Below are 72,089 nucleotides of genomic sequence, written 5' to 3' on the forward strand. Positions count from 1 at the left end.
AAAATTGAGTCTCATGAAACAAATATTGCCAACTCCTAATCTTTAAGCCCTTTACCCATGTTAAATATAAGATATGTAACAATGTTTACAGACTCATTCGAATATTGTATAACCTTCACCACTACCCCTTATATTCGTGATGTATAACGATTTCCACGAGGTTCTATTTCTATGTTATATAACTTTGTTCAGAGAGATTATTTCTTTTTTGTGTAACCTTCTTTCAATATGTTATAACGTTGATCGCAGAACCTTAATTCTGTGTGCAAACTAATTGGTAAAACTTATATTCTTAGATATCTTAGAAAATTGTAAAACTAAATCTCAAATAAAATATTTTCTCCGAGATAAATAAGAGTATTCCGACACTGAAAATGTTAAGTATTGTTTATGAATAAATATAAATACTGCTTAGCTGTTCAATAGTTATATTTACTCAAAACTAAATGGCTAAGGGTATAAGGTAGTAAAAAGATATTAGCTTATTCAAGATATTTTTTAAAATGTAGCTAAAGCTATGTAACAAATTTTTACAAATGTACATATTTCTATTTATGTAGATTTTTCTGTTTTAAAATTCGTAAATATTTCAAAGTTTGAAATTTTGTTATTTTATTTAGAAATTTCTGGAAAGAAAGCTTATAAAATTTAATTAATTTGAAGATATATAAATTGTTATATGGCACAAAATAGGCATATTTTACTTAGTTCTATTTGAATTATGAGGTTTCTATAGTTGGATTAACATAAAGATTGCACGTGAAATAGTGAAACAAAATGCTTATTAACTGGAAATTGCTCTCTAAAAGATGGTGTTATTATTTTAAAAACTCACATGTTTTCTTTGTAATGTTTTACCTTCAGTATTTTGTGATTGTGTTTAGAAAGTGTATTCTGTAGTTTACATTATGAAACTTTACCTTCCACGACGACTTGTTTACAAGAAAATGGAACATGAGAAATGAAAGATTAGTTAAAACATTTATTCGTTATTTACGAACTGAACTAGTAATAGGTAGTTGTCAAAGTCAATATTGTAAAATCACGTATAAACTGTTTATCAGGTAGCATGCTGTTCAACACATTCGTGATGACGACAAGCCCATTTGAAAAAAAAAGTATCCCAAAACGGCTGGTATGAGTATTAACACCTTTACAAATAAAGCAGACAACAACTGTTGCAAACTCTCGCTTTGTTATTCTGAAAATTACCTAAAAAGATCGAAGTGTTGTTATTTTATTTTAATAAAAGTGTTAATTCCCATACCAGACGTCTTGAGATACATTATTTCACAGATTGTTCAAAATGTTTCATTGTGTGGAGAAAGTGGTAAAACTTGTTAATCGTTGGGCCCATCATTAACATTAAAATTATATTTTATAACATAATCAAAATGTTTATAAGTTAACGTTTTTAGCTAGCAAAATTTAGGAATTAAGAAATAAATGTAAAGGGAATTGTATTGATATAGAAAAACGAATAACAAATGAAACAATTTTAGTATAACATACAGCTAGCAATCACTATTCTCATAGTGTTAATGGAATAATATGAAATTAAGTAACCAAAGAACAAATATGAAATAAAAAAAATCATAGATATTTAATAATTTAAAATTAACTTTAGAAAGAGATAATGCTTCATTAATTGTAGAAGTTCATTTATGGCAACAATGTTATGTCAAATCATTGGTCAAAATTGTGATTACGAAATAAGTTTCTAAAGAAAGTGATATACGTTAATGTTCAGGATTTTTCAAATTTGTGTTTAAGACTTGTATTTATGTATTTGCTCTACTGCTTCTGTGAAAATGTAAAATGATTTATAACAAATAGTGTTTCTATGATTATTGTTTTTCATATAGAATGAAAACAAAATACACCATGGAAACAATATGAGTATAAGGTCATTATCAAAATATTTGTCTCTATAACTTTATTCATTTTGAACTTATATTTATAATCTTAACAATGTTAAACTTGCATCTGCAAAAATTCTAAATATTCATTATTGAATCAAATACGTAGAAACACACCATCTTTATTTAAAAAGTTTCAGATAGAATAACATATCTCATGTCTAGAAATCTTCGAATGTAACAAACACAAAATAAGTGTTAAAATATCTTTTTAAAAGATTCAAAATAATACGTTTTAGTAAATGAATAACAATAAGAAAAATAATAAACCTTCTTTATTTTTCAAGACCAACTATTCCTTGATATAATCAAAATTAACTAAACCTTATTATTTTCTTCATCGTAATTCACCAGCTTCCTGATCCCAACTTGTGTATAACCAGAAACTTAATATCAATTTAAAAAGTTAATTTTATATATCAAATAAAAACGAGAGATTGGAAATATAAAACACTACTTTTTACATTGGAATGTTACTCTTATTTACAAGAATCTCAAAGTTCAGAGGTCGAATTTTAATTGATACTGTCTTGAGAGAGTAATGATAACCTTTCCATGTCTTCCAGTTTACACCATTGGCGTAGCTCTCGTGTTCTCCGTTCAGATAAAGTCCATTTAAATTAGAGGAATAACAGTTTTCACACCACCATCCTCCTTTATGTAACTCTGCACAACTACCAGAATACGTGTCGTGGTCACCGTCCTTGGTAGAGAAGTTTAACTCGTCGTGGTTTGTCAGACTGTCTCCTTGGTTGAAGAAATAAAAGTTTGTTTTTTGACTGTGATTTATTATTAAGGTATCAAAACAAAAATTATGTATACCATTATATAAACAGTTACAACTGGTTAGACAACGATAATGAACTAATAATCTCTTAACCTATGCTCTGAAAGACAATTTTGCAAAGAAAGAAAATCAAACAACAATGGTTTGGATACTGCTATATAGAAGAAAAACTAAAATCATCAGTACATGAATGTAAAATAACAATGGAAAGCAATGAAGGCTTATTTCATCTTACTAGAAAATAACTTGGTGGGTGGCAAATCTGGTGAAACTACATTAGAACACTGATTTGTCAATTAGTGGTCGAAAGACAGTAATAGTGGAGCAACCAAGGAGCAGTAATATGAAACTATCGCAAACGTAATCCATGGAAATTTGTATAAATACCCTTGTGAGACACCACGATTTCATAATCTCATGTATACTTGCATTCAAAACGTTAAGAACAAACAACACCATTATAGCATTTATAGTTTTATTGTACCTTAGTGTTCCTTTACCAAGATAAATAACTATTTTATGTTGTTTGAAGAGAACCTTAGGCAGTTTCTCAAGTACGTATAGTACTGATAGTATTAAATATATATCCTCCAGTGCCTCAGCGGTATGTCTGCGGATTTACAACGCTAATAAACGGGTTTTGATACCCATGGTGGGCAGAACACAGATAGCCCATTGTGTACTTTGTGCTAAATTTAAAACAACAACAACATTAAATATACAGTTAACCTCTACAATGTTAAGACCAATTATTTCAATAAAATAGAGGACGATTTTTTTATTTTTATTAATTTCCTAGTTTAAAATAAAATTATTGTTTTTTGTTTAAACGATTTTCTTTTAAATAAATCAACAATAAAAACACAGTTTTCTCTTAGTTTCGTTAGATTTGTTTTGAAGAGGTTTTAGAGCAACAAAAACATGTTTCAGTTTATTTATAGATATGAAAATAATTACAAAAAACAAAATTAAAGCTGTAATAAAAAGAACAAAAATAGATAGAAAGAAACAATTTGGGTTTATTTTGAAACATTTTTCATTTTGCTATACGCAACAGAATGTCAATTAAACTATGTATTGAAAATCGTTTTAAAACTATCCAAATAGTATTTATTCTGTTTAAGGTATTTCATATATAAATCAAGAAATAGCCAATGACTCTATTTTCCTTTAATATTTTAATTTGTTCCATTTCTTTTCCAGTTTCTATATGTTCATGGAAATCTTCAAACATTTAGTGTAGCCCTGTTAATGATAAATATAACTTTTACAAGAATTAAACCCACAATCACAAATTCATAAACGGCAATCGTTATTTTGGCCTACAGTTTGTAAAAACTGCCAAAAGAGGGATTAAATTTTGTAAATTTCTAATTGTGGTTTTACCTTTTAGTTCATTACTTTTGTAGCAAGACCCCAATTTCATTTTAAAATTCATAATTTTAATACACTTGTAATTTTGATTTTGATTTTACTTTTTATTTTATAATTTTATGAGATATATACTTTCCTTTAAAACCGTCACTTGTCTATTTATCGTTATGTACGGTTATCTCTTGAATTTAATTGGATAGTTAAGTATTTGCATGATATATTTACTTTGTATTAATAACTGTATATATTTATCATAATATGAAAATTGGATACCCTAAAATCAGTCATGCAAATTGAAAATATTATCTAGCAAAAGTCAGAACCGTCTAGAAGCCAGCATCGCTGAAATCATCAAGTAAGTGGTAGACGAAACAGTTTCAGTTTTAGACATTTCTAAATTGGTTTAATAAAGATATTAATTATTAAGCGTATTATCAGTACATATGCAAATGATATATTGAAACTAATACACTGAATGGTTAGTTTTTGGTTTAAGGATTCAACGGAAAGGTTTCTTACTTCCAAAGTATTTACAAACATTTTTTATATCTACTATTAAGTACTAAATATTATTATCATAACAATATTTATAGTACAGTTAGAATTCTTCTTAAGTAAAGTTGATACTTAATAATAAAGAACAGGATTAAATATTAAGAAAAAATTATGGTTTATGACGATAATCATTGTCGTGTGATATTCTATATGTGTGATATATCTGTACATAGACGTTGAGGCAAAATTTTGTTCAGAGTTTACATGTCTACATTCACACGAAAATGCGTTATGTATAGATGTACATTGTTAAATAATACAAACAATATATCCCACTTTAATAATGTACTACTAATCATATATATGAACAATATCATTGATCAATATTGTTATTACACATTACCTGCATCTCCCGTGAAACCTTTAATGTGTTGACGATAATACAATTCTTCATTATCTATCCTAAACTCCCGATAGAGGGGAACCGCTTTTCATTTTCTTTGTCTGTCAGATCAAACCTGATTGAATAAGTTCCGTAGTTCGTTGAAGCAAAAATCTAGTAATTTCCTGAGAAAACAGATACATTGATTAATTTTGTTTATGCAGTAATTACTGCAATAAATACGTTTTTCAATTAATTAACACAAACAATAATAACTGTTATAACGAGATGTAAAAGTAAAATCTGATGATTAAATTTCATAATATTTATGAATGATGTCCATTTCTTTAAAGCAAATTGTGAAAATTAACGCTTTAATATTTATTACATGTAGTATTCTCTATACGGTTTACATTATATATTTCTATTGTAGTTACATACAATTGATATTAAAAACTATTCCTACGACTGTATTATCATACCCAGCCAGAAATCTTTCTTGATGTCTCCAAAGCCAATTTTATATTCTTGTCATGAATTGTAGGAGTAATTTGTGGGGTTTCCATAATCTCCCCGTCTTTGAATCACCTAAAGAGAATTTCTTTATGTAAATCTAATTGATATGGATTGAAAATAAGAATAATTGTAAATATGAAATTAAACTATGTTGTACTTGTGTTATTTATGTTTTAATAAAGAATGAAAAATTTAATAGAATTAATATTTATATTCTAAGTTTTACTTAGCAACATCAATCAGTAAACAACAGTTCTAATATTCTCATTATTTTTTCTTGATCATAATTAAAAAATAATATTTAAATTCCAAATCTAGTTTTCTTTATTTTATGGATCAATAAAAAGGAAAGTAACAGTTTACAAACATTTCTCTTATTAAAACTTAATATCTCGTGAAAATAAACTTTTACCTCAAGATTCTAAAAATTGTGTATAACTATGACAATAGAACTTTGGTGTGGTACTTGAGGTATTTTAACTTTAATTTTACTCTGGTGTTACATTTTACAAAAATGTTAATATTGGTTTCATTATTTCAACAAAAGTAAACCTAGCTTTAAAAATTACATTGTTCTGATATCGCTGCACGATGAGAAGAAATATAATTTTAAATGCATTTCTTTAAAACATTTGTGTTTACCAGGTTAGAAAATTCAAAAATCAGTAATTCCGTAAAAATACTGTTGTTTTCCTACTTATCAGTTATTCAAGATTAAAGGTTTATTAAACAACTAACCAGAACTTCGGTATTGCAAAAAAATTAAATGACATACTGAAATGCGTTTATTTGGCCTAATTATGAATTGTGACATCAATATATGACGGACAATTCAAAATACCAGCATCAGTTATTCACACACTTTACAAATCTTTTGTTTGTTTTGCGTGTTATTTTCTGGTTCAATTGGATAAACACATGGGCTTAAACTGATTTTTATCAGTGGCCAAATGCACCAAGAGAAATGTTCTTTACTGCAAGACCACAGAATAAAATAAGGTGGTCAAAATTCAGTGGCAAATTTCAAACCGCAAGAAAGTTACGTAATGTGCAATAAACAGTTTGAAGCACAAAGAACAGAAATTATTGTCGTCCGAAGGAAGGGTTCATACGGGTGGAAGATTCTGTATCTAATTAGGTTATTAGTTAAACGTGACTCAAGTTCTATAGTATAACCCGCGACACTCAGATTACGAGTCGCACGCCTTAACCCACCTGGCCATGACGGGCTATGGTTAAACGTGACTAAGTTCTATAGTATACTTGTAGAAAATTGTTAAATCCACGACGAGTAAAAAAACTATGATATCTGTTGGATATACAAGACAGTTAGGTGTAGGTTTTATTATATAATTTATTTTATAAATTAATATTTAATAACTATTCAGTCTTGTAACAACAAAGTTAATTAAAAGTTAATAATTTTAAAAGCCATAAATACGATCAGCTAGGTGGTCAGGACGATCGACTTTCAACCTGATGAGCATGGTTAATTTGAACCTTTGATGAAACTTCTGCTGCTGGATCGACAAAAAAGCAGATAGATTTCCTAAACAGTATATTATTTCAAATACTCTGAATTCTATTGCCAATGCCGTAATGAAAACTAAATATGTAAATGATATATAAAAATCCGGTCAAAGTTATTCGGCAGAAATGTAACCAAACAATCTATGTGTTGTTTCATACCCAAAAGACTGAATATTGTGCTTGGTATTGAAACCAGCTGTTGTTCAAATGTCCAAAATAAATAAATAAATAAATTTTATATGATAGATGTCTGATTTCACTACAGCTAAATCCTTTTAAAAGTTCACCATGACTGTGATGACAACATATAGAAAGGGAATCTGCCAGTATTATAGTTTCAATGCAATGGACGTGACAAAGGAGTTGCAGGAATTTCGAGAGTAATTCAAAGGTTACCAAAACTTGAGGTATAGACAGTGAAAAGGTACTTAAAGTAGACACTGAAGATGAGTTACAAAACTGTAAACAGTCAGCACATCAGGAGAGGCAATAATACAAGGATAACCTCATGAAACCACTGTGTCTAGTCTCTCAGACCAACAGTTACCCAAACTTGTTCTTACACTGCAACATCCTTATATACTGTTGTGTCAAGTCACTCAGCTCTACAGTTATCCAAGCTTGTTATACCACTACAACATCCTTACATACTGTTGTGTATACTCACTCAGGTGAACAGTTATCCAAACCTGTTCTTACACTATCACACTATAGTATGCTATTGTGTCTAGTCACTCAGCTGTACAGTTATTGCAAATATATCGAAGCATATATATTATGTTCCTTGAAAACAAAAAATATGTACTTGTATCAAGACTTCCACTAACATCTAGAAACCCATAAGAAAATGAGTTTAAAATAAGATAAAGTTGACCTATTTTTATTTGTACACTTATCCTCCAGCCTCCGCCATCAGTATCCATATCACAGTAAACATCGAAACTTCCTGTAAACATCCAGGACTTTGGCCAAATACGATACACTCCACTAGTATGGTTTCCATTAAGGAAAACATTTGTACAGTCTCTTGGTCTGGAAGAGGTTTGAAGACATTCCATTTTTTGTGGAGACAAAGCATATAAAATGGAATTTACGTAAGATAGCAAAGCAACAATAATAAAATATGTTTTCAAAATTTTGTTTGTTTAGTACACAGCTGCACAAGAGGCTATCTGTGCTCTATCCATTACGAGTATCGATACCCGAATTTTAGAGTTGGAATTCTACAAACATACTTTCGGGATTTATTTAAATAATTTTATATATCTTAAACATAAGATAAAAGAGATGTCTCAAGTGATGAATATTTCTAATAGCAAAGTTCTGAGAGAAATTTACGATAAAAAATTACAAAACATTGTAACGCAAACTGTTAATGTCCAAGTATTCACCGGTTTTAGATGTTGACAGAAAAGTAATGTGAACGTTAATTTACCATCGCTGTGTATTTTATTTTTAGCTTGTGTAACCAGTACACTGATTGAATCCAGTACAGTTGATACTGATGTCATTTCACATCGCTTGAGGTTTTTCTCTATCTGACAACTCTGATGAACCAGAAGAAGAATCATGACAGGTTGGATACTGATCATCATTTGTTTAATTTCAAGTCTCATCATCTGGGAAAAAATGTTATTCACACAATAAAACATGTTGAAATTTGTCATTTATGAATTTATATTGTATTACAAACATATGTATTTATTTATCTATATATTGATTCTACCTGCTAATAAACTTCACATTCATCCAGGAATTACTAATATTGGTTTTCACTGTATCGAAGTTTTATCCTAACACTACTAAAAATGATTATCATATTATATCAAAGTTTTATAAAACTCTTGTAGTTTCAGTTAACTGTATAATAAAATATTTAGATAAAATCTTATTTGTAACAAGTCGCCTCTTTCAAGAACTATATTTTTGTTTCTTTCTTTTAGTTAACTCAGAAATTTATAACAATATAGAAAAAATTCATAATAGTAATAGTCATCTCTACTATCAAAATAATTCATACTTGAAATATCATAAAATAAAAATTATTAATTTTTCTCTTACATTTACGCATAATTTCTTAAGTTTGCCTTTAAATTTCATTTTCAAGTTATAGCGTTCAATATTTTAACATTACTAACACCTTTATTAAACTGTACTAAATAATAGAGGAAGAACCGATACAATGTTGATGTTATTTCACTGTAGTTTAATCCATGTATTTAACACTGGCGAATAGGGAATTTTGTTTACTCTGTGTTTGATCAGATTCTCAGAAGTCTGATTCTACTGAAAGGAACATTGAGTTTAGCGTTAGTTTTTATCTTTCCTCTCTAGTTCCTCGACTTCATCTGACACCAGCACTAAGCTTTTATTCACGAGCTTAACAAATATTACCAAGAAGTCAGTTAGTTCTGGTTGTGTTTAGTGAACATCAACAAAATTCTATTAGAGGTTTCTATCTCAGTAAATAACTTAGAAATTGTTTGTGACCTTGTAAAACTTGAAAAACATCTTACAGATATGTTAATTACTTCTAACCATTTTTTAATGTAGTTGGGCAAATAAAGAAATACATAAGTAACTCAATAACAGAATTAAGTACACACAAATACTTTGAAATTCAAAAAACAGACAAAATGTGACAGAAATGCAACGTTTTAAGATAACGTTTCGTCACTGTCAGCATGGCTTGATGAAGATGCGATCCACCATGTCAGACAATCCCTTATTATCAATAGTTGCTTTATACAGCAGTAAAAGACATAGTGATTAAACTTAAAACTGAACACATAACAATATATCCAGTAGTTATTTAAATTATTTGTTATGTGTAAGATTTCACTACAGTTGAAATTTTTATTTTAAAACTTTTACCAACTGTATTTTCAAATAATGTACAGCATATATTCACTAAAGAAATAATAACTAGATAGAGTAAAAAATGAAGACATAATTAATTGCAATTAAGTTATATTTAGAATTATTTACATCATGCCATTATTTAGAAATAAATCGTCAATGTATTGTATTTATAATTGTCCCGTGCTATTGAGTATTCAGAATTAATCATCCTTATGTTGTAATTATAATTACTTCACTCTGTTATGGATTTAGAATTAACCTACATTATTATATTTTTAGAACTAATCTACACTATTGTGTATTTGGAACCGACATACTCTACGTTGTATTTAGAATTAATCTACGTTACGCTGTGTTTAGAATTAATAAACCCTGTTTTGTATTTAAAACTAATTCATTCTGTTGGGCACTGAGAAAAAATCTACATTATTGTGTATCTGAAACGATTCTAAAATATTGTTTACTTGGAATTAACCCAACTTATTTGTGTTTACAATTAATCCACCATGTGTTGTATCTACAGTAATTCCACCCTTTGCTGTATTTAGAATTAACATACTCTACGTTGTATTTAGAATTAATCTATTCTATATTTTATTTACAATTAATACACCCTATGTTGTATTTAGATTGAACCTACTCTACGTTGTATTTAGAATTAATTTATCCTTTATTTTATTTACAATTAATCCACCCTATGTTTTATTTAGAATGAACCTACTCTACGTTGTATTCAGAATTAATCTATCCTTTATTTTATTTACAAGTAATCCACCCTATATTGTATTTAGAATTAATATACCCTATGTATTCAAGAGACAACTGTTTTATTCTTCATTTTAATTAACGTTTTAATACACATACCAACTATCTTTAGAATACATTTTTTTCCTCAGGTCAGTGTTTCGTAATCTTAGTTAATCTTATGTTGTATTTAAATTGAATCTACTCTCTTGTGTACTTATCGAATCTTTAAGATAATCCAAACAAATTTTGTTGAACAAATTTTGTTGAATGATGATTTTGTTTCTAATAACTCTATCAATCTTTTGAGCTTTGATTCAAGACAGAATAATTTTTCAATAGTTTGTTAGTGATTAGTATTGATAATTTTAATCAACAAATCTTAATCTTGCATATAATTATATTACTGTTATTATTGTTAGTGTTAATTAATTGACAAATTTCTTTTTTCAATAATAATTTCACAAACAAAAGAAATTAATATGTTTTATTTTCTTATGAAGTTACTTGATTTTTAGTTTAACAAATCAAAAAAATTAATTCCATCAAGTTGTTTCTGAGATAAAACGAAGACGAAAAACTCTTCGTTCTGTATCGGGAGTTTAGGATAGACAATGAAGACCTTTACTATCGTCTCAATGTTAAAGGTTACTCAGGAAGATCCAGGTAAAATTTTTAACGATATTAATCAATGATATCGTTTAAAAAGATGTTTGCTGGTACATTATTAGAGTTTGAAATATTGTTTGTATCATTTAACAGTATTATAGTGTTAATATAAACTTGTTAACGATGAATAAATTATTTCTTACCAACTACGTGCAGACACATCACAGATACAGAACATTACATTTCTATTAATATCAAGCTCAACTGGTATTGAAGGAACCATATTGACCAATCACTTGACTTGAATGGTGCTGTCACCTTTTTGTCTTTATTGAAAAAAGAATTCTTATAAATCAATTTCTACAACTCCTGGTCATGAATCACTATTTCAACCAAAATTTGAAATCCTAAACATTTATCACGATTGTATTAAATTTAGTTGAGATTTGATATTCATATATTAAATTAATTTGATATTATTCCAATTAAAATTATGATAACAATGATTCTAAATGTTCTGCTTAAGTTGACTATTCCCTTTAGGTTTAGTTTCAAATAACTACATTTATCTAGTTAAAATAGTATTATATTATTTATTTACTTGAAGTATTTTACCTCAACTACTTTATTTATCTCTCATAATTAATGTTTGTCCTGTATATCATTAGATTCTATAAACCATGATGAACATTTTTGCTTGCAGCACATTTTGATTATTTTACAATGTCTTTTTTGTCATCATGATTAATCTGTAAGATAATTTTTGCCGATGATTAAAGTGTAAGGTATATGTTACAGTAAGTCCTCTTTAACAATATGGTATTACATCTATTATTTTACACGTTTGTTTTCCGACTCTGTAATGTGCCTAATGGTGTCCAAAATCTCTAATATGTGTATTTTTTGTTTTTTCTTCAACAAATCGTTATCATATAATTTTAAGTAAACTTTTGACATATTGCAGATAGTTACTTATCAAAATTTATTTCTTGATGTTATATTACTGATCCATATTGCAGGAAACGGGTTTGGTGGACACAATGTGTAAAGATTTTCTACAAATGACAAGGATAATGACATTTATGAAACAAGCTGTGTTCAAAACTTTAAAGGATCTTGGTAGTACGACAAATATCATGGTTGCAACCTCAATGGACATGAGAGTTTTGCTGATGGTGTGGAATAGAGTACATGGTAAGGACAGAAATACTCAGTTCCAGATGTGAAGATGAAGATACGACCCCGATGCTAAAACCAGTATAATATGTCAGGAACATCAATCCAATAGTATTTGTGATTCACATTTCACTTCTTAGAAATAAGTCTTTGATGTTTGGAGAGACTGCTTTAATTATCTTTTAAATAGTAGTTGCAAGATTAATAATAGGGTATAAATAATCCCAGGGCGAAGAAACTACACAGAATTACTTTATGTTAATAAATCTTCCATTTTGTATGATAAAAGTAGTAATTCAACGTTTTTAATATTAGTTTAAGAATCAGTATGTGTGAAAGTCAATTTAATACTTAAGGTAATTATATATACAAAATTAATAAGTAATGATGTTACCGGTAGGTGATCACGTGACGATATAGTGTTACTGTTAGATTTATCTAAAGACAACGAACTAAAAGTTTGAAATAATAATTTATAAATGTAATAATTTATTTGCATATCATGATAATGGTAACAATAGTTTTGTTGATCACCGTCGTCTTTCCCATTGTAAAATAGCATCGAGATTTGTATACTAATAACGTTATTGAAATTATTCCTGAAGAATGGGTACAGTTTTTCTACAAAGAACAACAATAATGACATTTATGAAACAAGCTGTGCCCAAACCTTTAAAGTATCTTGGTAGTAAAAGAAATTTCATCATTCCAACCTTAATGCACTCTATATGAACGGTGAACACGACAGTTATGCTGATGTGTATATACAGTGACGACGTGACTCACATGATGCTGTCTTCAGTAGATGGTTATCGTGAAACAATGTTGCCTGATAGCATGAGTTTGCGAGATGTGTGAAAATATACAAACTATTGTATTCTCGTTAGTAAAACGCACTACATGATACAGGACCACAGATACATGATATCACATACAAGATATATATGAACTGTATTAAACACGTTTCTCCAACAAACATTTAAATTACAAATGCAATTTTTAATGATGTTATTAATAACACATAGCTTGTCCTGCTTAGCTTTAAATAATTTTACTTTTTCTCTTGGTATAGATCACTCAAGTAACTCTAAATAATATCTTGTGTGTGAAGATATAAAATCATGACATCATCAAAATTAATCAGTAACAGGCTATTGAAAAAAATTCTCAAAGCTGAAAAGATTCTTAGAAAAATCTGAACATTAATTTAAATACCTGATACAAATAGAGTGGATTAATTCCGAATACAACAGGATATACTAATTATAAATACAAAATAGGGTGGTTTAATTGTATATACAACATAAGGTGAGTTATTCCTAAAAAAAGAATATATTGATGATTAATTATAAATACAAAATATTAGTGATCATTGTATATATAGCATACTGATAAATTAATTATAAATACAACATATTATGGAAATAATTCTAAATATAACATAAGTTGATTATTCTCGCGGTAAAATTTTCATTTAAATTGGTTTAATTAATATTTCTTTATTCAATACATTATTTCGAAACATCGTTCTTAAGAGCTTTATAAAAATTTTCCATTTACAAGTTAGTGAAATCTTATATTTAACATCTCATTTAAAGAAACATCAGTAGTTGAGATGCTCGGATGACAATCTGCTGGTTGTGGGTTCGAAATCCTTCACAGAAATGTAGCCTTCGATAGCTTATTATATGATTATCAATTCTTTATCCGTTGGTAAAAAGTAGTCCAAGAGCTAATTGTTAGTGTTGTTGATTATCTCTTCTAACTTTAGATTGTCACTTCTAAATTAGCTAGCACATGGTAACTTTAAGATAAATTAAAAGAAACAAACCAAAAATGACATTAATAAAATATTAATGAAATATTTAGTTTAACGAAATGTGTTAGGTTATGAAAATGTTCTATATATGAAATTTTAATATAAAAAAGTGTGTAGTCATAAGAACTTCAAGTATTAATGTAATTAGACTGTTTGAAGAATTGATTAAGGCGTTTCACATACAGACGAGGTAAGAAGTTGGTTATAATAAGTTATGTTCGACACTAAGAAGTGGTCAAGCTTAAATTATATTAAACACTTTCTTAAATAATTTCTTATCACTTATTTTTGGTTTAGCTAGTTATAAATAGGTACTGCTCAAATGATAGAAAGTTGAGGTTTAAACAAATTGCCTGACAATGAAAAATTAAAATATTAAAATGACAAATTTATTATTTAATATTTGCCCTGTAACCATCTGAAATAACATTGTTTATGTTACTTAATTAGTGGATGTATGCACATTATTTGACACGAAAGTTTAATGATGTAGTATTTGAGCAATGGTGTGATTGTCTATCCGTCCGTTTATGTGACGGAAATAATGAATACAATAATGCTATTTCTTATGCTGAAATACAACAAGGTTTCCGTGTCAGTTGTGGTGAATTATGACATGGTGATTCTCCCCTTCCACTTTATGGCACCAAAAACAGAATAGTTAAAAAATTCACCCTTTGGGTATTCAAGAAAAATAACTGTGGTCTGTGCAACAACTTTTAATAAATAATAAAACACAGTTGTAAATAACAGTACTGTCCTTACAACAATGACACGACTTTCACAAAAACTATACTTGAAAGTTTGATTTTATCTTCAGTGACAGAATTTTTAAATGTAGTGCTAAAAGTTAGACTTCTTAATATCTGTTGTTTTTTGAACAAAAGGAAGTACGTTTAATGCATAAAACATTAAAGTTTATATGAGTTAAAGTCGAACACTTTTCTCGTGTAGTACTTATCAGAAGAAAAATATATGTGTATGTAAATGTTCACACTGTTCCAATTTTTACAATAAGGTATAACTAGCACGATAAGCAATTGTTTCTGTTATTTTAAAAGACTAAGGAACTGTATTAATCTTCCTGTGTATTTTAATATATCTTTTAAATATTGATTTAAATAAATTATTTTAATTATTACTATGATCAAGTGATCATGAGCAAAACTAAATTACCACTCCTAAAAGAAATAGTTAAGTGTATTTACAAAATATTTTGTCAGGATAATTTGAAAGTTTAGAAATTTAGAGTAAATAAATTTATAATAATTTATTTAAAATTAGTTCAGTAATCACATTTTTATTTATAAGAATGCCGATATAAAACAAATAGAAGTGTACATAAAACATTTTAAACTATATTCAAATTATTACTTTACATATTTTAAAGGTTAACATAATATCATTAGATATTATAGAGTCTAACGAACGGTATCTCACCCTTTACTAGAAGTTTCCTGGAAGAGCAAACTTGAATTTAATATCAATAAAACTTGCTCCAATGTAAAGTTTGAGGTTTATGACAATATGAAAATAATTTAAACGCTTGTGTTTTATGTTAAATTTCTGGGTAGACATTTCCTGTTCAGAGCGCTGGTGTCAGACAGGGTTCAGTAACTTGAGGGGAAAAATAAACACAGAAGATAAACATAATTCTACATTCAGTAGAATCAGATTTCTTAAACACTAATCATGCGTAGTGTAAACAAAATTCCTTGTTGGCCAATGTTAAATATAAAGATTTAACTACAATGAAATAACATCGATATTGTATCGGTGCTTCCTGTATTATTTAGTAGTGTTTGATAAAGGTAGGTGTATGTAATGTGAAAACATTGAACGTTATAGTTTGAAAATGGAATTTAAAGATAGAGTTAATGAATTATGGGAGAGTAGATGACAATCATTAAACTTTAGTTAATAATTTATTAATTTTGAGTTATCATGATAATAGATATGCCTAATGAAGGTTATTATAAATTTATATTTTGTGTGGCTGAAAAACAAAGGTTTTTAAAAGTTGTGATTAGTTACAAGTAAGATTGTATTTAAATTTTCTATTGCAACGTCAAGTAAATATTGACAGAATTGTAGATAGCATTAGAATAGTTTGGAAATAAACGTTTGATAGAGTAATGAATACAAATTAATACTGTTATCAAAAGTTTAATAAAATATATCGACAGATAAACAAGTTTGATTATAAAACATGGTGTGTGTTTTCTTACTGCAAAGCCACATCGGGCTATCTGCTGAGCAAACCGAGAGGAATTGAACGACTGATTTTAACGTTATAAGTCCGCAGACATACCCCTATAGCGCTAGAAACTTGTTTTAATACCCCTAGTGGGCAGTGCAACAGACAGCCCACTGTGCAGCTTTGTTCTTAATTGGAAATAAACAAATATATAAATGGATAAAAATGAATTTATTTTTGTTTTCTTATATTATATTGTTTTGCTAGGTAATAATTTCAAATGACACTGTATACATTAAAATATAGTCTTAAGGATGGTATACAATACATAACATAAATCGATACGTGTTGGTTAACAGTTTATTACTTTTATGATCATTTGTTATCTATACATAATGAAGCTATCATAATCCAACACTACAATTCTTTTATAAATTAATAGATCTACCCTTTATTGGAAAACGAACTGATTTTAAGAGCCCTATTTTATAGTATTATGTTTAAAAAATCCACCATTTAACATATAAATAAAACTCTACCGAAAGTCCTTGTGAGAGTCGTGTTTGTTTGTTTTTTTTTGTTTTTTTTGGAATTTCGCACAAAGCTACTCGAGGGCTATTTGTGCTAGCCGTCCCTAATTTAGCAGTGTAAGACTAGAGGGAAGGCAGCTAGTCATCACCACCCACCGCCAACTCTTGGACTACTCTTTCATCAACGAATAGTGAGATTGACTGTAACTTTATAACGCCCTCACAGCTGAAAGAGCGAATATGTTTGGTGCGACGGGAATTCGAATCCGCGACCCTCAGATTACAAGTCGAACGCCTTAACCCATCTGGCCATGCCGGGCCGAAAGAGACACGAGGTTATTCTACTGATGCCTCCTCAAACAACAAATCATCATCAATTAGTATTTCAGTAACACGAGTTATTAGTTTATTTTATCTCATTTATTTCTTAACTTCTTATGCTAAAATTTTGGCAATTTTACTTTTATGATATTTTCTACTTGTTCGAGAGGATGATTCAAAAAAATTTTGATATTCAGACATTATCAAATTTTGTTGGAACTGATAAATATAAATTGAATTATTATTTTAAGTTTAATTTAGGTTAAAGTTTGTCTCTCATTCAGTACAGTTCACGAATCTCCAATTTATTGGTTATTATTATTATAAATTATGATTTACCTGGGAAAAGTCTGCCATTCATTACGTGACGTTTTACGATTTAAAATATCTTCAAACTGGATATAAAAGTTAAATAAATGTTAATGTCTATTAAATTTATGACATTTGCTAATAATATTGATAGACATAGTTGTCTTCCTTATCAAAAACATATTTAAAACTATAAATAATAATATAATTCATAATATCGGTTATTGCAAATAAGAAAACTTACATATGAAAGTTTTACAATCTTACTCTGTGGAACTGAATATTTTATCGAGGGTTCACAATGAGCGAAATAATTTTGAGTTGTTAAAAGTGTTGTTCATCTAACGCAAAACTAACAAGCCTCTCATTAATTGAGCGTGAGTTTTTAACTGCTCCTTTTATCTAATGTTTTCGTAGAAATGCCAAAATTCGATGGTAATCCGCTGAAGTTAAACAAATAGTAATGTTCGAAATCTATAAACATTCTTGATAAATTAACTGTAGTTTGCCGATCAATAAGTGTTTCACAGTTATAGCTTTAAAGATTTGTAGTATACCAATTGTATCAAACGAGTTATGTATACTGTCTTTCGACGAGTGGGTTAAAAGTCTTGTAGAAATTTCAAATGGTCCATCAATACTCTAGTGCGCTCGGAAAACGAGTATTTTGTGTTCCTATACTCCAAAATCTATAAAATTAGGAAATAGGAGGGCATTTCAGAATACACATTTAATAGTATAAGTTACATGCATTTCGAAAAATAAATTCAACTCACACAAACATCGATATTGAACAAATATGTGGAAGTAAATCCGTTGCAGATTTCACCTTAAGTTTTCTTTTAACAACTTGTTTATATGCTCAAGCTATTCACACGAATTTATTTCTTTGTTTTGACAAAGACTTACTCTTTTTGATAAAACTCCACTCACGTTGGTAATATTATAAAGACATATAAATAAGGACAAACAATTTTACTTTCAATCAAACTTGAAAGTAATTCACTAGTAAATAAATTTACTTTGCAATTATTTATCTGTTTGTATTATGATGTGTAAAATTACTGGAGATTTATCCGACCAATTTTCTTCTTAATTTTAATGTTATAGAAAGAAACCAGGTAATTAACACCACTCACTGCCAATACTTGGGTTGCTCTATTCGGATAACAGGATTAGCCGTTACAACTTTCTTTGATTAAAAATTTTTGGGGATGGTATTCAAACGTACGACATTCAAAATCTATTTCCATGATTACGCCCAATGTATTATACAGTTATAACGCTGTTAAAATATTTGATCGCACGTTTCATAAATTTTGTGACTTTCTTTAAATGAATTTCGATCCAACATTTAACAACAAAACAATAGAATAATAACGTAATTATTTCTTAAACGTCATACAATAATAGTAATACATGTAAACCTACAGTGATAGTGTTTTTACATAAGTGTACGCTAAACTTATAACTTGTGTATTCATTAGTTAAAGTTTGTATTTTATTTTAAACAACTCATATATTAATATTTATAAAATCAATAGGCTTTATAAAAATAAACTTTTATGAAACAGTTATTGTCAACTCTTAATCTTTAAGTTCTTTAGTGATGTTAAATATAAGATATGTAAAAATGTTGACAGTCTCATTCGAATATTGTATAACCTTGATTACTTCCCCTTATATCCGTGTTGCATAACGATTTCCACTAGGTCCTATTTCCATGTTATATAACTTTGTTCAGCGAGATTATTTCCTTTTTTTTTGTAACCTTCTTTACAGAACCTTCCTTCTATATTTTATGACTTTGATCGCAGAACCTTAATTCTATGTGTAAACTAACTGGCAAAGCTTATATTCTTAGATATCTTAGAAAATTGTTAAACTAAATCTCAAATAAAATATTTTCTTCGAGATAAATAAGAGTATTCCGACACTGAAAATGTTAAGTATTGTTTATGAATAAATATAAATACTGCTTAGCTGTTCAATAGTTATATTTACTCAAAACTAAATGGCTAAGGGTATAAGGTAGTAAAAACATATTAGCTTATTCAAGATATTTTTTAAAATGTAGCTAAAGCTATGTAACAAATTTTTACAAATGTACATATTTCTATTTATGTAGATTTTCTGTTTTAAAATTCGTAAATATTTCAAAGTTTGAAATTTTGTTATTTTTATTTAGAAATGTCTGAAAAGAAAGCTTATAAAATTTAATTAATTTGAAGATATATAAATTGTTATATGGCACAAAATAGGCATATTTTACTTAGTTCTATTTGAATTATGAGGTTTCTATACTTGGATCAACATAAAGATTACACGTGAAATAGTGAAATAAAATGCTTATTAACTGGAAAGTGTTTTCTAAAAGATGGTGTTATTATTTTAAAAACACTGACACGTTTTCTTTGTAATCTCTTACCTTCAGTATTTTGTGATTTTGTTTAGAAAGTGTATTCTGTAGTTTACATGATGAAACTTTAACTTCCATGACGACTTGTTCACAAGGAAATGGAACATGATAAACGAAAGATTAGTTAAAACATTTATTCGTTATTCACGAACTGAACTAGTAATAGGTAGTTGTCAAAGTCAATATTGCAAAATCACGTATAAACTATTTATCGGGTAACATGCTGTCCCATACATTCGTGATGACGACAAGCCCATTTGAAGAAAAAAATGCATCTCAAAATGGCTGGTATGGGTATTAACACTTTTATAAATAAAGCACACAACAATTGTGGCAAACTCTGTCTTTGTTATTCTGAAAATTACCTGAGAAGATTGAAGTGTTGTTATTTTATTTTAATAAAAGTGTTAATTTCCATACTAACCGTCTTGAGATACATTATTTCACAGATTGTTCAAAATGTTTTCATTGTGTGGAAAAAGTGGAAAAACTTGTTAATCGTTGGGCTCATCAGTAACATTAAAATTATATTTTATAACATATCCAAGTTTATAAGTTAACGTTTTTAGCTAGCAAAATTTAGGAATTAAAAAATAAATGTAAAGGGAATTGTATTGATATAGAAAAACGAATAACAAATGAAACAATTTTAGTATAACATACAGCGAGCAATCATTATTCTCATAGTGTTAATGGAATAATATGAAATTAAGTTACCAAAGAACAAATATGAAATAAATAAAATAAAATATTCATAGATATTTAATAATTTAAAATTAACTTTAGAAAGAGATAATGCTTCATTAATTGTAGAAATTCATTTATGGCAACACTGTTATGTCAAATCATTGGTCAATATGTTTTGAAAATTGTGATTACGAAATAAGTTTCTAATGAAAGTGATATACATTAATGTTCAGGAATTTTCAAATTTGTGTTTAAAACTTGTATTTATGTATTTACTCTTCTGATCCAGTAAAAATGTAAAATGATTTATAACAAACAAAGTGTTTCTATGGTTATTGTTTTTAATATAGATTGAAAACAAAATATACCATGGAAACAATTTGAGTTTAAGATCAATATCAAAATATTTGTCTTTGTAACTTTAGTCATTTTGAACTTATATTTATAATCTTAAGAATATTAAACTTGCATCTGCAAAAATACTAAATATTCATTATTGAATCAAATACGTAGAAACACACCATCTTTATTTAAAAAGTTTCAGATAGAATAACATATCTCATGTCTAGAATACTTCGAATGTAACAAACACAAAATAAGTGTTAAAATATCTTTTTAAAAGATTCAAAATAATACGTTTTTCGTAAATGAATAAGAATAAGAAAAAATAATAAACCTTCTTTATTTTTCAAGACCAACTATTCCTTAATATAATCAAAATTAACTAAACCTTATTATTTTCTTCATCGTAATTCACCAGCTTCCTGATCCCAACTTATGTATAACCAGAAACCTAATATCAAAGTAAAACGTTAATTTTATATATCAAATAAAAACGAATGTTTGGAGAGACAAAACACTACATTGGAATGTTTCTGTTATTTACAAGAATATCAAAGTTCAGGGGTCGAATTTTAATTGACACTGTCTTGAGAGAGTAATGATAACCTTTCCATGCCTTCCAATTCACACCATTGGCGTAGCTCTCGTGTTCTCCGTTCAGATAAAGTCCATTTAAGTTAGAGGAATGACATTTTCCATACCACCATCCTCCTTTATATGACTCTGCACAACTACCAGAATACGTGTCGTGGTCACTGTCCTTGGTGGAGAAATTTAACCCATTGTGATACTTCAGACTGTCTCCTTCGTTAAATAAATAAAAGTTTATTTTTTTTACTATGATTTATTATTAAGTTATCACACCACAAATTATGTATACCATTATATAAACAGTTACCACTGGTTATACAACGATAATCAACTAATACGTTAACAACCTCTTAACCTATTCTCTGAAATACAGTTTTGCAAAGAAAAAACAATAATGGTATGAATAATCCTATATAGAGGGAAAACTTAAATCATCAGTACATGAATGTAAAACAACAATGGAAAGCAAAGAAGGCTCCTTTTATCTTACTAGAAAATAACTTGGTGAGTGGCAAACCTGGTGAAACTACATCAGAACACTGATTTGCCAATTAGTGGTCGAAAGACAGTGATAGTGGAGCAACCAAGGGCCAGTAATATGAAACTACCAGGAACTTAATCCATGAAAATTTGTATAAACACCCTTGTGAGGCACCACGATTTCACATTCTCATGAATAATACTTTCACTCAAAACGTTGAGAACAAACGACATCATTATAGCATTTGTACTTTCATTGTACCTTAGTGTCCCTTTATCAACATAAGTAACAATTTTATGTTGTTTGAAGAGAACCTTAAGTAGTTTCTCAAGTACGTTCATAAGGTATGAGTTTCGTTCAGCAAAAGTTCATGAACTTTACAAATATTTACAAGTTTTTCTAGATCGATTCTTCAATTATAGCATTAACAGCTTATCTACAGTGAATATTTAGTTACAAAAAAAGGAAGAGAAAGTTTAAACATGATAGTATTAAATATATAATTAACCTCTACAATGTTAATACCAATTATTTCAATGAAGCAGAGGGCGCTTTTTCTAATAATACGTTATGTTATTTTATTCATCTCCGAGGTTATAAATAGTGTGATTGTTTTTGTTTAAAAGATTTTCTTTCATATAAATCAACAACAAAAACACAGTTTTCTCTTAGTTTTCATTACATTTGCTTTGAAGAGCTTCTAGATCAACAAAATATGTTACAGTTTATTTATATATATGAAAATAATATCTTCAGCACAAAGTAAGAATCTTTGATTATTCGTATCCAAAACAAAATAAAAGCTGTAATAAAAAGAACAAAATATGTAAAGAGATACTAGTTGGATAGATTTTTAAAACGACTGTCGTTTTGCTATGCTTCCCGCCAGTATAGCAGTAAGTTTACGGTTTTATAACGCTAAAATCAGTGATTCAATTCCCTACGATGGGCTCAGCAGATAGTCCGATGTGGCTTTGCGATAAAAAAGACACACATAATCTACCTTAGGTTTGCGTGAAATTCAAAACAAACATTTTGCTATACGTATAAGAATGTGAACCAAACTTTGTGTTGAAAATCGTTTTAAAAACTATCCAATTAGTATTTATTTTGTTTTTGTCACTTCATATACAAATCTAGAAGTATCTAAGGTTCCCTATTTTCCTTTAAAATTTTAATTTTCTTTATCAGTTTTTATATAGCCATGGACATCTTTAAACATACAGTGTAGCTCTGTCAGTGATAAATATAACTTTTACAAGAATTAAAGCCACAATCACAAATTCATAAACTGCAAGCGTTATTTTGGTTACAGTTTGTTAAAACTGCCAAAAGAAGGGTTACATTTTATAAATTTGTTATTGTGATTTTATTTTTTTTATCTCAGTACTTTTTGAAGTAAGATTCCAATTTGATTTTAAAATTAATATTTTTAATACACCTGTATTTTTTCTACTTTTTATGTTATACCTGTATAAAATATATACTTTCCATATAGAAACTGTCCAGTGTCTAGTTATCATTATGTACCACTTTCTGTTAGATTGAATTGGATAGTTTACTTACTGCATGTTATATTTACTTTGTTTAAATAATCTGTATATAATTATCATAATATGAAAAGTGGATACTTTTAAATCAGTCATGCAAAGTGGAAAAATCTTCTAGCAATAGTCTGCGCCATCTAGGAGTCAGCACCGTTTAGATTATCAAGTAAGTAATAGATGAAACAGTAGGTGTTTTAAACATTTTTAATTGTTTTAATGGAGATATTAATGCTTTAGCGTATTATTGGTATATATATGCAAACAAAACTATGCTCAGGAGATAAAATTAACGACGAATTAGACAAAATAAAACAATACTTCATCAAAATCAATAAGATTCCTCCACAGAACGTAGAAAACATTATTCGCACACACCTAGACAAAAAGTAAAATCAACCAACAAAAGTAAATATATCTCACGAATCAAAAAAATCACAAAACCATATACTGCTGCATACCATATATTCCTGACATCAGCAAACAACCAACATTTGGCAAAAACTAGTAACAAAATATGACATTCCAGTAAATACCAAATTTATTCAAAAACCACGCACAAAACTGAGGTATATACTATGTAAAAAGTACACTAACAAACACCACACCAACATTATTTATAAAATACAATGTGATAACTGTCACGACTTCTATATTGGAGAAACAAGTAGAAAAATGGAAACCAGATTCAAAGAACATAAAAAGTCACCTTCACACGTTTTCGAACACTGCAAGTCAAATAAACACAACATAACCATAGAAAACACTCAAATACTAAATAAAGAAACAAACATAAACAAACGCAAAATTAAAGAAGTCTTACTTATACAACAATTCAAGCCCAAAAGAAACCAACACAAAGGAACACCTCCATACCTGTATTAATAAATATAATCCAACACCTAAGCACGCCCTCTACATTCTTACAATCAGTTACACAACTTCCTTCAAACATGTGGTCAGCTATCGGTCAGTTACCTCTTTCTTTGTAAACCTGACAATGACCGAAGAAGATCAAATCGTTGTTCGCTCCTCTATGTAAAAAATTTCTCAACCTAAACCAGCTGTTTTTACATATATATATTATTTACAACCTTTATTGATTTCTACTATTAAGTAATAACTACTGTTACCATTAACTATATTTGTGGTAGAGTTAAAATTGTTCTAAAATAAAGTTCATACTTAGTAATAATGAACAGGATTAATATTTTTTTATGGTTTATGATGATGCTTCTTATGACAGTTTAACTAGATTAACTATCAGAAAAAAATACGATATTCTATATGTGTGATATATCTGTACATAGATGTTAAGGCAAAAAAGTTATTCAGCTTTACCGGTCTAAATAAACACTAAAATATGTTATGAGTAGGTGTACATTGTTAACTAATACAAGCAATATATCCAATTCCAATAATGTTCTACTAATCATTTATATAAACAATATCATTGATCAATATTGTTATTACACATTACCTGCATCTCCTGTGAAACCTTTAACATGTAGACGATAATACAATTCTTCATTATCTATCCTAAACTCCCGATAGAGGGCGAACCGCTTTTCATCTTCTTTGTCTGTCAGATCAAACCTGATTGAATAAGTTCCTTGGTTCGTTAAAGCAAAAATCTAGAAATTTCCTGAGAAAACAGATACATTGATTATTTTTTTATGCAATAATTACTGCAATAAATAAGTTTTTTAATTAATTAACACGAACAATAATAGCTGTCATAACAAGATGTAAAAGTAAAATCTGATGATTAAATTTCACAACATTTATGAGGAATTTTAGTTTCTTCAAAGCAAAGAGTAAAAATTAACGTTTTAATATTTATTACATTTAATATTCTCAATATATTTTACATTATATATTTCTATTGTAGTCGCATACAATTGATATTAAAAAACTATTTCTACTACTGTATTATCATACCCAGCCAGAAATCTTTATCGATGTCTCCAAACCCTATTTTGTGTTCTTGCCATGTTTTGTAAAAGTAATCTGTTGGGTTTCCATAATCTCCCCGTCTTTGAATCACCTACAGAGAACTTTATGTAAATCTAACTGATATTATTTTAAAATAAGAACAATTATAAACATGAAATTGAACTATGTTGTACTTGTGTTATTTATGTTTTAATAAAGAATAAAAATTTAATAGAATTAATATTTATATTCTATGATTTACTTAGCAACATCAATCAGTAAACAACAGTTCTAATATTCTCATTATTTTTTCTTGATCATAATTGAAAAATAATATTTAAATTCCAAATCTAGTTTTATTTCTTTTATGGATCAATAAAAAGGAAAGTAACAGTTTATAAACATTTCTTTTATTAAAACTTTTACCTCAAGATTATAAAAATTGTGTATAACTATGACAATAGAACTTTGGTGTGGTACTTGAGGTATTTTAACTTTAATTTTACGCTGGTGTTACATTTTACATTTAGGTTTTATTATATAATTTATTTTATAAATTAATATTTAATAATTGCTTAGTTCTTGCAACAACAAAGTTAATTAAAAGTTAATCATTTTAAAAGCCATAAATACGATCAGCTAGGTGGTCAGGACAATCGACTTTCAACCTGAGAAACACATATTCTAATCACTCTTTCACTTGACATGTCATCAGTTTCAGGAGTGTAAAAAATGGCCCAGAATTTGCTGTCGTTGTTGTGCCTTCCCTCTAAACTAGGGACGACTAGTGCAGATAGACGTCGTGTAGGATTTTACGAATTCAAAATAAAGAAACCACTTACGATAAGTTTAATTACGAAACTCAGTAATAATTGTACATTGTGTTTGCAAATACAATGTTGTCTGGACTTTACTAATATTATTGACGTCACATAAGTGAAACCTTCGGTATATTTCTAATCAGTTTAAATGAGTGTTATTTAATAGGAGCCGCTTGCATAGTTTAGAGAACATTCGAAGCCTCAGTTGTTAAGGTATTTATATAAGAACCTCGCGAGTAAGTTTTAAGACAAAGTACAAAGTGAAATGGATTTACATGCAGTCTAGATAGAAAAAACCGTGAACTCAGCCGACGTAAGAGTGATTATCTTTAACGGTCGATATTTAAATAGTGTTTCACAACTTAATAGAAATAAGGAGAATGATTTATCCTGTCAAAGGGTGTTCAAAAGTAAGTAAAACCGTCTATATGGTCTTTGAAAAGGAAGACAATTATTTTAAGTTCAGAATAGAATTATGGTACATAACGGAGTAACTTAGGAGAATTATTCACTGATCCTGTTCTGTTGAGAGTAGAGAAAAATTGTTAGTCTTGTCATTGGATTATTGAGTAAGTTTGTAGTTTCCTGTAGCGTTTTGAATATATATATACCATTTCAAAAGAAGTAGAATGTTTACTGTACGTTTATTATTTGAATTTATTGCCAACAAGTCACAAACACCTACCGTTTAATAATCCAAGTATACATTGTTTTTGTTTTTTTGTTTGTTTTTAAATTTCGCGCAAAGCTACTCGAGGGTTATTTGCGCTACTCGTCCCTAATTTAGCAGTGTAAGACTAGAGGAAAGGCAGCTAGTCATCACCACCCACCGCCAACCCTTTGGCTACTCTTTTACCAACGAAGAGTCGAACGCCTTAACACATGCCGGGCCATGCCGGGCTCCCATGTTTACATAAAACCATGACTTAATAAGCCAAGGGAATATGAGACTCATTGTTGGAATCATGTATCGAATGACAGTTTAGCAAATAATTGAGGACATAAGGATCAAACAAGTCCTCATCGTAATTGAAGGCCTTGTTGATGAATATGGTTTACGTAAGTCCTTGGAAATATTTGTTAATTTGAACCTTTGATGAAACTACTGTTGGTTTGATAAAAAGGAGACTGAATTCCGACACAATATATCCTTTGAAATACCCTGGATTCTCGGCCAATCTCATAATGAAGACTGAGAAATGCAAGTAATATGTAAGAATATGGTCAAACATTTCAGCAGGATTGTAATCAAACAATCTAAGTGCTGTTTTGTGTCCAAAAGGCTGAATATTGTGCTTAACATTATAGCCAGCTGTTATTTAGATGTTATCCCTTTTAAGCGTCAAAAGTTACAAGATCAGCAAAAGTAATCAATTAATAGTAAATGAACCAAAGACAGGAGTAAAATACAGTTACTAGATGATGTTATTCAGTTGCTAGTGGGTAAACGATATGTTGATAAAATCTGTTTTATATGATAAATGTCTTATTTCACTACAGCTAAATCCTTTTAAAAGTTCACCATGACTGACAACATATAGAAAGGGAATCTGCCAGTATTATAGTTTCAATGCAATGGACGTGACAAAAGAGTTGCAGGAATTTCGAGAGTAATTCAGAGCTTGCCAAGAAGAAGATGTCAGCAAAACTTGAGGTATAGACAGTGAAAAGGTACTTAAAGTAGATATTGAAGATGAGTTACAAAACTGTAAACAGTCAGCACATCAGGAGAGGCAATAATACAAGAATAACCTCATGAAACCACTGTGTCTAGTCTCTCAGACCAACAGTTACCCAAACTTGTTCTTACTCTGCAACATCCTTATATACTGTTGTGTATAGTCACTTAGCTTTACAGTTATCCAAATTTTTTCTTACTCTACAACTTCCTTTCATAGTGTTGTGTTTATTCACTTAGACCTACTGTTTATCAAAATTTTTCTTACTCTACAACATCCTTACGTTGTGGCGTGTCTAGTAACTTAACTTTACAGTTATCCAAACGTGTTCATACTACACGACATACTTACATACTGTTGTGTCTAGTCACTCAACCATACAGTTATCCAAGCTTGTTCTTACACTATAACATCCTAACATACTGTTGCGTCTAGTCACTTAGCTGTTCAGTTGTCCAAACCTGTTTTTTCACTACAACGTCCTTACATACTCATGAGAAAATGAATTTAAATTATATATGAAGTTGACCTTATTTCTTTGTAAACTTACCGTCCAGCCTCCTCCATCAGTATCCATATCACAGTAAACATCAAAACTTCCTGTAAACATCCATGATTTTGGCCAGATACGATACACTCCACTAGTATGGTTTCCATTAAGAAAAACATCTGTACAGTCTCTTGGTCCAGAAGAGGTTTGAAGGCATTCCATTTCTTGTTAACACAAAGCATATAAAATTGAATTTACGTAAAAAAGCAAAGCAATAATAAAATGTTTTCAAAATTTTGTTTGTTTAGTACACAGCTGCACAAGAGGCTATCTGTGCTCTATCCGCTACGAGTATCGAAACCCGAATTTTAGAGTTGAAATTCTACAAACATACGTTCGGTTTTGTATCGAAATAATTCTATATATTTTAAACATAAGACAAAATGATGTCTCAAGTGATGAATATTTCTAATAGCGAAGTTCTGATAGAAATTTGGAATTACAAAACATTGTAATACAAACTGTATTCACCAATTTAGATATTAACAGATAAGTAATGTGAACGTTAATTTACCATCGCTGTGTATTTTATCTTTAGCTTGTGTAACCAGTACACTGATTGAATCCAGTAGAGTTGATACTGATGTAATTTCACATCGCTTGAGGTTTGTCTCTATCTGACAGCTCTGATGAACCAGAAGAAGAATCATCACAGGTTGGATACTGATCATCATTTGGTTAATTTTAAGTCTCATCATCTGGAAAAAAAATGTTATTCACACAATAAAATATGTTGAAATTTGTCATTTATGAATTTATATTGTATTACAAACATATGCATTTATTTATCTATATATTGAATCTACCTGCTAATAAACTTCACATTTATCCAGAAACTACTAACTTTGGTTTTCACTGTATCGAAGTTTTATCCTAACACAACTAAAATGATTATCATATGATATCAAAGTTTTATAAAACTCTTATAGTTTCAGTTAACTGTATAATAAAATATTTAGATAAAATCTTATTTGTAACAAGTCGCCTCTTTCAAGAACTATATTTTTGTTTCTTTCTTTTAGTTAACTCAGAAATTTATAACAATATAGAAACAAAATTCAAAATAAACAATAATAATCATCTCTACTGTCAAAATAACTCATACTTGATATGTCATAAAACAAAAATTATTAGTACATTTTCTTCCATTTTCGCTTAATTTCTTAAGTTTGCCTTTAAATTTCATTTTCAAACTATTGCGTTCAATATTTTAACATTACTAGCACTTACCTTTATTAAACTGTACTGAATAATAGAGGAAGAACCGATACAATGTTGATGTTATTTCACTGTAGTTCAATCTTTATATTTGACACTGGCCAACAGGGAATTTTGTTTACTCTGTGTTTAATCAGATTCTCAGAAGTCTGATTCTACTGAAAGGAACATTATATTTAGCGTCAGTTTTTATCTTTTCTCTCATGTTACACGACTTCGTCAGACACCAGAACGAGGCTACTACTCAAGAGTTTACCAAATATTACCAAGAAGTCAGTTAGTACTGGTTCTGTTTAGTGAACATCAACAAAGTTCTATTAGAGGTTTCTATCTCAGTAAATAACTTAGAAATTGATTGTAACCTTGTACAACCAGGATTAAACTTCCTTAAGTCTGTGTTAGTTACTTCTAACCTTTTCTAATGTAGTTGGACAAATAAAGAAATACTTAAGTAACTCAATAACAGAATTAAGTATACACAAATACTTTGAAATTCAAAAAACAGACAAAATGGGACAGAATTGCAATGTTTTAAAATAACATTCCGTCACTGTTAATATGGCCTGATGAAGTTGCGACACACCATGTCAGACTATGTTGGTATCACTGGTTGCTTTAACAGCAGTAAAAGACATATTGATTAAAGTGAAAATGAACACATAACGATATATCTAATAATGCCACGAGAACAATGGCGAAAACTGTTTTTAAAAGTACTTTTATCCCATTTTATCTGTTTTGAATTTTAATATTTGTAAACCGTGGGATACCTCTAACATTAAATAGAAAGACGTTATATAAGTGCTCTTTTAAGTACATATTATTAGAAATTAAGTGACAGCCCTATGATTTACTACTGGTCTAAAGGAAAATGGTAATTAAAATAGACATCATATCTACATCAGTATCTGATAAGTGCTTAAATCATTTTACATTATGTTATAAACATCAAGCCTTAGATTAAAGTGATTTATATTGTTATTAAACTAAAGTTTACTCTTATTTTAGACTTCTAGAGAAGGATGAGGTACCAAGGGTTACACTCGTTAGGCTCTGTTATACCTTATTAAAATATTTATTTTATACGGTGTTATGATAAGCGAAAGAAAACGAACAATAATAGTTTTAATATAGTTTAAACTGTTTTTTGTTGTGCTAGTTTCTTTATGTTGACTTTAACCAAAATTATAATTTGAATTTTTACAGCTAATTATAAATAAGTGGTTAGCATTTATTTACTCTAGTTTTAAAAATTTCACATTATCCTGAAGACATATTTGTAAATTTGCTTAATTATCTGTTTAATTTGTTCAGAATATTTGACGAAATAATTCTGTTAACTCATTGCAATAATCAAATCAATTTATTTAAAGCAATATTTATAAGATATTTTGAAATTTAGATTGTACTCTTTAGCTATTCTATTTATTATTCTTCGTTACATTGATAAACTGCCACGCCATTACTCTATTATAATATTGTTATATTAAGATACTTTTACAATCTTAAGGCACTTGGTTTCACAACTTAACCCACTAGTCTCCAAGTTCCACCAGTGTTTAACATAAGTTAAGCAGGACTACATGTTACTGTCGTACACGACTTATTCTAACTGATCTCTGACCTCGTCTGTATTTTAAAAATCTCAAATTAGAATTAACAGTCAATGTATGAGGCCTTCGAGGTTAATTTTAGAACGTATTTACTGAAGTGGGTCAAAAGAGTGACCTTCAGGTTGCTTCTCAACTTTCTCAAACGCTTATTCTTATTTAAATTAGTTGTTATATATAAGGTTTCACTAAATCCAAATTTTTATTTTGAAAACATTTTCCAGCTTTGTTTTCAAATAATGTAGAATGTATTCACTAAAGTAATAATAATTAAATAAAGTAAAAGTGAATTTATAATAAAATGCCACTAAGTGATATTTAGAATTATTTCCACCATAAGATGTGCTTAGAAATAAATCGTCAATATGTTGTACTGAGAATTGCCCCGTACTATTGTGCATTTAGAATTAATCATCCTTATGTTGTAATTATAATTAATCCACTCTGTTATGAATTTAGAATTAATCTACATTATTATATTTTTAGAACTAATCTACACTATTGTGTATTTAAAACTAACATTATGTATGTTCTGTTCAGAATTAATCCACCCTATTTTGTATTTATAATTAATCCACTATGTTGTGCTCCGAGAACAAATCGGCATTTTTCTGTATGTCAAACAATTCTAAAATATTGTTTATTTAAAATTAATCCATCTTATTTTGTATTTATAATTAATCCACTATGTTGGGCTCTGAGAACAAATCGGCATTATTCTGTATGTCAAACAATTCTAAAATATTGTTTATTTAAAATTAATCCATCTTATTTTGTATTTATAATTAATCCACTATGTTGGGCTCCGAGAACAAATCGGCATTATTCTGTATGTCAAACAATTCTAAAATATTGTTTATTTAAAATTAATCCATCTTATTTTGTATTTATAATTAATCCACTATGTTGGGCTCTGAGAACAAATCGGCATTATTCTGTATGTCAAACAATTCTAAAATATTCTTTATTTAAAATTAATCCATCTTATTTTGTATTTACGATTAATCCACTATATGTTGTATCTGTGGTAAATCCACCCTATGTTGATTTAGAACTAACCTACCCTATGCTGTATTTAAATTGAATCTATTTTCTTGTTTATTTCTCCAATCTTTAAGATAATCCAAACAACTTTTGTTGAATGGTGATCCTGTTTCTAACTACTCTATCAATCTCTTGAACTTTGAATCAAGACAGAATAAATTTTCAATAGTTTGTTTGTGATTAGTATTGGTAAGTTGAACAACAAATTTTGCATATAATTATATTACAGTTACTATTGTTGGTGTTAATTAAATGACAAATTTATCTTACAATAATGATTTGACAAACAAAAGTTTTGTTTGTTTGTTTGTTTGTAGGAATTTCGCACAAAGCTACTCGAGGGCTATCTGTGCTAGCTGTCCCTAATTTAGCAGTGTAAGACTAGAGGGAAGGCAGCTAATCATCACCACCCACCGCCAACTCTTGGGCTACTCTTTTACCAACGAATAGTGGGATTGACCGTCACATTATAACGCCCCACGGCTGAAAGAGCGAGCATGTTTGGCGCGACCGTGATGCGAACCCGCGACCCTCAGATTACGAGTCGCACGCCTTAACAAACAAAAGTAATTATTATGTTTTATTTTCTTATGAAGTTACTTGATTTTTAGTTTAACAAATCAAGAAACTTATTCCATCATGTTCATTCTAAGATAAAAAGAAGACGAAAAACTGTTCGCTCTCTGTTGGGTGTTTAGGATAGACAATGAAGATCTTTACTATCGTCTCAATGTTAAAGGTTACTCAGGAAGAACCAGGTAAAATTTTTAACTATATTAATGAATGATATCGTTTAAAAAGATGTTTGCTGGTACATTCTTAGAGTTAGAAATATTGTTTGTATTATTTAACAATATACACCTACTCATACGATATTATAGTGTTAATATATACCTGTTAACGATGAATACATTATTTTTTACCAACTACATGCAGGCATATCACAGATACAGAATATTACAGTTCTATTAATATTAAGCTCAGTTAAACTACCAGTTAACTCAACTAGCATTGAAGGAATCATATCAACCAATCTCCGGACAAAAATAGTGCTTCCATCTTTTGTCTTTATTGAAAAAGAATTCCAATAAATTAATTTCTACAATTCCTGGTCATGAATCTCTATTTCAACTAAAATTTCAAATCATAAACATTTATCACGATTGTATTAAATTTAGTTCAGATTTTATATTGATATATTTAATTAATTTGATATTATTTCAATTAAAATTATGATAACAATGATTGTTAGGTAAATGTTCTGCTTATGTTGATTATTCCCTTTAGGTTCAGTTCTAAATAACTACATTCAGCTGGTTAAAATAATATCATATTATTTATTTACTTGAAGTATTTTATCTCAAATACTTTATTTATCTCTCATAATTATTGTCTGAACATTTTTGCTAACAACACATTTTGATTATTTTACAATGTTTTTGTTGTCATTATGATTAATCTGTAAGATAATTTTTGCCGATGATTAAAGTGTAAGGTATATGTTACAGTAAGTCCTCTTTAACAATATGGTATTACATCTATTATCTTACACGTTTGTTTTCCGACTCTGTAATGTGCCTAATGGTGTCCCAAGTCTCTAATATGTGTATTTTTTGTTTTTTCTCCAACAAATCGTTGTCATATAATTTTAAGTAAATTTTTGACATATTGCAGATAGTTACTTATCAAAATTTATTAACATCTTGATGTTATGTTACTGATCCATGTTACAAGAAACGGGTTTGGTGGACACAATGTGTAAAGATTTTCTACAAATGACAAGGATAATGACATTTACGAAACAAGCTGTGCCCAAACCTTTAAATGATCTTGGTGGTACGACAAATGTCATGATTCCAACCTCAATGGACTATACATGAAGAATAGTTATGAGAATTATGCTGATGGTGTGGAATAGAGTACATGGTAAGGACAGAAATACTCAGTTCCAGATGTAAAGATGAAGATACGACTCCGATGCTGAAACCAGTATAATATGTCAGGAACATCAAACCAATTGTATTTGTGATTCTTATTTCATTGATAAGAAATAAGTCTTTGATGTTTGGAGAGACTGCTTTAATTATCTTTGAAATAGTAGTTGCAAGATTAATAATAGGGTATAAAATAATCCCAGGGCTAAGAAACTACACAGAATTACTTTATGTTAATAGATGTTCCAATTTGTATGATCAAAGTAATAATTCAATGCTTCTAATATTAGTTTAAGAATCCGTATGTTTGAAAGTCAATTTAATACTTAAGGTAATTATATATACAAAATTAATAAGAAATAATGTTACCGGTAGGTGATCGCGTGACAATATAGTGTTATTGTTAGATTTATCTAAAAACAACGAACTAAAAGTTTTAAATAATAATTTATAAATGGAATAATTTATTTGCATATCATGGTAATGGTAACAATAGTTTTGTAGATCACCGTCGTATTTCCCATTGTAAAATAGCATCGAGATTTGTATACTAATTACGTTACTGAAACTGTTCCTGAAGAATGGGTACAGTTTTTCTACAAAGAACAACAATAATGACATTAATGAAACAAGCTGTGCCCAAACCTTTAAAGTATCTTGGTAGTAAAAGAAATTTCATCGTTCCAACCTTAATGCACTCTATATGAACGGTAAAAACGACAGTTATGCTGATGTGTATATGTAGTAACAACGTGACTCACATGATGTTGTCTTCAGTAGATAGTTATAGTGAAACAATGATACCTGGTAGCGAGAGTTTGCGAGATGTGTCAAAATACACAAACTATTGTATTGTCGTTAATAAAACGCAGTACATGATACAGGACTAGAGAGACATATCATATACAAAATATAAATGAATTGTATTGAACATATTTCTCCTAGATGTAGGAGAACTGGATATTCAATCATTATTTTTACGATTCGGTTATTTTTCTTTATCATAAGACGTTTTGTAGATTTCCATGGATCATGCCTTGAGTCAAATGGGCGGATATAGATCAATTGAAGTAATTTTCACTGACCGTAGACGAGAAAATACTCATTTTGCATCTTGGAGCTAAATAACATTGACCCGAGCAGGCACCACAATCCCAAAACGAAGGCCATTACTTGAAGTATCAATTGCGACAGGAAGAGGAGATGTTCACTTGTCAACTCGTTTATCCTCTCACAGAAGCACAGAAAGATCTGTCTGTAGAAGGAGATATATGAGATATATCGGAGATGCAGCAGAGAAAAATAAATTTCCAGCTCCTTTGTACGAAATGGTACTTACAGTTTACAAGCACTGTACCTTCTTCTCTAAAGCAAGATGAATGAAAATCATTACAGTTAATGTAGTGAGGGTCCATAGTAGCACTCAAAGATATCATGGTCTTCACAACCACAACGAGTACAGTTCACAGAACTACAACAATATACCTTTTTATGACCTAACTGCTGACACTGATGACATCATAGAATGATAGGAATAGATAGCCATAATTAACAATGAAGTTATCCTGGAGATGTAAACATCGAAATGACAACATTGGCAGCATAATTCCATCTTTACGAGTAGATATACATCACACTGCAGAAACTACTTGGCAGGAGACACCAGCAAAGCTCTCTGAATTATGGCGTTTTTCAAATCCCCCTAAACAATAATTTCTCATAAAGAATTCACAGCTGCATGAAAAGTAACTTCAATTAGTATATCCCTCATATATATCCTTGGAATTTAGAAGAATTTTAGTGTGTTTTCTTGTAGATGTTTCCACACAAATGCCCATAGAATGTAGCTTTTTAATTGACTTTAAATAGCCATCAAACCATTTCATCTCTTATGAATAAAAAAAGGAAGACATATGTCCTAACTTGTTTTCTGACAAAAAATGGAAAAAAAGAATATGAAATGCAGAAGCAAGATTCGTTTAATATTGATGGTCAGAGTCTTCAAGACGTTGTCATTTACCAATAAGATAAAATGTACATTATTTTATTTTTGTATAATTGGGTATCCATAATAAAAGGAGAATGATTCGGTGTCCTCTGATTACACCCATCATGAAGTCCTTCGAAGGGACACATATACTATACTCAAATACCAACATCAGACACAATGTCCACAGCACACTTTGAGAAAATCAAACACTGGTGCTCAATTGACCCTAGCTCAAAAGAAAAGGCCGACTGGTTCTAAGGATGACCAACATAACGCTATTCGCTTGCATTATTCAAGGGCAAATTTGTCCATTATAGTGCCCGTGACACCATCCAACAATAGGATCATTTACTCCCATTTACAGGTCGTCACGAGTGGTAAACACATGGATAGATGTTTAGATCCAAGAGGAAGTAAAGTGAAAGTACAGAACTTTCTCTGGGAGGTCTTCTCACCACATACATGAATTTACCTAGAGGAGTTCATTGATGTCACAAAACAATAATCGATTGATACAAAGATACTTAAAAGAACTTGTTTGAACTGTTGACATTTAATACGTGGTTCAAACATTATCCTGGTTATGTATAAACTTGTAGATTGCTACAGTATAATGATATAATTATGAGATTTTAGATGGCTAAATGGAATTTCAGAAATAAACTGAAAAAGTTGAATAAAGAAGAGCCTAACAGAGCAAAATGAGACTTCCAACAATTTACAAAAATTAGCATAGTCAAGGGCTCTGTGGTATAGACTAGATGAAGTATACATAGGATTAAATAGGAAAAACCATATATTTATATAGACATACACAGAATGACTATCTGAACAAGAAACTGGACTGTGTGTAACAGTACATAAAACCTCTGTATTGAACAGAAGAACATAAGAGTCGAATAGGAAGACTTGAAAAAGAAATCTATCTTAGAAGCTATATTCTGTTTCAGAAACTACAACTACTAATAAAACATTTTCGTTTCAATTTGTTGGGATAAAAAATATCAAAAGCTAGAGAACATTTGGTTGGAGGAAAATCAGCATAATTCATTAGACTGTTTCAGTCGGCTATACGGATCACAGTGACAACCAAAATGGGGAAACTAAATTCTAGTACTAGTTAAAGTAAAAGATAAAGTAGACACATTTTGTTATAAACATTACCTTCGTATCTATTTGAACATGGTAGTACAAGTCCTCACTATCTATCCTAATGTCCTGATAGAGGGCAAACAGATTTCATGACTCTAAGATCAATCCTAATGTAATGAGTTCATTGATTCGTTAAATTAAAATGCAGTAATTTTTAATAAAACCAAGATATTGTAATTAACTTTGGTTTTAAAATTAATGCTAGAAGAAATAAATTTGTCAATTAATTAAAACCAACCATAATAACAGACATAATTCATTACATACTAGAAATTTGGTTCATAGAAATCAAAATATTTATAAATTACTTCAATTTCTCTAAGTGAACAAAGAGAAAATTATTTTAATATTTGTTGCATGGGATATTTTATCTGTATTTTACACATTTTACTTCTATTACATTTACATGATAATATCAGCTTTTTCTCTACAACTATATCATTATACCCCGCCAGAAATGTTTCTTCATGTCTCCCAAGCCCTTTTTATATTCTTGGCATAACTTGTAGAAGTAATATGTGAAGTTTCAATAATCTTCCATTACTGGATCACCGAAAGAGTCAAGAGATATTGTTTATTTTGATTTCAATAAAGTGAATTAAAAATAAGAAAGATGTAAAATTAAATTTGAATTTCCTTGTACTTATATTTTTATAGCTTTAATGGATAGTGGAATACTCAATAGAATCAAAAATGTATATTTTAAGTTATACAGAGAAACCTGTTGTATATAGAGCACAGATAGCTAATTATACACCTTTGTACATAACTTCAAAAAAGGAAAATGTAGAAATCAAGTATAACTTTTATAATATAACTTCTTAATCTTCCTTGGGTTCTTTTGAATTTTTATATTCCATAGAAAAAAGCTGGTATCATAACTTGAAAAAAAGATTACACATTACTTTAACCCTTTCAACAAAAGTAAACCTGGTGTGAAAAACTGATTTGTTCTGACATAACCACAGGATGAGAAGAAACGTAATTTTAAATACACTCATTTAAATAATGTATTACTTTAAACTATGTTGTATAATTAATTCCATTCATGGCAGGAATTTATCTACTAGATATATGATTTAAGTAATGATACCCAGAGGCATTCACATAGGAGGGACTGAAGCTTGCTCCAGCTTCAAACCAAGTAAGGAGCGAATAGTTCCCCTGAATAAAAAAAATATATGTTTACCAGATTAGGAAATTCATTAAATTATAATTCAGAAGAAATACGGTTCTTTTCTTAGTTATCACTTAGAAATATAAATGATTATCTTCTGATGGATGGATGTAAATATACAAAAGTTTCTGATCGTATTAATCTTGTTAGCCAAACGTAACCCAAGTTCAACAACATATTGAAGAAAATTGATAAATCCAGGACAAATGAGAAAACCAAGCTATTTGTTAGATATACAAGAGATTTTGGTATTGGTGTTATTACATAATTTATTTTGTGAGTTAATATTTAATAATTGTTCAGTTACCATAAAGGAGAGAGTTTATAGATATTAATTGAAAAGGCGATAGATACGATGAGCTTGGTTATGTAAAACAATAATAATCATACGTTTTGTTTGCGAGTACATTGTTGTCTGGACGTTACTAATATATTTGATGTTACATTACAAGAGCAATCAGTATTTTTCTCTTCACTTTAACTGAGTATTGTTGAATCTGCGACACTCACGTGGTTTATTAATATTCGAGGCCTCCGTAGATAAAGTATTTATATAATAGGTTCGCGAGCGAAATTTAGACAAAGTACAAAATAAAGTGAAGCCACGTGCAGTATAAACAGGAAAAAATGAATTTAGCTAGCGTGTGAGTTATTGGCCTTAATTAGTTATTAGCGTTATAACTGTAAACCATTGTAATAATTAAGTTAATAATACATATTTGTAACTTATTCTAAAGATGACACAGTATATACCACGCGGCTGGTACAGCAGGTTTTACCAGAAAACATTACATAGAACAATAAACCCAATGTAATTATTGTTAAAATGTTATGTTAAAATAACTATCATCACTTTTTTCTTACCTGTAAATTATTAGATACACAGACTGTATATTTTATTTATATAATTATTATAATATTTTTATCATAAGAACATTTTTACATTATTTTAGTTTAGTTTTAGCTCATCAACACGAATTAAAATTTAACATTAATTTAATAAACTTACAAAACTAACTCTTAATTTTCAATTAGTAATGATAGAATAAAAACGAGAAAAGAAAGAAAACCACCTAATTAATCTTATGTTTATCAAAGAACTTTAAATAATGATTTGTAAAAAACGTTCATGAACAGAAATTCCATACTTTAAATAGTACCATCATGGAACAATTATCTCAATTTGTACAACTGAACATCCTTCATACATACCCAAACCATCATTCAACAAGTTACAATTATAACATTGTGTTGCTTTCTATTAATTGTATTCTCTTATCTTACTGAAAATTATACTGACGGGAAACTTCTGGACAAGATGATTATCGTGACAGATTTGTCATACAGGAGAAAATGTAGAAGGATTTTTTTAAATTTAATTAGTTGTAACAACACTGTTATGGTTTATCAGTTTCTAAGTCCACCCAAGTGATGTTCTGTTCCTAGTGGTAGGGCAAATACAATTTTAGATTGTATATACAGAAATACAAGTCTAAAGAGATTATAATTTATTTGTAGATGTCACTGGTTAGGCTATTTTTGGAATACTGTGTTCAGTCTTTATCCACATTACATCATTTTGTTAGAAATGGTTCAGAGAAGGGTTACTAGAATGGTGCCAGGAATGAAAGGGTTGTCATGAGAGGAAAGGATGAAATATCTTAAATTGTTTTCTTTTGAAAAAAAAAGAGTTAGGGATAATTTAACTGAAGTGTTTAAAATTGTACAGGGAGTTAATAGTGTTGATGCATCATCGTTTTTAATACTTGATTTTGGTAAGGTAAGAGTTATTTTGTGATCAGACATTTTATTTTTATAACTAGGTGGTTTGTCTTTGGAATCGATTGACTTTGGATGTTGTAGAGGTATTAGTTTTTAATGGATTTAAGAAAACGCTTGCTGTGTACATCAATGATTAGGGCAAACTTTAGGAATGTTTTTACAATTAATTTATCAATACATTTTATTTAGTTTAGAGGCTGGAACAGCCGAGATGGACCATTAAGTTACATCTTGTCCCAAGACGTTATGGTATGTTAACAGTCAGTAATGAAAAGTATTACCACTTCTAGATAAACTTCATAAGAACTTTTACCTTTGGTTTTTAGGTTTTATTTAGCCCGAGAAACGAAGACCTCAATGGACGCAACTATTCCGATTACACTGCACAATAATTTTTTTGAAAAGTTTTGCTTCCTGAAAAGTTTTTGCTGATTACGACAGGTACCTGGTGGGTATGCAGAAATATAGTTTTGGTTTTGCTTCATCACGTACGAACTCTGGGAAATAGACAGTTAACTGTTTACCGGCAATAACGTATTTAATTTCGTTTATGTTTCTGATACGCTATTAAGTTTAACATAATTAAAAGTGTTTTGCTCCTGATTTTCATTTGTATTCAATGTCCGGTGCATCACGTTGCAATGCTCAACAGAAGACAGCAATTCTGGACGGTATCTGACCCAAAACTTGGACCAACCCAGAAAACAAACCAAATAAAGACGAATCAGTTATGTCGAGAAAACCCACTTGTAGAGAAATATATATGTAAAAACGGCTCGTTTGGGTTGAAAACCTGACGATGACCGAAGAAGGTCGAAACGTTGTTCGCTCATCTTCGTAAAATATTTTCTCAACCCAAACGAGCCGTTTTTACATACAAATAAAGACGAATGTTATCATTTTCAAAGACTTATTTTATTTGTTGCCGTCAAATAAAGAACATTATATAAATAGTTCTAACAGACAAAATACAGAAAAGTTTACGAAATGTATAAAGTTAATAAACTGGTGATATTATGAGAAAACAGAACATTTGTGGTAAGTAACATAAAACAACTACAAAATATGAAGGTCTTACCAAACGTAGCTCTGATATATAGTTGATACAATTAACATTTAATATGGATTTTTAATTTTGTTTTAGATACCTGAATTTTGTAAGGAGGGTTTTATAAAACGATAACACTGTATTTCATTAAGGACCTAATTAGGGTTAGATTAATTTAATGTATAAAAACAAAGGTAAGTCATTTAAATATACAGAAATAACACAACCTGTCTGATCTATGTAGGAAGAAGCAATAACAAGATTAACATTGATATATAGTCATGTGAAAAAGTTAGGACACCCTATGAAAGCCTGTGTATTTTTGTAACATTTTTGGATATATAGATATTTAATCTCAATTTTAACAATACTGAGAGATTGTAGGAATATAACTGAACAATAACAAACAAAACTGAAGAAAAGACTTCTCAAGATCCTCTTTAAGTGTAATTCTACAAAAATGCATATTCTAACTGAGGAAAAAGTTAGGACACCCCACATTTATAAATGGCTCAACTCACACACAGGTGTATCACACCAGGTACACATGATTAGAAGATCGTTACTCAGCATTTTAAATGAGGCTTGCCCTATTTAAACTTCAGACATTGAGTTTGGTGTGCTCCTGACTGTTGAAATGAGAGTGAGCATCATGGTGAGTCAGGGATTTAAAAAGATCCCAAAAGATTTTGAAATCAGCCATTCCACTGTCCGGAAAATAGTTAACAAGTAAAGGGCTTTCAAAACAACTGCCAAGATGCCCAGGTCTGGTCGTCCAAACAAGTTCACCCCGAGAACATACCACAAGATGCTAAAAGAGGTCATCAAACACACCAACATGTCATCACGGAACCTACAGCAGGCTCTGGTTACTGTTGATGTGAAAGTGCATACCTCTACAATCAGAAAGAGACTGCACAAGTTTAACTTGCATGGGAGGTGTGCAAGGAGGAAACCTTCGCTCTCTAAGAGAAACATCAAGGCCAGACTGAAGTTTGCCAGAGAGAATGTAGACAAAGACCAGGACTTCTGAAATAATGTTCTTTGGACAGATTAGTCCAAAATTGAATTATTTAGACACCAGAACAGAGGACATGTTTGGCGCAAACCAAACACAGCATTCCAGGAAAAGAACCTCATACCAACTGTGAAGCATGGAGGTGGAAGTGTCATGGTTTGGGGCTCCTTTGTTGCAACAGGACCTGGACAGCTCACGATCATAGTTTCCACCATGAATTCTACTGTGTATCAGAGGGTGCTTGAGGATCATGTGAGACCATCTGTACGAAAATTAAAGCTGAAGCAGAACTGGACCCTGCAACACGACAATGACCCAAAACATACCAGTAAATCCACAAATGACTGGCTGAAAACTAAGAAATGGATAGTCCTGGAATGGCCGAGTCAAAGCCCAGATCTTAATCCTATTGAGATGCTGTGGGGTGACTTGAAACAGGCTGTACATGCAAGAAACCCCTCGAACATGTCACAGCTGAAAGAATTCTGCACTGATGAGTGGGGCAAACTTTCTTCAGACCGATGTTAGAGACTGGTAGATGGCTACAAGAAGCGTCTCACTGCAGTTATTTCAGCCAAAGATGGTAACACTAGCTATTAGGGGGTAGGGTGTCCTTACTTTTTCCTCAGTTAGAATATGCATTTTGGGGAATTACATTTAGAGAATACCTTGAAAAGTCTTTTCTTCAGTTTTAATTGATTAGTTATATTCCTATAATCTCTCAGTATTGTTAAAATTGAGATTAAATATTTATATATCCAAAAATGTTACAAAAATAGACAGGTTTTCATAGGGTGTTCTAACTTTTTCACATGACTGTATACTTGGATCTTCTCGTTGCACACGTACGTGGACTACAAGATTTCAGTTACATTGTTCATCAGAGTTATATGATGTAGAAGTGTATCACGTCCAGTTGTTACTATAACAGAAAGAAAAAACAACAACGAATGGACTCTAACAGTTTCTTAAACCACAATTCTTCTAATAAAGTATTTTATTTTAAAACCAAATATTTCCATTCTCCCTGACACTGATTAAATTTCAACGTAGATTTTTCTGAAATCATATTTGTAGGTTTAAATACTCAGTAACGTCTAATATTTCTTCCTCAGACTTACCACTAAACCACAGTCTGTTACCACTAAACCATCAGTTGTCAACAATATCAAAATAAACTTACCTTTTAAAACGAATTTTTGTTGGTATAACTGCCGTTAGTAACTGATGTCTTTCAAAATAATATGACGTTTCAATTTTAGACAATAACGAACAGAAGTCTTTGTTAAAGTCTCGTGAACTTTAGTTGTTTTAATTTGTGTTCTCTCTCTAATAGCGAGCTTAGAGTCACGTGATCGCTTTACGCATCTATTATTGATATTATATATACTAATAAATAAACCTTAACAAATTATACTTTAAACCTGTGATTTTCAATGGGGTCCACCACTTTAACACTCACGGGAAGAATTTCAAGTCGGATGGAAGGAAGTTTGGCCAGCAGAGGGTTATATACTTTCACAAACCTTTCCTTGGACGCCACATGCAGGTTTAATTCACCGTCCTTGAAACCCGAGCCAGACGTTGTTTGCTACCATCTGGTTAGCGACAGGTCAACTACACTCATGACTGGTGTGCCGTGACGTAAACAGTCCTGTGTTTTCATGTTATTTCTTCAGGTTTTATTCCAGTATCAGTAATTTGTACCATACATATGTATTCAGTATTGAGTAATCTATTAGGTGATGTTGTGTTATTAGTTTGACACACCATAAAAACCTGCTAAATTACTAAAATCTAAGTTTTTTGGCGGTGTGTATCTTATAACATAGTGGAATAATGTTTTTGTAAACATGGGATCGTGGGTGTACATACCGGCAGTTTTCGTGGTTGTGGGTGATTTTATGGATATCATGGTAGCAAATGATTCTCATATATGTCTCATATCCACATGTAGCTAGTTGTGGGCCACTATTCTATTTAGAATTAATATTAGTAAGTTATATCCAGAATTAATACACTGTATGCTGTATTTACAATTCATTTACTTATAGTCTATACAGAATCATCAGTATTTTGTATTCAAAACCAATTTTCAATGGTCGTGTATAAAAATGTATATATACAATAATTAAGATACTCCAAATAACATTTATTGGGTTGGTCTTATTTTTAAATATCCTAATAATCTTTGAATCAAGACAGAATAATTTTTCAATAGCAGGTTACTGATAATGCAGATGATGTCATGTTTTATATCTAAATACTAGAAATCATTTAGTTATTTCATTATCTATACCAAGATAAAAAAAAATTATTAAAAATTAAGACTTACGGTGCTGAGGAAAAGTCAGTACGCGCGTCCAAAAATCTACTTAGTTAATATAATTGTGGTATGTACCACGTTTATCACTTTGGTTACTATAGTTATTCATATTTAGTAAATTTACTGCTATGTATTAAAGACAACTGTAGACAGCTGAAATATATATTGAATTACTTAATCTTAGTACTGTACATTATACAAACATATATAATTTTATGTGTAATTTTGTATGTCGCAGGTTTTGGCTAAATGTCTAGAGAACAGGTGTATTAATACCTTTTCTTTCTTCTGCAAGGTTTTTTAGGGGTACTTTAATGTACTTAAGATATTTACGTATTAAAACTGATAATGTTATAGTGGTTTTCGTTGGCTTTAGTTGTGAAAGTGTATTTATTGCTTCACTCATGAAGTTTATGAATCCATGAAAACTTCAATTATTATTGACATTTGTATCAACTGAAAATACTGTATTTAAAACTCTATTATGTTGTTTTATAACATAATTCAACTGGTTTTAACTTACACATAAACAGAATTATCTGAAGGTTTATAACTGTAACAAAGTTAGAAAGTGTAATAACATTTTAAAAAATGAATTTATCAGCTTATTTATCTATCGGTGTTTTCTTGTCAAGATTTTGAGTATGCGTTTGTGTGAAAATACCTGGAGTGAATTTTATTTCTGGTTGTTTATTAGTTCACAGCGCTGTGAAAGATGACTGGGATTTATCTTCATTTCATTATTTTTATAGTTTCATATGTTTATATGAATGATTGTATCAAGTCACTTTTACTACGTTTTCTCGTGACTTTCCGTCATTCATATTGATAATTTAGGTCCATTATTTAGATGAATGTCAGATTTAAATGTACAAAAGTAGAAAAGGTATAATTTGTTTATATTTTCATAATGATAAAGAGTTTTTTTTATGTTTCATTTTAACACATTTAAGGTTGGTGATTTCAAAGGACAAACTAAGTGAGCAAAACCGAGTTCACGTGATAGAAGAAAGAAAAGAAAATATTTAGCTGGGACTGACTTACAGTGTTTATTTATGGTATGATTACTTAACTTGTTCGTCAGTATGAAACTAAGAATAAATAATGTTAGTCAGTCAATTCAGTCTAAATATTTGGACATGTTCACGTTGAGCAAGTTGTCTTCGTTCCATTGGTTCCACTAGTTTAGTACATCGCTGTAATCAACACTGGTAACGACGATTCTCAGGTTAGTACAGTACACACTGAACTATTTCAGTAAATTGTTTCTCATGTTGATGCTTCGTTCAAAATTCTTGATTCAACGTTTGCTCCACCAATAATACTCGCCCTTCACGACGTGTGTCTGAAGGGTGGTACATTGCCATGATCAATCTCACTACTCGTTTGTGAACGAGTGGCTGGTAATGACTAGGTGCCTCTATTCTTTCGCTGCTAAATTAAGGACGGCTTGCGCAGATAGTCCTCGTGTAACTTTGCGCGAAATTCAAAACAAACCAGTTACTAACAAAAGATCTTTTAGTACACTTTATAGTCTTTATAGTAAGTAATAGTAATCGGCGCGGAATATAAAGATTATTTGGGTATTGTTAAACAAAAACAATCGAAAGATGAACAAATATACAACACTGTGTAATATTTTATGCAAAATGCTCGCATGAACTTAGGAATGTGTGAGGTAAAAACATGCAAAGTTATAGAGAAATATGTTTAGGGGTTTTTAATAGAGGAATTGTTTGATTTTATTAATAAAGTTTCTCTGATTTTTCTTCTGTTAATGTAAGGCTTATGTTTTACTTCTGTGATATGCTGGTCGAAAAACTGTGTTTATTTTTACTCACACTGTCATGGATGTAGGAAAGTCTTTTTGTAATGCTTTATAGTAAGGCGTATTTGTTATACACTTTTCTTAACATGCATTCAATTTTATATTTAGGGGTGAAAACGTAGCTTTTTGTGTTTCAGCTTAGTTTGTATGCAAAAAAATATATATATAAAGTTTTCTTTTAATTGTATTTTGAGTAGTGTACCGGTTCATTTGTTGTATGTTGAGCTTTGTTTGTTTCTTTTGAATTTCGCGCAAAGCTACACGAGGGCTATCTGCGCTAGCCGTCCCTAATTTAGCAGTGTAAGACTAGAGGGAAGGCAGCTAATCATCACCACCCACCACCAACTCTGGGGCTACTCTTTTACCAAAGAATAGTGGGATTGACCGTAACATTATAACGTCACCACGGCTGAAAGAGCAAGCATGTTTGGTGCGACCGGGATTCGAACCCGCGACCCTCGGATAACGAGTCGAACGCTTTAACTCGTCTGACCATGCCGGGCCCTGTATGTTGAGCTACGGTAACTATTTGACTGAATAAACTTAGACATATCATTCAATCTACTTACCATTAAGGAATCATACTGTTTGGTTGTTAAAATAATGATTGAATTTCCTTTATCGGCTCTTTGAATGACAAAATTTTCATTGTTCCTAAAATTTTGGGTTTTCTCTTTCTTCTGATGTCAGATTTTGATTTATAGGTCTTTCTTTGTTTAGCATTTTATGTTGTTTTTTACCATAAGTTCGCCTAGGAACTTTTTAGTTGACCTACGTTAGGTTTGGTAGGGAAATTGCTCATTAAACTGTTTTTGTCTTTTGGAATGTCAAATGTTTCTGGTGGCTGTTTCTTGTTCTCAGATGAATAAGACGCAGATTCTTTTTTGTGGTCTTCGACTTGGGACTAGTTGCCTTTCATTGGATTTGCGATTTGGTTCTATTGTTACTTTCCTGCAGAGGTCTTTAAGGCTGTTTTTTATTTTTCAAACCTAATACTGTGATGGTGAAAGGAATTAGTACGTAATTTACACTTGTGTTCTGAACTCTATTTGACGAAATAAATTATTAATGATATCTTTTTTTCAATACTTAGTGTAATATATCAACCATTAGGCTGCTGAAATGGTGTGTCTTCAAAATTATCAGCTTATCTTTGAATAGCATGAAATTTCATTGCTTTACAAATATATATAACTTAAGGTGTCCCAAATTTGAAAGTGGTGTTAATTTCAATTTATATTCACACAATTATGCTAAAGAGGCGTAATTTACCTCTATATGTTGACTAAAAGTGAATGAAGTATTCATAAAATGTTGGTATTGAATTTATTGATAATATTATTGATTTTTATTATAAACAAGCTAATTGATATTACAATTTTATTTTAAAATAAATATGCTACTAAAAATAAAAAGATAAGTCATCCAAACCAAGATATTAACAGAGAAAAGAAATGTCCCTCCTTGATCACTTTATATCCCAGTTACCACAAACAAGACTGTAGACTCTTGTCATTAAGTTTGTCATTAAGAATTTGTGAGTCAATTTTAATGTTTAAAATCCGAAGTACAGATGAATTAAAGAGAAAGTTCCTGTCCACAAGAACATAGTTCAAAGATGGTCATTGTGAATCAGCCACAGGCACTTCTAAGTTTTGTCTGGTAAACAAGTGATAGTTATTTGAGAGAATCGGATGAACGATACCCACGCATATCTCAATATATATAAAGGTGTTATAATATATTACACGTATGACCAACATAGGTGAAAAGTTCTGTTTCAGGTATTATAATCCAGTTTGGAAAAAGGAGTAACACACGAATTAAATGTTGTGGCATAAATCTAACGAATTTTTAAGAATGTACAGTTATTTTATAGCTCAGTTTTTACTTTATTACGCCCACAGTGCAGAATTTCGCAACATGGGTACTCGAAATCAATGTTTTTAAATGTATTTCTCATTTACTTTCTATGTTTTAAGAAATATAACTAAAATGTAAATCTTAATCAGTAAACAGTAATATAGATATGTGTATTTATAGAGTAACGTACGGAAGCCAAAACAGTGCACTTGTCCCCCAGTGACTCAGCGGTATGTCTGCGGACTTACAATGCTAAAAACCGGGTTTTGATACCCGTGGTGGGCAAAACACAGATAGCCCATTGTGTAGCTTTGTGCTTAATTCAAAACAACAACAGTGCACTTTTGTAGGCTAATACAGAGTTAGGCCCACTGCATTTATGTTATTGTCTAAACTGAGGTAAAGTTAACACCACATTATACAACATTCAAAACTTGACGACTTTAAAACAAGAAAGTAGTAAATTATATGAGTAAATGTCCAAATAACACCATCATACACATATGATGCGAAATTCGACGGACATCAAATAGATGAGCAGTAGTACTGAAACACCTGCAATGTCAGAACATACAATGTTTATTGGACCAGCGCAACTTTGAACTATATAATAAATATTTTCACACAATTTAATTACAGTTTTATTACCCTTGGAAATTTCTTTGCCAAGTGTTGAAGGAAATATGAGCTGCTTAATCCAATATTGTGTTCTTTGTGTAAGAATGATACTTTTCTGTTCTGCACGAGCCGCCTTGCTCTTCAGAAGTGTTGTATTACGTCGCGCTGCACAAAGACGGTCAGAGATTTCAGTTTTATTTACAGTAGGTTTAACTTTAGGTGTTGAAAGTAAAATAAACAAAAAATATTGTTGGATATGTTTAATAGTTGAAATTCTCAGGGTACATTGGTCAGTAACAATAAGTATGTCAAAACAACGTACTTTATTGGAAAATGCACTGTAATAATTCTATCATTCAACAGAATAGAATACAAACAATAAAATGACGTAACTTTACAATTATGTAATTTTAGTTTAATTTCTTCTTAATAAACATTTCTTTAGAATAATGAAAACAACAATAAACTTATGGTGAGAATCAAGCACTTTTCTGTGGGACATCAAATGGAAGTTAAATCACACCTTATGTAAAAATACGAAAATAACGTAAATTGATATTACTAATATATTTCTTCACAAACCATGCGCATATAAATCAAATTTATGATAGAACTAAAATTAACAGTAAAATCACTGTATCAGAGGGACCATTCCTTTAATTGATAATAGATATGAGAATGCAATAATCCATTTAGCAGACCAGGGTATCCAACAAATTCCACAAATGATATAAAATTATTGCTTTTCATATTAATTTTTACAGTTTCTAATAAGCACTTATTAATAATAATCAAATTTCTGTTCGTCAAAACCAAAAAAAGTTCATGCATATTAAAAAGCAAAACTACAATTTTTTGAAAACAATGATATGTAACAAAACCACATTTATCCTGACACCTTTCTGTAGAAATCTCCTTAAAAGTACAATCACTGATTTCTTTTAACTACAAATTTCACTGTTCATATTTTCGAAAATGTTTTCACATAATTTTATGTATTATTGAAACTCCACAATATAATATTTTAGATATATTTATTGTAAATATTTTTAAACAACAACAAAAAATGTCCACAAGTTTCTTAGTTCATAGTTAGTATTCAGTGTACAGATATAAATGTTTAAGTTATATTTATGAAAAGGTTATATTATTGAGTATCATGTATTATAAATTTGTCAAATACTAAACTTATATACCTTGTTTCCTTTTCTATAAATCATAACTCAATGCTTCTAGAGGTCTTTCTGTCTTTCTTTTTTCTGTCATTTTTGGCCACGCCCTTGCAGTTTAGTTTTCAATTAAAAAAGTTAAATTTCTTCTTTGAAAGTGGTAACTTCTTTAGATCAGTATCTTATGAGCTTATTTTACGTTACGGTCTCAACAGTTTGAGGTAACTATCTCTTATCATTTAAATATATATAAAATCATCCTTTAGATTTCCTTATGTTTCCTGCTTTCACCTGCTGGTGAGTTCTGTCGTTAAAAGTAATAATCTAAAGGCCTTTTATTTATACATTTTTTTAGTTTAATGCCCTTGTAAGGTATTTCAGTTGAACAACTCATCATGGCAGCAATTACGCCGTTAGATGAAAATATGAATATCGAGTTAAATGTGTTAGACTTAATGCATAAAACGGTGTTACTTCGTACAGAAGGAATGAATTTTGAATAAGTTTTTATGCAGTAAAACATTTATATGGAGTTGGTTGTATAGAATCGACAGTTTTCAGACCTGAAGGACATGAAATTACGTTTAAAGAACTATCTGATGTACAAATATGCATGAATATGGGTATTAAATGTGGAGAAAAACTATTACCAACCAGTGAACTGTGAATGTAGTGGTGACACTGTTCATATTCAATGTACCACCATATATTAACAATGACCAGATAGTTAAAAATCGAAAAATTTGGATGCCAATGTAGACAATATAGAACTGACAAAAATACACCAGAAGAAAATAAAGGACGTGTATATCGAAACTAGAATATTTCGTGTAGTGTGTCCACCAGGCAAATCTGTATTAACGTATGTGGTAAAATTAATTGATGCATTAGATCGTGTTGCTTATTACAACAATAAACATAACGACCAACACAAAATCTGTTATTTATGTTTATCTGAAAATCGTCTGTCTAGTGATTGCCCTGAATTTTAGTGCTACATCTATCATAAACAAGGACATATGGACATAACTATTATTGTATGACGTTTAACACACAAAATCTTGAAAACCCTCGCTCAAAGTGTTCATAGTCAGAGGTAGTGTTTCGCATGTGGAAGGCCGTGTCCTTGAACTAGTTGAACCTTGAACTAGTTAGTAATGCCACTGATAGAACAACTCGAGGAAGTATTGAGGGTATTGAAATTAAAACGTTGAATGATATAAAAACAGATTGGTGATATCTCTAACGAACAGGACACCTTCTGAGAAGAAACAGAGGTACTTTCTTCACTTACAGAAAACAAGGAAAGACTAATGGACAGGGCCGAGAATAATGTAACAAATACTGTATTAGAGCTTTACAAATCTTCAGTCTCATTTATCGGAAAAGAGTAAGAACGACGAAGATTCAAACAACATCAATGAGGATTTTGATACCAGTGGTGAAACAAATAAACGAATGAAAATACTTAAAATCACCAAGGATGAGATGGCTCTGAAAAAGAAGTTAATTAATTTTACGCAATAACAATGCCCTACCTCGATACATAGTGGTCCGCATAGGAACATTAAATCTTATTGGAAGAAAAAGTAAGTATATCATAAATAGATTGAAACATTAGTTTTTTGTCTTTGCGATATAACATCTTATGCGTATGAGAAACACATTGGGACAATGATGACAATAATGCCTAAAGTAAATGCAAAATACTTATTTTCTCTTCAAACATTGTTTTTGTGACTTGGGTAATAAAATTTTCAAATTTACCCATTTTCCAGAACATTCCAAGTAGATTCACTGCTCAGTAACTGATAGAGAATTTTGTCGAACTTTATGGAATGTTGTAGAACTTACAAGAACTTTCAAGAACCTTTTACAATTTTCTCAAACTTTCTACAGTAATATACACAGGAGCTCACCTCTCACCAGTTCAGTTTAGTTCTAGCTGCCTAAGTGAACACATAGACCTATCTGATTTTATCAGAGATGGCATCAAACAGATGAAAGGATTCTCCAGACACATTCTGCTAAGTATGTGACCAAGTTATCAAGACAGGAGCGAAAAAGTACTCTGTGACAGCATTTGCCATGAAGTATGATGAGTATGGCTGGGAGGTTATCGGAGAATTCAAAATGGTGGCATTCCTGATCGGTCTCCAAGGAGGCTTTACCAAGTTTCCCTGTTATATTTGCATTTGGGATAGTAGGAACACTGCACCGTAGTACAATAGAAAGCATTGGCCCCACGGACCGAGTTCTCTGCGGAGAGGCACAATATCAAGTGTGAGCCACGAGTGGACCTTCAGAAGGTGTTGTTCCCACCATTGCACGTAAAATTGGGTGTTTGAAAAGTCATCTGATACAAAGGGAAACGAGTATGACCTTACTCAGATATATTTAGTAAATATTTTAAAAGTATGGTACAGGCTCTCTATATCTACCTGAACGACTCATCTGATCTAAATATATCTAGTCATAAATGCGCTGATTTCTCTTCTCTCTTTCTACAACATAGGCTTACAACTACTAAAGATGTTTCTTTCTCTGCACGAGAACAGCTAACACAGGTGTGTGTACTTCTACATGAGATCATGTATATGTCTAAATTGACAAATACTTTCCTAAACATTCCTACGATACGGAACTTACAAAATCAGTAATATTATAACCAGATAATGATTGGAGGATCGATATAATTACAGTTTTATTACACCTATGGATACCCTTGAGAGATATTCCTTCTCACATATTAGGAAGTCCGACAACGGTTTATGTCACGTTTCAGGTAGACGACTGCTTGAAATAACTGGAATCTTAAACTGAGTAAGTTTCAGTTGATCACATACAACAACTACGGGAAGTGAGAAAGATATAATTTAATTGTGATGAATGATCGACTCATTTGAAGACAGAATTATCTGAGCTGAAAAGTGTGACCACAAAATATTTGTAACGTAAAAAGGTTATCTGCACCATCTGCGTGGTAAAGCAGCTTCTGTGATGGTCTCATAATATTATGTATGACTCATTAAGTGTATAAAATGAACTTATTAACCCTCTTTGTGAGCCTTTTTGAAGGTTATAACAACTTTCCCTTTGATTATAAGTGATATTTTAAACTTAATTTCCAGTGACTTCAACGTCATGACAAACCCAAGTGGAACTAAGTACGATTTTCTTGTATCTATTTAATACAAAAAATTCTCTTTCTCTATTACGGCTTTGAAATGTTTGTTTTTAAAATATATTTTTGATGTTAATAACATGTAATTGAACAATTATCTAATAATTGAAATTGTTTCATATTTTATTTAAAAAATACTGCTTTTGTGTTGAAACCAAATATGGAAATATCCTTAAATTAAAATCAATAAAAGTAACAATTTTTGTATTAATATTTAATGGTATAAATCTTGTTTCTCATAAATTGAAAAAAAAAGTATATATTTGCAAATGGTTTGTTCGCAATTATACTATAAAGTATAACATAATTACGTACATATTTTGAATTTTCCTGTTTGTTCATTTCAGTATGTATAAACATGGTAGAGGTATTAAACTTGACGGGATGTAAATTTTTTGTTTGTTTTGAAGTTCGCGCAAAAGCTAAAGAGAAAGTTATGTTATTTAATGTAAATAATATATTTTTGTTCTTCCGTAAAGGGACTCATATATGTGAAAGGAAAGATAGAATTGATTTTAAAATATTGTTATAACAAGTTAGAGGAAAAATAACATTTAAAAAAAAAACATATTTGTGTGAGCTTCAATTATAATAATTTATCCGTCTAGTAATATATATATATATATATATATATATTCGTCTGAATAGCTTACACCAGACACATATCTGTGTTTATTTTATGTACTATCGTAACTTACCACTGAACTATTAATAGTAAACACTGTTGTTACATAGAGTATAAAATCACGAAATTAAACAAATCATATTCAGAAAGATCTAAAAAGGGTTGAACACTTGCTAATAAAATCGCAATCAGAAGAATTAAGTTTTTATAGTAAATGTCTCTGCAAACAGATCCACTCACTTTCATTCTTTAGAATCATATATACATGATACATATAAAACCTTTAGGGTTACATTATTCTGTATAGCGCAATTAGAATTCAGACATTTCTTATAAATTGTTAAGTTAGTACAAAGTAAACATCAAATTAAATCCTTCTGAACGTTTGGGTGAAATAAAACCTCGTTTAACAAAGGATAGAAAACTGTGTTTCCATTTATTGTTTTTTTGATTTAACAAACATTAAAAATGCAAGTAAATTACATAAAGAGATCAATGTTGTTAAGTACGATGTACGGTTTTCAATATGAATTTAGATGAGGATCCAAACTCATGTAGTTTGTTCCAAGTTATAGAAATTGTTCGTAAAATTCTCTTCTACATAATATAATTCAGTACGTTAACTGAGGCAGAGTATAATAGATCTCTGACAGTTGAAAAAGTAAATTTTTATTTAGTAGAAGAATAATTCTATTTGCTGTTACGTATTTGCAATACATTACATACAATGTGCAGATTATTCTTTGTTGTTTGTGAGGAAAAAGATAAAACAAGGACTATTACTACAACTGCTAATATGATAGCTCGTGTATCTTATATGATAGTTATTTGTGAGTAAACAAGGTTATTCTAAATACGTTTTTTAAATTTATTAATTTTCATGTTATCCACTTGTATGTGAGTAAAAACACATAGATATGAAAAAAATATTAATATAACTATATCTGTGTACATAAGAATATATGATAGTTATTTGTGTTTATAAAATAATTGTAAGTGCCAGTTATATATTATTTATTGTCTTTAATAAAACAAACATCATTGCCATTCAAGGGTGACTTGGGTTGTGAGACATTAACATTTATACCTTCAATCTGAATACATTTATTACTTGGATAAGAAAATATTGAATGATGTATTTTTAATTCTTGAAGTTATATCTTTTTGATATACGATTCCATCAAATATACAAATGGTGTCAATAGTTCTGTTTTTGCTGTAGTGTTTTCAATCATTTTATAGAATGGGTGACAATAACTATAGAATACAGATATTTTGTTAGCTGCACTCACTTCACTCTAATACAACATGAATATCTGTTAAATTCGTGCCGACTTGTTGTTTTACTATAATAACATTTTCTGTAAGTTACGATTTTAGTTTTTATGTGTATAAATGTGTATTATCTTAGCAAAGCGAAAAGTGAATATTGTCTTCACATGGTTTTACAATAGTTTTATATGGCATACAGATACATCTATATATCATGTAGTAACTGTAATCCTCTTGTATTTCATTTGACTCTGTACTTTAGAAGAAACCTCTAATTTATACTATTTTGAGTAACAATGTTTTAAAATTAACACCTTTATCAAGATTTTATTTTGTCATCAGACCTGATACCTGTATTGAGAGTTGTGTTTAACTTTCTGAAATTCTTCTGTTTTATATGCATCGTATAATTATTAACAATCAGTAATTACTTTTCCGAAGTTATACATTCAGAACTATTCATTATTTTGTGTTTTATTTGATATAAAAATATAAAGAGAAAATGGTTTCGTTTTTTGAGAAAGATTCAACATGTGATGTGCTACATCTTTTTCGGGTTGTTTTTATTTCCAACTTGATTTTTGTCTTATTTTCCAACATACTATGACTGTTTCAAGCAGATTAAACTTCTCTTTTTTCCTATTTCTTGTCAGCAAGTTCATCATGTTTTAATTGTTCAATTATATATTCCAACTTCTAATTAAGCAGTTGTTAAATACCTGAATTTTTTATTAAATATTTATAAATATATTTCATTTAGAAGTGCTTTGTACATTTTTTACGGTGTACTATTCTGGATTATATCGTGCTTTACAGATAAATTTACAATATTCAATAAATTACCCAATTTTACTTTTTAGATCTTGTTTGGTGGTTGTGATGAATACATTATAAATAGAAACCATTAACTTCAAGTGCATAGCTCAGTTTATGAACTTAACCTTTCATAACCGTTTCAACACGCACTTAACGCTAACCTTAGAATTAAAACATTAGTTGTTCACTGAATAAATAAGAAAACAATTTTAAAAACATTCGAAAGCTTCTCTCTTTGCTTTCATTTATTTAAAGTCCCATATGTAAAACGTAGAACATTTTCTTTCTTTGTGATCAATTAGTGACTGACATCCCTTTACACGTTCATGTGACTTCTTGTGAGCATTGTGTCCAGTCCTACAGGATTATACTCAGGAAACGATGCTCTGTTTCTTTTCATATCGACGTGTTTTCCAAGTTTTAATAACTTTTATTAAAAGAAGTGCTATAAATAAATTCAGTAAAAAACTGTATTTTAAATTATATAAAGCTTATTTTATTTATTTCTAGAAGTATCTAGATTTACACATAAAATTAAATTTCGTATATACTACTCAATGTAGGCTATACGTAAAAGACATGATAGTTACACTAAACGTAAATAAGACCTAACAGATGCACGAAGATACTAGCAAAATAAATGATATATAATATACTAATTGTCTTATACTGGAAATAAATGTTTTATAAAGTCACTTTCTATCATTACAAATTTTTAATTCAATTAGAAACAATTCGAAATTTCATTTTCTGGTGATATGTTTCATATCATCTTTTCCATTTCGTAGAGACAGTTTAAAAGAAGATAGGTCCAAAAGAATCCCTTATGCTACAGGTATCTCAGCCACATGTTTGTTATCTTAGATAATTCTGAAGGTGTTTTATATCAAAATACACATGTTTATCGTCGAAGTGAGGCAAATAACTCGCCTGTAATTACAAATTCCACATTTAAGGTATTAACTGTTCAAGATGACTGGACAAGGGGATAATACCTGTTCTTGGAACTGGACAGACTGATGTTCTAGTCAGTCAAGTACTTGGACAAAGGCGAGGTCAGAGAATAGGATACGATCATTACTCAATTGTAACCTCACTAAAGAATGAAACGATCAACCATTCAGGGTTTAATACTGGAAATAAAGAAAGTCTATTGACAACTTAGCTAGTCTAATGAATGCTCAGGATCAGATACACTTGAAGACATATCCTATATTGTACATGTGGAAGGTTTCTATGAAATATTGTACATAAAGATCTTGAAGGTTTCTATAGAATATTGTACTTGCAGAACCGAAAGAATTCTCTCTAGGTAAGATTATTGAAGTTCTCCTTTATAAAATTATGTTGCATTATATAGCTTATATAGACACGTTTTATAAGTTTGAAGTAATCGTAATGAACAGAATGGTTAGGTGGAAGAAATTGCAATTTTTTCAGATATGCAGTCGCTCAAATTTGGACACACATCATTACATTTGTAACTGTATCTAAATGTAATATACAACTTATAGCTTACTTACTTTAAGTTTGTTCTAATATCTCAGTTTATCACACACTTGAGAGTCATTAGAATTTTCCACATTCTTCAGTGATAGTGAACTAGTATAGAATATAGTAATAGTGGTATCACAATAGCCTGCTCCCCAGTGGCTCAGCGGTATGTCTGCGGACTTACAACGCTAAAATCCGGGTTTCGATACCCGTAGTGGGCAGAGCACAGATAGCCCATTGTGTAGCTTTGTGCTTAATTCAAAACAAGAACAACAACACAATCGCCTATAAAGATAATTAAACTACAATAGATTATAGTAAAAGTGTTACTACAAAATACAATACCAGCATGATAATACCCTGTAATGCTGGTGATACTATAATACACTATAGTGATAGTGGTACGACAAAAAACTAAAATTATAGTCGTACAGCAACACACTGTAATGACAGTGGTACTACCATGCAGATCTGTATCATAAGTAAGTGAGAGTACAAACACGTTAACGAGATTTTACCATAATAAATTGTTGCAAACACACGTGAAGCCTTGTTTCCGTATGTTACACAATGTAACACAAATTTTGTTCTCGGATAGTATGTGTTATTTCTTAATAGTTTATGTCGTAAAAGTAAAGAAAATGGTTATTATTCCCTTCAAACTTTGCTTTTGTAACCTAAATAATGAAATTTAGGAATTAACCTATTTTAAATAGACCAAGAACTCTGATAAAGTCAATGAGGTCTCTTAGGTTGGGGTAATATTGGTTTCTCTCACCAGCTACACCTTTGAAATTGTAATCTAGATCTTCAACGTCTACCTCCTCTTCTGATTTACTGCTCTCTTCTGAGGATGGCTGCTTTCTGTCTGGCGGAGTGGGTACAGAGAGCTCAGGGTAGTGTGACACTGGGGTGATGGATGATGTAAGGTCCGGATACATGATAGCAGATGAATTCTTGCTAGCCCGACGTTTGAAAGGGTCCACCATGCAGAAGTAACAATTGCTTGAGTGGTTAGTGGGTTCACGCCTAATTCTTGGAATAGCGAACTTCATGTCTCTCTTTTCCCCTCTGTACCATCCTACAAAAGAGCAAAATAAAATTGTTATTATGAAGAATAAATTTATTTCATCCACAACTAATGTGTAAGAGGTTCATGAAAAATATTTTATATGTGATATTTTTTCTATACTATTGGAAATTTCAGAAAAATTAAAAGATATTTAAATTTAAAAGGTCTAATATTTGTATTATGTAAAATCTTAATATCCAAGAAAGCGCAAATCTCCCGTTTTATCTTCTAGAGTTGTTTTGCAGTACTCACAAGTAAAATGAGGTTATCAGGGTTAGTATTGATCCCCGACAGACATACCGAAATATGACTTGTGGGCTTCACACATTTTAGCACATGCTGTCACAGAGTACCTTTTCGCTCCTGTCTTGATAAATTGGCCACATACATAGTAGAATGCGTCTGGAGAATGCTTGCAGCTTCTCAATGCCATCTCTGATAAAATCAGATAGGTCTATGTGTTCACTTAGGCAGCTAAAAATAAACTGAAGTGGTGAGTAGTGAGCACCTATATATATATTACTATAGAAAGTTCTATAAAATTCTAAAAGGTTCTTGAAATTTCTCGGAAATTCTACAACATTCTAGAAAGTTCTTGAAAATTCTTGTAAATTCGAGAAAATTCTCTGCCAGCTACTCAGCTCTGAATCCACCTCTGGAAAATGTGTAAATTTGAAAATTTTATTATCCAAATCACAAAATGAATGTTTGAAGAGCAAAATAGGTTTTTTTCCATTTGCTTTAGGCCTAAGAAATGGGGAAATAAAACTTTCTGTACAGGAACAAGAAAAAGTAAAAATTTAGTTACATTGTGTTATATATTTGAATAATTGGACATATTTCGAATCTGCATATTGGATGAAACAGATATGAAATTGATATACAAATCGAGTATTTTTTATTAAAAAGATTAATAACACATATGCGTAAGTAACAGGGATATGATAATATTTATAATAGTATATTTCACAAACTGAAATATCTCGTAAACATTCATAAGGAATTAAAATTCTTTATTCACCTGCGATACTAAACATACGTTTTACTCAAATTCAACATAATCTAAATAAAACAATATTTCCATAATATTCAAGAAACAACCAATATGTTCAGAAAAAAATTCAGAATTGAAAACAAATAACAGAAATTTACAACTGTTAAACATCACCAGTGTCATCTGTCCGTGAACTTTACAAGTACAACTTGAAACTTGTGTAAATCACAATTTTATTATAAATAAATATGAAATATGTAAATCATTTGTTTTGGAGAAATAGTGTTAACTAATATTTGTATTACATCTCACGATATACTACTACATATTAAAGTAACACATAGTATCGATTTTCTGAAACGAATTATACTTAGGAAATTTGATTGTGTAATATTATATATATATGTGTAAAAACCGTTCGTTTGGGTTGAGAAAAATTTTTACGTAGAGGAGCGAACAACATTTCTAAGTTATTGTTGTTATTATATCATGGAACATTTCTTGTTTCAGTATTTAAATGTTCTTTATATCACCAAGCTGGTGCTGTAAGAATTATTTATTTTTTTAAAGTCATATTAGTTATTTTGTGTGTCTTTTGGGTTAATATTGGAGGTACTGATCACATGGCTCCAAGTTCGAGTCATAGTATATTACTGAATGCACTTCTCTTTATTATTTCTGGCGTTTTTAACTATTACAGTCGATTTTTCTAATCTGTTTAGAGTATGTGGATAAGTGGGAGGCATTTCTTAGTTTTTCCATAGCTATATATTAGGAATGCCGTGCCTTGATATAGTAAACTTTAGATCACTTTTTGAATATTATAAGTCCAGAAATCTGATGTTCATAAAATATGTTTATTATTTTTAACTCTTGTATGGGAAGAACTATGTTTAATGTGATCATTTCCAAATATTTAATGGTATATCTAAGATATGTGTGATCTTACATAGATGCTTTAACAACAACAATAAATATTAATGGCAGAATTAATACAAGTTACTAACTTCCAAAACAATGGTCCCAACTGTCATATCATTTAATCCGAGATACACTACACTCTTAAGTCGCTAATGACAACTTTCTTTATGTCTTTATAAAATTTTAATAAAAAAGAACCAAAACTTACTTTTATTCAAAATATAAATGATGTTTTCGCAATCTTCTCGGTATCGTGGGACTTTAAACTGTGTAATGTTTGTTTGTTTTTGAACATCAGTAAATGCACACATCTCATACCAGTGTGTTGTCCATCTGATGTGAGCATGCACTGTACGTTCCACGTAAAAAAACGTAACAAATGGTTTCTTTACGCTATGACACGAGGTTACATATTTAGTTATTTCATAAAGCTTGTTCAAAACATAAGTACTTCAATTATAAGCCACACTGCATACATTTGAAAAAAACACTGTTTCGAAAATAAGTCAATATTTTACACAAATTTTCTTTCTATGCATTTTACTTACATTGTATCAAGTGACTGTAGATGGTTACTGTGGTACTTCCAGTTTTTTTTTAATTCCTGTGTCTGATCATTTTATATGTTCGTACTTTATGGATTATTTTTGTAATCTTTGATACTGGATTCTGTTTCAGTAGCAGAACTTATCCTTTATCCCCTTCGTTTCTTCACAGATTGACTGGAATGATCCAGCAAAGATGCTCGACTCACATGCTCACGTTTTCAGCCGTCAAGGTGTTATGATCTAACGGTCACTCTCATTATTTGTTGGGAAAAAGTACCCCAAAAGATGGGTGGTAATCACTAGCTACTTTTTTCCTAATCTTTCACTTTTAGATTAGGGACACAAGCACAAATACCTCCAGTGTAGCGTTGCACGAAATACAATTCAAATGTTCGAAAGATTCCTATGGATAGGATGAAACAATGGTTTTCGCAAAATGAAAACTTTTTTTCAATCAAATACTTTGAATTAAGTAAATATTATTTAGAAACTGAGTTTTAATGAACCAAAAAGAAATATTTTAATTTGTTTTAGCACTAAGATAAGTTGTACACATATAAAATCTCACCATCTTGTTTCAGTAAAACCATCAGTCAGATTGAGTATCTTACAGTAAAAAAACTTTATCTGTTTCAGTGAATACAAAAGGCAAAAAGCTTTTCTAATCTTGCCGTCATGGTTTTCATATTTTCTAAAACTAAAGTACTTTGAACTTATTGAATATCAAAACATGTGGCTGAAGTCAAGAATAAGCTGAAAGAGACCAAGTAAATGTATAAAATATACGCAATTAGTGAAAAAAAACCTTCTGATCACAGAGGAAAGAAGAATATACGTGAAAAATCTTTTAAACTCAACAGACTTAAAAACCGAATTATGAAAATAAACGTCCTTTTTGGGACAAATTGACTGATATATAGCAACACTGGTTTTACATGTTACCGTATCATTGTTTTTATTCACAAATTGTATTTACTGTGTCTGAGAAACATGAGGTAACTAAACTGAACTTTTGACTGATTGTTCACTATTTCAAATTTTACATAGTGCCTTGGAATGAAGATAATTTGAATGAAAGCTCATCCAACACTTAATACACCATCTGTATGTGTGTAACTACGTGATGACGTTTGTGTTTCTTAACATTCAAAGTTTATCGAGCATGATATCATTACTCACACTGTTTGTATCTGTGAAATATTTCCTAGTTGCCAGTAATCTTGATAACAAACGGTCTCAAGGTCTTTTGAAAAAAAAATAAATATTAATCTTCAAATGATGTTCTATTAAAAACTTATAAATATAAATTGAATCGTTTATGCATTATATCTTCATGTGCCAAAATTAATTACTACTAAAGTTAAAGTATGAATGACATAAAAACTAAATAAGTCGTAAGTTAAAAGAGCATCCTTTCCAGTAACACACCTTGCATCTGACGCCAGCATTTTCTGAAACTATTAATAATTACACCTTCACATGAGATGAACCTCGTAAGTTTCTATATTAAATTTCCAAGTGTGAAGAAGTGTGAAAATGAACTGTTGAAACGATTTTACGTTAACAGTTTTGTTCTAAGTCTGTATACATATCTTCTGAAATTTAGACATATATGCCTTTGCGCATATGATTAAGAACCAATAAGAAAGGTCAACAGAAACACACACACACATATATATTGTGATTATCATGTACTTTTAAGATATACTGCTAAAATTCTACACTTCGAAATGTAATCTGAAGTTAAGAAGTAATCTGATGAGTATTTATTACTTTGTACCTGAATAGTTAATATCAAACCATATCTGTTTTTAAATTAGAACTGTTAAGAAGAAAAAAACAACAACTAAATATCAGCCTTTTAACTGAGTGCAGCCAGTCGTAACCCAATGATATGATTAGTGGTTACACATATGAATCTTCCTCGTATGAAGGTGCAAAGTGAGCTCAACATAATCTCGCTATTCAAATCTATTACTTTTTTCTACAGCATCTCAACATGCTATCACTATACCCCTGATATCGCAATCGAAAAAGATTGAGAGAGAAAATGTTTCATTTAATTACATTATGATTTAAGTGTTTCATCTTATAAACTATTCTTAATATTTCTTTCTGTCACTAATGCTATAGACAAATTTCGCTATACAATAAGACAAGAGCAGTCCAAGAGTTCAGGATGTTTGTGATGGATTTACTATTAAATATCTATTTTACTCTTTGATGTTTGTTTCATTTAAGTTTGTATTTTGGAATGTGCATTAATTATGCTGTTAAATCTGTATTGTGAAATTCCTGTCTATTCATTAAAGCTATAGAAGATGTTCTGGTGTAAAATTCAAGAATATATATATGTACGTAAACACTAGTGTATTGTCAGTGTTGTTGTGCAGTATGAAGTTTCTAAAACTACCGTCACTTATATAAATGTAACCAACACAACACGCCAAGAGACAATAAATATTACTGGTTTGTTGTAAGTGGTGTTGAATAAACCTAAGAAACTATAACTCTGATCAACGCTTACTAGTCGGGAACCTAAAATATTTGACCAGAAACGTGTATACATTTCAAACATTACAGACCATTTAACTTTGGTACTTTCACATCGGACATTAAAATATTTGTAAAAACATTACATAATTACATTGGTGACACACTCGATAAAGAACGCAGAACTAGTTAGAAACCCTTTAAGTGATTTGTACCTGTATCGACATGAAATTATTTCGCTCATCGTGAACCCTCATTAAGATATCAAGAAGATCCAGACTAGAAAAACGACTGATATTGTTGGTAAGTTTGTCAAACTTTTTTACTATATTAATATTTGTTATAAACCGTTCTTGTAAATTGTGTTATGATTTATATATTAAAGTAATATTTGTTTCAGAAAAGAAAACAAACTGTGTTTATCAATCATGATAACAAACACCATAATATATACATATATCTTCATTTATTTAAATTTTAACTATGAATTATCTTTTATCTGCGTATTAGGAAACTTGACATTGTACTTCTTAAGATAATAAACTGGAAGCTTGTCCGGGATAAATTTTAATACGTGGAAACTGTTAACAGTATTGTACTTGGATTATTTAAAAGATTTCTCACATTTTAAAGAGTTATTCACCTTTTATTCGATAAATAAAATATTGTTTCTCTCAAATCTACAGATTAAATATTAGTTTTAGGGGAATCACATACCGAACGTAATATTTCTCTGTAAATCAGTACATAACATTTTGTTTTATTCTAAACTACAGTGTAATTTATTTCTGTTTCTGTCAACTATAGTTTTATCTGTTATTTTCGTTTCTCAAAACCTAAAATGTTATATATTACTTTTTTCTAAACCACAGTTCATTGAATTTTAGCTACAGAGTATCATATGAATATAATTATGTTTTACGTTTTTGCGTTTTCTTTCGTCTGAAAGGGTCAATATTACCAGATTGTGTTTTTACATGTTATGAAATACTTATTATGAATCTTTTTTTATAAGCATTTTGAAAGTCCTCTGTTTCATCTCGCCATAATCTGTTTCAGTCTTTCAAATATATAAAAGATATATGTACATTTAATCATCCTAGCATAACTGTATTATACATCAAACTAAATATATTTCTAATATCTAGTTGTTAGAGTTTTAATTTGTTGGTAACATAAAAAACGAATTTGATTTTACACAAATCTTCAGAAAATATCTTTAAATGTTTAATACAGGTTCTATCTGTCTATCTGAACGACTCAAGTGGTTTAAAGGTATGTAGCTGTAAAGGTGCTGGTCTCTCTATGTACTTTCTATAACATATGCTGACAGCTACTACGTATGAGCCTTCATCTGTACGAGGCTAGTTACTACAAATGTTTATACTTCTGTATGAGGCCATGCATAGCGGATAAGTCATAACACCTGCTATACAGATATACCATCTGAATAGACTAACATTACTTTAAGAGATAGGAAGGACTGTATAAGGCTCCAAGATCGATGACATTCAGAGAAACGAAGTTCCATCTCTATTTCCAAATTTACAAAACTGAAAGACACGGAACCTATAAAAAGCAAGAATCTCATAACCACATAATGATTGAAGGGTCGATTAAGAGACAGTTTTATTACATCTTTGAATACCTTTAAAAGAGGATACAAATAACTCGCCTTTCATATTTTGGACTTCAGTATGGAACAACTGGACTTCTGGCGAGACAATTCAACACCCAATACTGGACTCACTCGATCACAACTAACGACTACGAGAAAGTTAAGGAGATATAATTTAGTTGTCATGAATGTTCACCTCAGTGGAGAATAGAATAATAAACTGATTCGAGTATAAAACTGAATGCAAGACTCACAGATAGATTGGTAGCTTGCGAAAAAGTATTGCACCATCTGCAAGGTAAAGCTAACCTGTGATGGCCTCTGAAGATTATGACGACATCATCATTGACAGATTTGTGGAAGGGCTTCCTGGTGAGATGATTTGACATAATCAGGAATTGAGAGATATTTTCTTCCGTTATAGAGACAATCTCTATCATTATGAGATTCCAAGTAGCAGCTTTTAATTATTCACGAGAAGGAAAGAAGCCTTAGGAAGTAGCTATATTGGCTTGAACCACGACGAACTATATTTTCCTTCAGTAACATGTGGTATTGAAATCAACATGAGAGAAGCAATTCATTTACACTCGTTTCCTCTCAACAGATAGGATTATATTTGAGACAAATATAATTCATCTTTCTTGATGACATTCATTAAAATATTTATATAATTGAGTGATTTATGTTATCATTTTCTTTTATTATTCTTATTATAACACTTATAGGCAGTTTTATGTAGAAATTATGAAGGTTTAAAAAAATCAAACAAAATCAAATTACCTATCCTTTAATTCGGTTTTTTTAACTCCACAGCCATTCATTTTAAGTTTATTTTTTGTTTCTTTTAGAATTTTTTCAACACCATCATAATAGTCCTGATTTGAACTATTTATAAGAATTATTAACATTTAGCACTTTATCGAAAATGTGTTGTTATTGTGAAATATCAGTTCAAATATAAAAATTTCACCTAAATAAAACGTGTAAAAATAATACTTTTATCTTTATATTTAATAGCATAAATCTTTGTTCTGATAAAAGAAGACAAATTTATACATGCAAATGATAAAATTTCAAAGCGCAAGAAATAACTGAATTATACTTTTCACGTTTTCTTGTATGTCAACCGAAGCATGCACGAGGTATGATCAAAACGTTCTAAAACTTGTTCTATTACAGATGCCAGAACAGATGCAGTGAGCTTCTATGAGGTGTGTACAAAATAAAAATAGTGATCTACCTCAAGAATAAGCCATTTCTCCGGGTCGTATACCCGAGTTACAATAAACGTGTTCATAGACCGACTTATATCATGACCCTGTTGTAATAAAATAAACAGAAATAAAGAGCAACGTGTTTGCTTCACGGTTTGTGTGAGAAATGGTAAAGGAAGAACAGATACTCTCGAAATGTTAAGAGCTGTCTTTAGTGATGACTGCTTAAGTACGGCTGGCGTTTATCAGTGGATAAAACGCTTCCAAGACGGCCGGTAATCAGCCAAAGGTGACCCACGTTCTTGGCAACCGTCAATATCGTACACTGATGAATCGGTCATCTTAGTGAAAGTGAACATCTGAAGTGATCGACTATTAAATGATAAACTGAACATTTTACTTGGATCGTTTCAGGCGACTTTAACTGAAAATCTCTGCATGCGTCGAGTGTCTGCAAAATTTGTTTCAAGGCTTTTGACGAACGACCAAAACTTTCATCGTCGACAAGTGTGCAAGGATCTAAAAAGAAGGTTATAAATTGATCTTAACTTTATCAACATCATGATAACTAGTGCTAAGTTATGGATGCACGATTATGACCCTGAAACGAAAACTCAGTCATTCAGGGGATGTCTTCATCATCATGACATCCGAAAAAGGCACGACAGTCTCTATGAATTTTGAAGACAATGTTCACGTGTTTTCTTTTATGTTCTTTAAGTATTCGTACTCCTAACAATGACAAGGAAATAATAACACGGTACTTATTATATAATTAGCAATTTGATCCCTTTTGTGTTTATACAGCAAGTCTACATCAGATGATCTGCTGTGTGCACCGTCAGGAATCAAAACCCTATTTTAGCATTGTAAATCGATAGAATTACCGTTCTCCCAGCAAGGACAATATTTTAAACTACCTGACAAACATGATTCTTATATTAAATATCGAGCATGACGAATGAAATAATTTGAATACTCGGTGAAAAATATGATGAAAATATACTTATTGTAATTATTTAAGTTTTGTTTGTTATTAATAAAATAGGGCCTGGCATGGCCTAGCGCGTTAAGGCGTGCGCTTTGTAATCTGAGAGTCGCGGGTTCGCGCCCGAGTCGCGCCAAACATGCCCGCCTTCCCAGCCGTGAAGGCGTTATAATATGACGGTCAATCCCACTATTCGTTGGTAAAAGAGTAGCCCAAGAGTTAACGGTGGGTCGTGATGACTAGCTGCCTTCCCTTTAGTCTTACACTGCTAAATTAGGGACGGCTTGCACAGATAGCTCTCGAGTAGCTTTGTGCGAAATTCAAAAGCAAGCAAACTCATAAAATGGTAATCGATAGTAACCCACTCTACCTTTAAACACTCAGCTCTTTTATTTTCAACAAACCTTTTGCAGAACGAACCCAAAATGTAGTGGTAGTTTTCCTGTACAGTAACATGGGATTAAGATCAACAGTTTATTGGCATAGCCCATTCCAATAACTAAAGCTTCATCTAGCATCATTATCTATGGTTATTGTTTAAACTAATATCACTTGACGTTCTTCAATTAAGGTAAACATCTAAAAAAATTGTGCTAATCTATAATTGGTGTTAATTAATAATCATTAATAACCGTACACACGTTTGATTCTTTAGAAAACTTTAGCTAGAAACGATTAATTTACATTGATTGGCCTAAACAATATTTGTGTATGAGCAAGTTATTTCACCTTATAAATTTTATGCACTAAATAAGCTATCTATGATTCAAATGAAAAAAAAACTATAAACGTCCATGTTTAGTCTTAGATAAAGCTGTAGTACAAATGTTCGACCGGTGGCTCACATGACTTTCTTCATATTTAAGCTTTTGTTATTGAATAACTTTGCACGTGTGAATTTTATTTGCACGAAATGGTGTCTTGATTTATCAGAACTTTTAATATATTTTACATATGTTTAAATAGTGTTTCGACAAGGAGAAAGAGAATTACAAATAAAATAAATATTTTAGCTTACATATATGATATATATATGTGTGTGTGTGAAAATACACTGATGAAACAATAACATAATGAATGACATGTTTATCACGCAGGTCTATACGACAAAGAACAAATCGAAAAAAAATATAGATTTTTTTACAGGATATAGTTTAAATATTCGTTATGTATTTCATTGCAATATATCAGGAAATTAGAAATAGAAGGTTGTTTGTTTTTAACTTTGTTCAAAGGTACACGCGAGCTATCGGCTCCAGCCATCCGTAAATTAGCAGTGAAAGTGAAAGGTAGCATGTCATCACTGTTCATCGCCAGCTCTAGGGTTACTCTTGTACAAAGGAATACTGAGATAGATTGGAACATATAACGTCCTATCGGCTGAAATAAGGAGCAGATCTGGGGGAAGAAAGATTCGAAGCCGCCATGTTTAGATTAAGAGTAGAGTACCTTACCCACCTGCCATGCTAGGTCCAAAACGGTAGGAAACATAACATACATTTGGCCGATTAGATGAAAGTAACAGAAAAATATTAAATTTATTGAAACTAAATTAGGGAAGGCAAATAATATTAACATTAAAACAGAGGCAAATGAGTTTGAAATGTGGCTCACAAAATAAAACCCATGTAAACTAAAGGAAAACTGAGCTGATATTCAATTACCATCGTGCCTGCAGCACAGCGTTATGTTTGAGAAATTATTCTGTTAGAAACCTGGCTTCAATACCTTTATGTAGCTTGGTGTTTAATAATAAACACATAAAATATCAACATCAAACTTGAGACAACATAAAATCCATTTTAATAATTCTTTTACATATTAATACATATTTTATAATTGAAAATACATACGTGTGTACGTATAAAGAGTTGTTGTTGTTTTGAATAAAGCACAAACCTATACAACGGGCTATCTCTGCTCTGCCCAACCACGGTTATCGAAACCCGGTTTTTTAGCGTTGTAAGTCCGCAGAAATACCGTTGAGACACTAGAGGAGCGCGTATAAACAGAAACAACGGAATAATCAATATATCACTTTGGAATACTTAATTATGTTCAGTATTATGCAGTTACGATTCACTTTCCATCTCTCTTTTCCTGACTTTGTTTTTTGAAAATGAACGAGTACATTAACGGTTTCTATATGCACTTATTCTGAGCTAGCCAGTATATATCAAAGCTAATGATAGTTACTGCCTTTCCAAGATTAGTCGACAATAAGAAATAATAAATATTTTACCTTTCATTATGTTAAAAATCATCGGTTTTATCCTTACAAATTACTTCTTTGCTTCCGCTCAAAGAACGATTCAAGTCTCAGCTTTTAGAAAAATCTATTATTTCAAATACAGTTTCTTATAATAGTATGTTGTTCCCAATTTATGACTTTTTCCCACCAGTCCTAGGTTTTTTAGTCCACAGGTATTTTTAAGTGGCCGTGGAGAGTGATGCACCATTAAATTTTGAAAAAACAAAAACATTTATATCAAAACGTAAATATGAGTTTCACAAGTCTAATTCCTAATGCACATTACTGTATAATACATAAAATATTTTAGTGTGTTCCTCCTATATATACTGTTTGTTTTACTATAACAAAAAAGATGAAGTAGAACAGTAATTTAACCACATTTCAGTGGTATCTTTTGAAATCTAAAACAAACACGAAACTTCTGTTATATAAGTATTAAAAGAATGTTTAGCGATTTTAAATGATCCATAACAGTAGAATTTTAGCAATAAAAGCAGACTAGAACAGGATTATTTATAAGCATAATTATGACAGTTTTATTCGATCTTTCTAATTTGTTTGTAGTTACTACAGTACCTAAAGGAACGTCAAAGTAAAATCATAGAAACAAATGCTAATATATTACGTCTAAGTGAAAGGATATTGTTTGAATAGTTATATTCACTTTAACTTATAAGTATTTGAAAGTTTTACGTGAACAACATCGTATGTACAATTTCGCAATAAAATCTGTTTTGAACGTGTAAATATGATAATAAATATTCAAATAAGTCACAATAAATATCTTAAACATCTTTAAACTTCTACTTATTAAAGGATTAAAGTCTTAAAACATCATATAGTAACTAGTTGTTTTAGTTTCTTATGATACATGAAATAAAATTGATAGCGTTCAATTATCAGTTTGAAATAAACTGTTTGATTTTACTGTTAACATTTATTTATTTCTCTTTGGAAATTGTTGTTTTTTAACATTAAATTGGTATAATATATTTTTTAATTCTTACCTTTATTTTAATAAAATAAGCTCAACAAAGAGTCACGAATAAATAAATTGTTTTCTGGTTGACATCACTTCTTCAAATGTTTGTGAAATATGAAAAAGGAATAAAAATAATTGGTTTGATATTCTATAAGTTTGAAAACCAGTATAGATTTTTAGATAATCCAAGTTTATTTAAAATCAAATTTATTCATAATAAACTATAAAGAGATTAGAGATACATATGTTACTGTTGAAAACAATTTGAGCCACATAACATCAAACTATCAATACTTATTAGTTGATTGATTTCTCACAGATGATACACCTTCCCTAAGACTGTTGATGTGGGGATCCAGTCGTTTCTAAAATACATATAGAGAAAAAAATATTTATACTTGACCACTAAATACAAATAACTGTCAGTAATAAAATTCGTCAAGGAAAAAACACTTCAATAGATTGGCGTTGGTTTCTTAATACTAAGATAATCTAAAAACAATTCTGAAAAAAAAAAATGAGTTGCTATAGAATGACACGTCATCACATAATGATATAAAACACTAATTATTATTTCCATAAACACTTGGGAGTACATCTGAATTACTATTGTGAATTACGACTTGAATATACTAGTAATCATAACATTTACTGTCTCGAGAGGCGGAAATATACATACTAAGGTTGATTTTTCCAGTTTATTTTGTGAGATCGTTTCAATGGAATGATAGGTGGTTAATTTCATGACTTCCACACACAAAAGTTGATATTCCCAATTGGAAATCACTATGCTAAATCATGTATATAAAATACAGGATTACTTTTAAGCATGCTGTTACGTATTTTACATTTAGTACGTATCGACATTCAATTACCTTCTAAATTCAACTTTCAGGCTGTTTCAAATGGTAATACGTAACATATTAAATCACAGACTCGTCCAAAGTCAATTATAAAAAGTAATTAGAGCTATAAATAAATAAATAAACAGATTTGAAAATTTATAACAATGAAATACCTGAACAAATTTTAGAAGTAATTCAACAAACTTAAGTTTTATTTTCTTAAACATTTTCTTTGTTACATGTCTCCTGTCGTACTGGGTTTAAAGAACTCTTTATCGTAAAAAGAAATACTGTAAATCGTATACTTTTAGTGACGTCTGTAAAAATTATATCAAATCTGTCTGATGTATATGATACAATCTAATTTAGA

General features: G+C 30.2%; 1 pseudogene across 1 annotated transcript; it reads right to left on the bottom strand.

Moving 5' to 3' along the window:
* Positions 1–20,108: 20,108 nt before the first annotated feature.
* On the bottom strand, positions 20,109–44,068 carry LOC143241824 (techylectin-5A-like; annotated as a pseudogene). The gene is made up of 7 exons (XR_013022303.1): positions 43,776–44,068; positions 29,850–29,992; positions 29,134–29,317; positions 28,620–28,783; positions 25,576–25,681; positions 25,115–25,279; positions 20,109–21,822 (listed from the first exon to the last, which is right to left on the bottom strand). The product of XR_013022303.1 is annotated as a techylectin-5A-like (transcript).
* Positions 44,069–72,089: the final 28,021 nt, after the last annotated feature.

This window comes from Tachypleus tridentatus, chromosome 1 (assembly GCF_004210375.1).
Source record: "Tachypleus tridentatus isolate NWPU-2018 chromosome 1, ASM421037v1, whole genome shotgun sequence".
Lineage (NCBI taxonomy): Eukaryota > Metazoa > Arthropoda > Merostomata > Xiphosura > Limulidae > Tachypleus > Tachypleus tridentatus.